General features: G+C 34.6%; 1 long non-coding RNA gene across 2 annotated transcripts; it reads right to left on the reverse strand.

The window, feature by feature from the left end:
- Positions 1–30,884: 30,884 nt before the first annotated feature.
- Positions 30,885–48,236, reverse strand: LOC149771644 (uncharacterized). 2 transcript variants are annotated; one of them, XR_016418192.1, is made up of 7 exons: positions 47,827–48,236; positions 47,197–47,318; positions 33,455–33,544; positions 32,404–32,600; positions 31,743–31,901; positions 31,439–31,545; positions 30,885–30,987 (listed from the first exon to the last, which is right to left on the reverse strand). It is a non-coding gene; the product is annotated as an uncharacterized LOC149771644 (long non-coding RNA). The 2 variants fall into 2 exon arrangements; XR_016418193.1 differs by lacking the exons at positions 47,197–47,318; positions 47,827–48,236 and adding an exon at positions 33,890–35,201.
- Between the last annotated feature and the right edge of the window lie 13,783 nt (positions 48,237–62,019).

Below are 62,019 nucleotides of genomic sequence, written 5' to 3' on the forward strand. Positions count from 1 at the left end.
GTAATGTAGATTTGGACATTCTTGCCACCAGTATGGAATATGTGTTTCAGAAACACAAGCAGCTTTCATCAGATTTGCATATAGGTTTTATATGTTGTGAGTATGTTGTAGGAAGTTTGTTTTAATAACATTATACAGCATTCCAGCAAGTTCACCAAATCACATTGCCACAACGTTATATGACGTTGCCACAATCTTATGGCAATGTTATTTCAACATGTAACTGTTAGCTCTGTTACACCTCTCCATGACGATGAAACTGACAGCCTGGAAGAGGACCCCTCCCACAGACTATTATGACAGCAAGTTCAATTACAAATTTTATTAAATCTCTCTAGGTTTTCATTGATTTCATGGCCAAATACATGGAAATGGAGGAAAATGAGGGAAGATCATATGATATGATGCATGTGGAAATGTCAGAAAAGTGTCTGTATTGTTCACCAACTACACCTTGTTCTTACAAAATGTGGCTGTTACACATTCCCATGATGATGTCACTGACAGCCATCAGTGAGGAATGCCCCAACAAGCATAATACAAATTGCTTCCATTGTAATTGTTACAATTCCATTCTGACCGCTCCGGTGTCCTAGTGGTTAGAGCGTCCGCCTCAGAAGCGGGAGGTCATGGGTTCAAACCCCGGCCAAGTCATACCAAAGACTTACAAAAATGGTATTGACAGCTGCCTCGCTAGACGCACAGCATTAAGAGGCTAGTGTTAGGACTGATCGGCCTGGTGTCAGGATAATGTGACTGGGTGCAACATCATACCACATGTTTGCAGCATGATGCCCCAGTGCTATATATCACTATAAACTGCCACACTGCAGACATCCTAGCAATATGACTGAAAAATTATTCAAGCTACGTTAAAAATCCAATCACACACACACAATTCCATTCCACGATCCAGAACCAACACTAATTCCATACTACAGTTCTTGCATTTCAATCCAATTTTGCTTTTGAAATGTAGTGCCACTTGATTCATTATTATTCCTGTCTACAACTGAAAAATATCTATATAAAAAAACGTATAACTGTGTTTTATGCAAGGGCATGGACATGCACAAAAACTTGCACCTGAAGCTTGAATAAAACCCCGACTGTGGATAAGACTTTACCCATCGATTACCCCAGCTTGGGGATAAATTCCGACCATGGCGATTTATTATATATCCATTGACTGCTCCAGCTTGAAGGCAAAATCCAAACACATCCCTAAAAAGATAACAAGTATAACGGCTCTTTACCTTCTGTAAATGCCACTTGAGCTTCCTGATGCTGTTGTATCTGCCATTTGACAATCACGAACGTGGATATATTTCTTAATTGCCTCTAGTTGTTGAGCTAGTTTAGCTGTATGAAATTCCTTTGTGCAGACTCACTCATTATTAATATTACAACAGTGATTTAATTACACATCACCTGTCAGCACACCAATGATAAGTCAGTTATTTTATAACACACCAACAAGCTTGCCTCTTGCACCCCCCCTTTTTTATTTGGGCACCTGTGGACATGAATCTGCAAGGCTCAAATTGTCATTTTTAATATAAGATCTCAACATTGTTAAGGCCTTAATTTTAAAGACATCCTTAAAACCCCCAAAAGGTTATCAACTGGATCACCAGCCTTCGTTTAGAGTAACAGCAAGTATATATATATATATATATATATATATATATATATATATATATATATATATATATATATATATATATTTAGGTCAAAGGAAACACAAAAAAATGTTTGATTTAACAATGACATATTTACGTCAGGTCTGTGATCCTGAAGTGAATATTAACTGTCCATTTATTTTCTTGGCTTTTCTTTACTAGGAAATTGATAATAGAGATTTCTGCGGTGGTGAAGGCAATGTAAAAATTGGTTACTATAACATACTTTTTACTCCATGTTTGAAAAAATAAATCCAATGGAAAGGTTATAGTCTGAAAATCTTCATTAAATTAAGTTAATAAAGGGGAAAAAACTTTAAGAGTTCATAAATATTTTTCAGTGCTGAATAAAGATATAACACTTTCTGCTGTGATTTTAATAGTTTCTGACAGCATGAAAAATTTCTAGAACTGTAATGTATGAATGTTCTCAAAAGATTATGTTAATATGGGGGAAAAATCTGTTATGAAATAAACCGACAAGATCTTGTATGAATTCATGTTATCTTTAAATATGATATTTGTGTGAAAATATCTGGAAGAAAAAACAAGATGGTGCCACTCACACATACAATGTGGTTGCCACAGTAGCCATATTAAGAAACTTTTTATCGCTACTTCTGAATGGATAATTGTGTCAGCGTGTCAACATGTGTACAAAATACTTATGTTGATGTCTAGCAGGTCCTGAATGAGAATTATGGTGCTGTACAGACATCCTATAAGGCCACCAATGTGGCCATCCTGAAAATCTTGGTATCACTACTTCTCCTGAATGAATCGTCATATCAGTGAAATACTTCTTATGCCTAGTTGGACGTAAATGAAAATAGTGCCAATCTAACCTCCAATATGGCTGTTTTAATGGGCATCTGGAAAACCCCTTCCTTGCTACTTCTCCTAGATGGCTGGTCATTTTAACATTGTGCTTTCACTAGATGACCTATTTGATGTCTGGTTGGCCGTAAATGGAACTATGCATATGGTTTTGATGTCTAGTTGGTCCTAAATGTGGTTTTTGCTGCTCATAAACTTCTAATGGTATTACAGTTGGTTCCTTAATGAAACTACTGTACAAAATTAAAAGGCCTTCTCGCTTTCTACCAAGTTTGGATACAATTATCTTTACCAGCTAGGATTTCTTGATCCTCTTTTTTTATACATCAACCCTTCGCATATGTAGTTAGCTAAAACAGTATTTTGAACAATTAATTGCCCTCTTGCAAATAAAATCCCAACTGCATGCTTTTACCAATGTGAGAGCCCCTTATATAAGTAGCTAAGTATTCGGTAACTGAATTTCCACATCCACATGCATCAACTCAGAATTAAAAGTTGAAAAACATATACAGATTGGAAAATCTTGAGACATGTGTCACTTTGCATGGTGGGTGTTATGATTTAAATGCAACAAGGAAATTGAATTAGGGTTAATTTCTTTAAGCTGTATTAGGTCATGGGGACTTGGGTTATAGAATGGTCTAGGCATAAACATCACTCAAACTAATCAACTCGCTCTAGTCCAACCAATGTGTGTATATGAGAATGCTTGCCAGTAGCGTTATGTGTGTTGATTTCCTTCAATAAATATGCTGGCTGCCATGTAAAGCCTATGATGTCCTGAAAAATGGTGTTAAGCTCCATACAAGCAAGCTAAACAGTCAATGATGTAATGGAACAGTAGACACCATTTTAGCTAAATATGCCAAGAATTGATTTAGAGACTTGGTTAGTGACGATGACTTAAAATTGGCAAGAGATTGAAAAGATAAAAGAAATGACCTTTCATAGCACTGTGATATAACAAATGAGGAAAAACAAAACTTTATTGCATTTGAACCTTTTGTTTTTTCACAGTTTCAATTTAATTTAAGTCATAAGGCCACTTATTTTGCCTTACCAAACATATAGCAAGTTATTACCTCAAGCCCTAGCACTAATAATGCCTCACAAGTAAGCAGTCTTTTATGAAGTTTCAGGTCTGAGTATATGTCTAGCAATACTTATGTCCAGTTTGTTTATAAAATTCTTTCTCACATGGTACAGTTTTCAGAGAGACACGATAAATTCAACAAGTGTGGTAATGAAGGGACAGGCATTCTTTATTTATGCACACATCCCAAAGGGACATTGCTATGTTTGAATCAACACTGAACTGAAGAATGGAGCATCAGCTGCATCAATTAAAATATTGTGGCCCACACAAAATAGTGCAAGGACTGTGATCTATTTATTAGCGCAATGGGCATGAATTACTGTAGCAGACTGGAGGAAGCAATCTGAATTTATTAATATCTTGAAGCTAAATATAGTAAAGTTTTCATCTATAATCTGTGGAATCGTTTTTGCGCACACTTTGCAGGATTTGTCTTTGGGTCATCGTTTTTCTTTTTCTTCATCTTTCTAGCTTATGGTATCTTGATAAGTCTTATGGTGCCGTGCAACTGCACTTGATGATTACCACAACCAGTGACATTGTATCAAATCTTCTGGGATCAGATGATTCAATGCAAATTCCACATAACCTATCACCATCCTCATGTTTGCCATCTGACTTACTAAGTTATTTTGCCTAAATAATAATAAAAACAATCTGGTCTGATGTATTGATAGCGTTCTGAATGACCATGCTATATTATCTGTATCTACCCTAGAAAATCCTGAGTGGATCGCTGTTTGGTTTTAATAAACCAAAGCAATCCAATGAAAGGCACTTTGCAGACACAAGTGTCTGTTTCCTGTATGCAGTGATTAAATGATAGTATTATGTCTTTATTTTTTAAAACTGATGATACATATGATCACCTTCAATGTGCAATATTAGTTATATTAATTAACGAGTGGGCAATATTTGAATTTCAAAGATAAAAGTGTATGCCATGATCACTTTAGTGGGATGATTTGTCAAGTGAGGTGATCTTTACTGTTATAATAAATATTGTTAACTAAACTATTTTCGCAAGTTATGACATAAGAATGAGTCAAAGAAAGAAAATTCATTAAATTGAACATATAAAATGTAAGACTGCAACAGAGTCTAGATGAACTATTTCTTCAGAGGTATAATCCAGACTCTGTGGCAGCAAAATTATCAAATAGGACACAACTAAGAGACAATCACATTTTCAGTCACAATGGTTTGACAATTATCAATGGCTTGAATTCATTGACTATGAAGGCAAAGTGATTAGCAGTTACTGCAAAAAAGTTCCCAAACTGTCACAGATTTTAAATTCTACCAGTGGACTTGTAAGTGTAACTGACACATTCAGGATTTAATCAAGCACGTCTCATGATAGTATTATACCTAATAAAGCAAAATGTAGCAAAGTATATTCATGACAGTTACGCCAGCATGTACAAAATATTCCTCAAGTTACAGTTGCTAGCACTCCACTAAGAAATGTCATTTTATAATAAATAAAAATGTAATGGAAAAAAATCGATAAAGTGATTGCACTCATTAACATAGCCTACTACCTAACTCAATAATGAAAATGATTTGGTTCATTATATCTTTGTGTTTTATGGAATAAATGCATACATCTGATTGAATTTTAGGCAAGAGACTGAACTTTTGGGTTAAGTTAAAATGTATGTGCAACAAATGCATTTTCTAAAACTACTTGTATCAGTGTGCATTGTGACTTTTCTTTAAGATAACTCTAAATGGTACTGGGTATATATCATTTTCTTCAACTGCACACTGTTGTCTTCCATTTGATTTGATGACTTACAGCTATACTGCCTACACAGTAGGCCTCAACGTCAGGAACAATTCTGTATACTTAAGTTACAGCTGAAGTTTTGCATTAGTACCTGAATCAGACAAAAAAGGTTGTGTTCTGGTGTGTGAATAGAAATGGCTAAACGTAATATAGACAAAAGCCATAAGAGTACACAAGTTACATATGAAAACCACCAATTCACTTGCATGTGTGGCATACAAGTTCAAAGATTTGCTTCATGTTTATTTGTACACACATTGTTCAACTCGTAAGATATTTATTTCTCTATTGTATCCATAATTCATTTACAAATATGATTAGTGGGCCACACCGAAGGCCATACTATTAGTTCACTTGGCAATATGGTAACGTCAGATGAAAAGCATAATCATCCATTAAAAGCATTATGATATGAACATTAGGTTTTTAGAACATATAGATTTTTCTTTTCCAAATGGAGTCCAAGTAATTATTGCCCAATCCAGGTATAATTTTGTACACAAGTTAGGAACAAAATAAGATAAATCTTCATTTATTTGCAATTGATAATACACTTCTTAATGAATATACACTTTTACATTTATTTTGTATCACTTGAATAAACAATATTTCTTTCAGTTCATTTTAAACTTTTATTTTATATCACTTGAGTAAACAATATCTCTTTCATTTCATTTAGCGCTTAGAAACAGGTTCTTCCAGTTACAATAATCAACTCTGGAGACAATAAACAAAGTGGAACTTTTGACCTAATTATATTACATTTACTAGGGTTAAAACAATACATTCCTTAACATAATAAATTAACAGTTCCAGTTAATCAAACACAAAATCATCTTTTATACAGGGTGTGAACTGTTAATATTTACAGGATAAAGAAAATAGTTTCCAAATCGATTGAAGCTTACATGTTGCAGTTGCTGGCACATATCTATTTCCAGCATGGTTTGCATACAATCCACCTTTAATAATTTTGTTACTTCCCCACCCCACCCCATTCAGTAAAAAGTACATGTATCAAAAATCAGGATCATTCTAAGGCAAAGTTTGTAACTTGTGTACCACAGTCATCAGAGAGACAAAGATGCAAAACTCTATGATGCCTGTCAACGGAAGAAAACAGTTTGTTGTTTTCCCAAGTTTTGAACCAGTTAACTTGAATTCTCAGACCATCAATTGATACAGCCCCACTAATTACAATTGTAAGGGAATAATGAGAACTGACCTTCAGTTATCTGTGTATATATATAATTTTAATAACCAAGAATACCGCATGTCTCGGAACATTATAGCATTCAATGGTAACGTCAGAACTGAGATGAGAGAATTAAACAAGCATAGTATATGACAAAATATATCCATAAACTGTTGACTGGGAAAAATACTACAGAACACCATTTCTGCTGGCAGTAAGATGTTGAACCTATATGTCATAAATATCAGGTTGGACATCTAGGACCAGTAATATTCATAATGGGCAGTACCCCACCCCCCAAGTGAGAAGGGCCTGATTTGTAATCTCAGCCACCCAACCTATCACAGCCTTTATAGTACTTGAATAAAATATTGAGTAATAGCAAAACAAACTCTGAAAGTTATTAAAACCAATTTGTTATATTTCCATAACTCTGCATAGTTTACTGTGCAAGCAGACTTAAACATATCAGTGTATGACAGTTAAATTGAGCTATAGCATCGATTAACAGAAGCTACGAATTCATCAACAAGCAGTGAACAATCATCTTCACAATAAATGTCAAACATTAGCATCCATAAGCTGTCAAGACAAGTTGTTACACTGGATATATAATCATCCATTTATTTCAAACAAGCTGTGAAAAACGAACCTCACGGCCACTATATGTACGCTGGCCATTGCAAGGGATGCTTTAATAGATTAATGTTTATCGTCGTGTCTTGACAACCATTTTGCGCGCGCACACCGGAAAGTCATGCTATATATTTGTTACTTGTGAACGTATTCGTGGGCAGTACGCTATATATTGTTCCCGTGGCCGTATTCGCGGGCAGAATGCTATATGTTTGTTCTTCGTGAACGTATTTTTGGGTAGTTACGTTGTCATCTTCAACCTAAAGGTCAAAACTACCCATGAAATTTATATATCTGCCCACGAACCGAAAACATGAATAGGACTATAACATAAGGATATATACTTATTTTCAACATATACATAATTACTATGTAAGAAATACAACCTATGTATATATATTTTGATTTGAAATGTAAACTATATCATGTCCTTCCCGTAAACCCACTTTCGGGATGACTGTCCACAACGCACCTAAAACGTGTATATATATATATATATATATATATATATATATATATATATATACCAGTACAAAACATGTGGTCTTTTAGTGACAAACTATGTCAATTAAGTAATTGAGTTTGAACATGACTTGTAGGCAGATAGCATTTGAAAGAGTACCTAATCGTCAAGCAAATTGAATATTGTTTTTAAATCAACGATGAATGAGCTAGTAGGCTCGCTTGATTAGATTGCCAGTAGCCACTGGCCAGTATGTTTCGCCAATGCAGATTGACATGAACGTTTTTGTCGGAATCGTGAATTTGTGATTCGGAGAAGATGATACTTGTTGAGATATATGACAAGATTCCTGCGGACATGTTCTTGAATAATATTTGAAGTTGCAGGCGGAACAGAAATGTTTCGTAGTTGCATAAATCATTCTTTAATTTCTATTATGAATTGCAAATATGTTTGATATTTTCAATAATTCTGTTAATTGAAGTTAAGGGAAAAATAACTAAAAACATCTTCCGAGACTTAGAGATTGAGAAAAAGGATCATTTTTTTATGTTTTGGAGAGAATTTTATCTAGACTATTGATTTGTTAAAGTTAATTTAAGTGACATCATTAATCGGTTCAGTTAATGTCATTTGGCCTATATTATACTTACCAATGAAAAATCAAATGCATTCAAAATCACTACTCTTTGAATAAATTTCAATGGGGATGTCAAAGTCATGTCATACTATGCTGTTTCTAGTTTCCAAGATAATGAACCACACAAAATGACGGGCACTTTAACAACCACCAAGCGTAAGAATTCGCACCTAGTAGCTAGTCCTTTAAAAGTTCTGAATGTATGGGTGGAATTTCCAAGTCTTCAACGCTAGGATACTATTATTTATTCTCTCTTAGACTAAATAACATACAAAACTGCTATTTGTGTGCAATAGTTGAGACCTGAAATATATTGCATTTTGTTCATTCTTCATTCTTCTTCACAACGGTCTCAAACGCTATCCAGATAATTAAAATGGAGACTATTTGCTGCATGTATATTCAATTTACACTTGACACCATTATTTTAATACGACACCAAGACATGTTCTCAAAGAAGTCAATTAACATTATCATGGATAGCGCAATGCAAATTGCTACAATTTTGTGCAAAATAATATGAATTCGACAAACAAGTTGGTACTGCATCTTTCTTTCACTTCCTTCGTAGTCATGTGATGGCTTACTCTAGGTGAAAATATATCTTGTGTTAAAGAGAAAATGTTTCAGATAAGTTTAGACTGTGGGGCATATTGTGGTTTGAATTTTCCATGATGAGCATCAACATCTCTTAGTATTATTATAATTGAATTGCTTGAAATCTCTATGTGGCTGAGCCAGGTTATCTCTTGTTGTATTATAAAGTTTTGTTGTACTTCTCATCTGGTCAGGACAAACATTTCCCTAATATTTGTGTAATATTCATTACATAGGTATATTGCTAAAACACATTATCGTAAACAGCTAATCCATACGACAATATTTTATCAAGCTACTGTGCTTTCGTTTCACGAAGTCCTTTGTGCTAAAATATGCGATTACACAATGCTGCGTTTTTGCAAGTTCTAAAGCAAACAGTTTTCTGGGCCACAATAATCACACCAGTTTCCACCATGACTGATCATATCATTATTTGGGTTTCCTCAACGGGTCTGACACAGCAGTTTACTTCCAAGCTGTTTAATATTTTCACTGGCTTTTATATTTTTAAAATATGAATTACAGCAATATAGAATGTATCACAGACTACCCTGAATATCAAACTACACATTCTTGAAGTACATTCTTTCTAAAAACGTTAAGACACAAGAGTGTTGTGTTACTTATAAAAGCTATTACATTATTTCTTAATTTTATAAAAACTGCTTGAAGCGAGGGATCACATCATCATAAGTCTTACAGGTAAATCATTTATTGTCGTGAAATTGGAAGAAATAAAGGAAAACAAACAGGTAAATCGGTTAAAACAACACATTCCGTGTATGTGTATAGCAGAAGCCGTATGTATACATGTTAAGGTGTGTATGAAGTTTTAAATGCGAGCTTTACAGTTATCATGTAGAGGTAATTAGTAATTACATTTAAATAATGTATGAAAGGAAATAATTATTTTGTAAAAAAGAATTTTGAAATTTATCAGGAAATTATTGATATGAACAAAATATGATACCAATATTTAAACATGTCACTTGGTCATGTATGTCATGTTTACAAGCTATGTATTCATTGATTTACTGTATAAATATTTTCGTGCGACAATAACAACAATCCAACGTACATAATAACCAGGGCTCTAAAATGCTACAGATTATTCTAACTCTTTAGATAAACAGATTCTTATATAATATTTTGACCTTTCTAACCTGAAATTCATCAGGGGTGATTTATCGATGACCCTGTAATAATTTACATCTAACCTTATTTTCTAAATATTCAACCTCAGTTTTGTTTAGGTCATTCCATAAAGACCATGCAGTGTTAATTAATGAAATAATAAACTCCTAACAAAACGAAACATAAAATGTATTGATTTCTAAATCAAATTTATACCTGCGTCATGCTTTTTGTTTAATTATCCACTGCATATATTAACATTGTGACAATGAAATGCTATTTGTAAACTATGAGATTTTGAGCACATGGATTTTCACGTTTCTTGATGTCAGAAATATGCAACTTTATGTGTATATTTTCTCGCACATTATTTCTTCAGGCGACTGTATTCGACCACACCTATACACCGTCTACACAAGAATTGCAAACGCATGTCAGATTCAGATGCAACTTCTTCACAATTATTGGAATCAACTGATAATCTCTTATTGATAAACTATATGGATAATAATTGATGTGTTAAATGATGAAGAAATTATTTCAAACAGAGTTCATCCAATTGTCATTAAAGATACATACTTTGATATTGTGTACGATGAAAATATATTTTTGTGCCACAATAAGGGCTTATTGCAATTGCAACTAAGTCCTCTGTCACAGTATAATCTTTATCATCACCAATAACGGAAATGTATGTGTATTTAATCAGATATTTTACATACAGATCACTTGTTTGTCAAATAACTTTCATAAATACTGTTGAACAAAATAAATGCAATACGTTGCCAATTCATTTTGATAACGATCCTGGACATATGCCATAATGAACGATGCAATGAATTTAACGAATATTATGGTACACGGATTTTAGAATGTAGTTTCAATGTTAGCATGATACGCAAATACAAATTCAACATAAATTATTTATTATCATATCTTACGGTGTAACACTGAAATATCAATTGTTGAAATGGAACACAGAGACACACAATAGAAATGATATGAAGGACGCGCAAAGGTAATACAATTATGCAGGCACCATAGCAATGAAAATATATTAACAGGGATCAAACTAAAATGAACTTGGAAAGACTGTAGCTAAGTTCGTATTAAGTCCTCGAAATAAAACAAAATGTTTAATAATAGTTATTTCACGTTATATAAGCAACGGAAAGATTATTCAATGCACTGATGTTATAGAATGCAAACGTAATGGAACCCCATTGAAATACGTATAAGTACAAGTTGATTATTCAAAGGTATTTCGAAATTGAATCGCTATATAACATTAGCTTAAGGAGACAACTATGGCAATACAAAATAGTAAGACTATTTTGATGAAATAGCAGGTTTTTATGTTGAAGAAATAATGGCATTAAAATAAACTTACAGATGAAGAAATACAAATACTGAAATACGTTTGACAGAAGAAGGTAAAATACATTCAATTAAAAACAAACATGTGCTATATTTGAGATATAAATTGAACGACGAACAAATATATGATACAGTAGGAACGGAAGATCATTTAACAAGACGGTATTTATATCAGCAGTGGTACTCGTTGGCTGGATGGTCTATAAAGCACTCGCCTCTACCGAATACTGCCCAGTCTCACCTGTCTGCGTGGGTTCGATTCGGCCTATATCGTTATGTGAGAAAACTGTGACATCCGTTGATTGCCGTGGATCGGTGGTTCTTCTTATTGAAGACTTTGAAAGTCTACGATGTTGTAGTATCAGCTAATATCACATAACCATTTAATAGTTGGTAATAGTTGGTAACGGACAGTCTCAAAGTTCCAATTGAAATGTTCCGCGAGATTATATGAATTATATTAGCACCGTTGATCTTAAAAAGCACATACTATACGCCCCACAGTTTCTAATAATCATCCTTGTTTACGAGTGTTTGTGATCATAATTTCACTATTAATGTATGATAAAGAGTTATTGGTATCTATAGCTGATGTTTGAATCATAAGCTGGATGCACTTGAAATATCCAAAACTGTTATTTAATTCATGAACTAGCCTGCTTGTTGTAATTTCTTTTAATTTAGTACAATGTAAAATAAGCTCACTGTATACTGGTATCAAACATCCAAATCACCAGATTGCCTCCAACTTTGTGGAAGCTATTTTACCTTATTAGTTATTTACCATGTGATCGGATAAACATAGCTCTAGAAACATTACTTTTTTTTAATGAATAGACACGCTACTACATGCATATTACTTCACATTTCCGAGTGTCACTATCTCAGGTTTAATGTCATTCTTGTGCTTCCACCCTTGATATAATTTATTAATCTCCATTACTAGCACAGACCTATTTCATTTACCTACACATGAATGTTGCATATGATTATGGAAAACATGTTATATAAAGCAGCTGGTGATATAAATGTCTCATTAAGAAATGTCCAATAGATTGTCCTAACTATACCAGGATTAATCAATGCAACAACACTGATATATAGAACCTCACCGCCATGACCCAGGTTTTCATTAAAGAGTTACGCAGCACTGGTAGGCAAGGTAGAGCTTGCCTGGGGATGTATTTTCCTATTATATTGTCACCTGTTGTGATGATATTAAAACGCAATGTATACTTGCTAGGGATTGGTGTCAATAAAATAGAACATCTGAGTCCACAATTATTATATCTAGCGACATGGTGAGAACCTTACACAATATATCTCTTCTCATTGTTTGTCTAATGTTTAAAATTATAAACATTTCAACAGGCATATTGTAATTGCTGCGAGATTAACTGTTAGCTTTTTCTTGCTTCACTACCCCTGGATAAGATGTGAAACGTTGTACAGACTCAAACCATCCACTTGTTTCAAATGCTATTTATTAACCATCTTTGCTGTCTACCATTTGTGAGATTCAATTGTAAAATTTCTATTAAACTTTAATTATACGTTAAATTGTAATTTTATCACTTTATTTATTTAAATACTATTAAAATTCAAATTGTCCATGTTGGTATATCTTGAACATATTTTTCGATAGAAAATGTCTTGTATGATAACAATATATATTTTAACTGCACTGAAAAATTCATGCAAGTAAGAATGATAGGGCAAGTTTAAATTTTTTGTATAAAATACAGTTAGATACACGACACAATTTCTGTGATTCGTCACAAATCGTGTTTGCTCTGAAAATCAAAACGACTTTATAAATAAGGTTGAAATAGGCGTGGCAAGCAAATAGAAAAGTTTCATTAAAATTTACCTTAAATAAGTTGGCCTGACGTAGGTGACGAATGAATTAGATGTAGACTTATATTTTGTTCATGTCATGTTATATCCAAATATAATAGATTTGGGGAAATTACATTTTATTCCTTTTCTTTATATTTAGTTGGAAGCTTTTTTCCCTCCTTAAACTGTATAGGCTCTACTGTAGTCTTTACTTCCATCTTCTCTTTAGTTAACATATAACTGTTTATCAACAATTAGTGAAAGCTATAAAAGCATATGTGTTCCTCATATAATCATCCGATAATATCACATAAATAACTATTTGGACCCATAACATATAGTGTCATAATCTTGAGGTAAAATATCAACTAGAAATATGTGTTCATGCGTGTTGAATAAAAACCTTATTCTGACTTAGATAATTTCTCTGATACAGTTTAAACAGTATCCAAAATTTCAAATTGGATTCGGTGCAGCAATACATACATTATGGGTATCAGCCCACAAATACGATACAATGTTGCATTTAGTTTAAAAATTAAATGTTCAGATTGCTAAAATTATACTTGGTAAGAAAAATTAAAAATTGTAATGTTTTGTTTAATTATTCTATTCTAAAGCCATTATACACAACCTATCACAACTTGATGTTTCTAGTTTTAATACTAAACTTGGGATTACAATTTAAATGTTTATGGCAAAGTGTCTTACAGGCCATAGATGACAGTTATATGACCTGTATATTCCGTACATTTGTTTGTCAGTATTGAACTTTCTGGTGTGTTAAATTCCTAATAAATATTATGTTAATGTAAAATGGATTCAAAGTTAAACTGACGGTGGAATTCTTTCCATTGATTTACAGGCAGGTTGCGAAAAGCTGTACTGTACATAAAACGCTTAGTGGGTCACCGATTTCACTTCATAACCAGAAACACTGACACATTGCTCAAAGTGCACTCGCGCCATAATACATACAGGAAACTTAACTATCGAACTCATATTATATGGAATGAACAATTACCATTAAATTAATATCAAAGATGAATAAATCTAACATGTAAAGTGACTTAATCTAAAAATGACTAAATCTAACACACGCATCAGCATAAAAATTACAGGGAAAAAGGCTCTAACATAGCGATACTTGTTATCCGACATTATCTGTCTTGTAAAATATGCTGTCACTTCCACCCACAGAATACATGTTCAAATTGACATGAGGCTTGGGGTTTCCACTAAAAGACTTCTAATGATGTATGCATCTTCCTGAAGAATAAATATGCCAACCATGTCAGCTCTTTTGAAAATATTGTTTTCGATGAAGACTGTTCTTATCTTGAATTCCTGAAATTTGTGTGGCTCAGTCCTGCTATTAAAATGACATAAAATATTTAATGTTAAGACTTTCGAGGAATACCGATATTATGAACTAATTTTAAATCTACTATGTGATAAATCCAATGAAGTAATCAAACAATGTGCCTAACACCTCATAAACAAATGCTATGATTTTTATGAAATTTGGAATTTTACCTAGAAATGTCGAATTCATTTACTGTGATGACAATTAAATACTGGAATAGCTTTGACTTTTGGTAAATCCTTTATCACAACGCAGACAATGGAAGGGCATGCTGAAAAACGTAGAGATTTTTCCTTGCAAAATAGGTTTATAAATTTACAGACTTAAAACAAGCCATGTGTTGCATTTTTTAAAAGACTGATAAAATGTTAGTGTTGCTAATCTTAGAGATTTATTCTTGGTAAATACACTGAAAGAATACATGTTTATTTACAAAACAATATTAGTGGTGAAGAAGACAATATAACATGACTTTATCTATTAGGAGCTACGGCATACAACAGTGATTTCAAATAGGTCTCGTTACATTCTGAAACATTGGTTAAATATAGTCAAGAATGGGATTACATCAAGTTTGGATTAATCAAAGGGTTTGCATCACGGGACTATTTCTGAAGATTTCTATTATAGATTTAGTTATTGTATGGATAATTAGATTGATCGTCTCAAGAACAATACACGAGAATTACTTTATGTAAATATTACGATTTTTTACTCCATTTTTGGAGTATATATATATATATATATATATATATATATATATATATATATATATATATATATATATATATATATATATATATCCTTATTAATAGGCTTCATAAAATATGAGGAAATAAGTAAAATGAAACAAAGCATTAACTGGATTAAACAATTCTTCCTAACATATCACTATATCTTATAGATATTGACATACTATTGCAACTTTGAGTCATTGACAATGTGAACACTGAATTAAAATTTCATTTGACCGTTTACACCTAACCGCTACGGTGACCATGTGCTTCTAGTTTACTTGGCGCAAGTTCAGTTTTTTTTTTTAATTCTGTCATTCCATATGCCAGTATTATCTACCTTATGAGAGAGAGAGAGAGAGAGAGAGAGAGAGAGCGGAGTGTCGAAAACAGAGATGATTCCCTGTCGATGCAGATCTGCACATCTTTTATTCATTTAGAAAGGGAATATTGTTTTTGTCATTATTTTTGTGAAAGCGCTAATGATTAATCAGTAAAAATAATATCACATAGAGAATATATAAACGATAGCCTAATGTCGAAATATAACCTAATGTTGAAACAATATTATATATTCGTATTAATGCGTCAAGGGCGTACATAAATTTGATATATCTATAAATTTGTATATCAAATTGTTCAATACCAAATTGTTATTATATTTTACCTTTTTGTTTTAATCTAAATTGTTTTATATTTCTATCGCACACGTTCATAATTCAAAACCTTTCCACAGTAGATGAACTTCTCCTGCATCTACTGGCATTTCCTCTAGAGGTGGAGTCATAAGTTCACTATGAACATGTTTACGACACAATTATAAACATTCTCCGGGAAAATAGGGTTATAAGTTTGTAGTGGATATACCCATACAAGCCCTACCTAAATTGCATTGTACATTCGTATATATAGTCCAAAACAGTTGCGAAACGTTCAGTTGTTCGAGTTCTGGTTTTGCACAGCTTCAGAGATCACGTCTACAGTACAGATTAAGACAGGTTATAATACCTTTTTTTTCATCCTTTCTCTATGTTAATTATATTGATCCTTACACAGACACACACATACGCAAACGCACACGCACACACGCACACCCACCCACCCACACACATATATATATATATATATATATATATATATATATATATATTGATTTTATATGTGTGACGAGTTTCGGGAATGCATGTAAATTATTACCTGATACGAATTTCTATAAGACGTTTATTTAAACTCTCTGGCTCAGAAACCTTTTCCGTACAAATGCTTTCATGGGATATTGATAACCTTGATGGTCACATCGATCAATATCATGGTTCAGGTTCTTGTAGAAAGCGGATGCTTTATGCACGAACCACTTTTCTTTGACTTACGTCGCTAAAAGATCTATGTTGATTTTTCTTCTTTGATTTTGTGTAAATATTTCTAACTACTTTACCTTTCCTTTTATTGTTAATGGAGTTACGATAACTAAGATGTCCTTCTCCAGAGTTCTTGCACGTTTCCACCTGTTTTTTCATATCCCACCAACTGACTTTGCCTTCAATAGCGTTTTAACTTTCTTATGGTTGTAATGAGATTACTTGTGTATTCTCATTGTAATATCTGTCCATTCTGCTGCATGGATTCGAAGTAGCTGACGAGTTTATGAGTTTATCCTTTCACTAGTTAGTTCTACTTATTTATACTATTCGGTAATGGTGGGTTTATTAGTCAGTCGTTGAATATCCATGATGTGATTGAATAGTAAACACAAGAGAATTGTGCATGACGTCCAAACTCTCCATGATAAGCAACTATACTGAAGAAAGAATTGCAAAATATTATTATGCATAATTCCCCTTTGCTAAGCATTTACTATTCATTCATTCACTCGCGTGTACACATGTTCGTATTTTATCCAGAATCTTAATCACTCGGAATATACTAAGGTCCTTATGTTGTGTTCTTCCAGAACTGCTGTTATTGACTAAGGTTATATCTTGTTCGCTGTAAAGACGTAGCCAACGTACTTTAAACAAAATATGACTCACCAAATAGACAAAGAAACATGAAAAACTCGATTGTCTTTTCAGTACATCATCTGTCATGCACTTTTGTGATTGGGTAGTTGACTTGTAATATGATTACCACAGGTAATTTTCACGTTAAGGCTGCGTCTTAATGTGCCAGATTAACGAAGGATATCTAAAATAAAATATTACAAACGCATAGTTTATCTAGTTATATGACCGTTTTATTTTCTGGACAGTGTTTGAAAATCTAAAATATTACACATAAACAATTTATCAAAAAATTAAATCACTTCTTGGAGTATTTCCGCGTTGAAGCTGCTTGATGATGTGACAGATATTTATACATTTATATCAGTGCCGCATTCTCTATTCTAGGAGATGAAGTCGTTTGGCTTAGCTGCGGTCTTCGTACTTGCCTTCGTCATATCGAATGTACTGTCTGATTGTCCGGAAGGGTAATGGTGTATATTTTATATGTAATATCGTAATAACTCCATCTCAGTGTGTACCTGAGTACATAAATAACTCAGATATTATATGACTGCACCCATATATCACATTTGCTATAGACGTACACAACGTTCCCTATCATAGGTTCTACCTCGGTACAAAATGTATACAGAATATTTTTACGGCTCCTTTTCTGAACATAGATTGAAGATATAAAGTATTTTCATCACTTGGCAAAAGGAAAAATACATGTATGAAACGAAAGGTTATTTCTGTAAAAATCACGTTTAGTAATCTGAAACTAAAGCATCAAGTATGTTACAAAATAATTATCAAAGAGTATTTGTTCCTTCGATATTTTAGATCTACGGATTTCCTGGAAGAAAAGGACACAATGTAAAGTTGGCTATTTCCATACTTAATGTGATATTTTGCATTTTCAGCAGCAGCATTAAAGACTTCGAAATGAGTTTCTTAATATATATCCGAGGTATACATATATATATGTTCATTGGTATTCTTATGTTAATAGTAAATCGGTGAACTATGAATGGCTTAAATTCGTGATGACCAGATATAATTTACATAATTCAAAGTCTAATATACCTTTTACCCTTTTCAGAGGTTGCGAATGTAATGAATATTGTGTTGACAGCAGCAACACATGGTGTAACAATGACAATGACGCAGACTGCTCGTGCAAGAAAGGTTGTTTTGACAGTTACATCTTTCAATTGTTCCCTTCCGTTCTTTCCAGAAGATTATTATAGTTCTGGTCATTTAAAACGTTCTACCACTAAAGGTTTTCCTCTGCTGTATCATTTAATATTACTACTGCTGCTGATTTTGCAGGTAATAATGTTGCTTGCTACTAGTGATTCTGTTAAAAGGCACTGCTACTAATAATAATACATCCAAAGTTGCTGGCAGCTACTAATAATATTTTTCTTTTATTACTACACATGCTGCTACTGAGACTGCTGTCAATACTAATATTTCAACTTCTGTTCTTGATTATTAGTTACATCACTGTAACAATCACAAACAATACCAGCAAAGTCGTCATAGTAACCATCATTATCCTATTAATCTTTGTTACCAATTTTACAAGCTGCCTGATATATGGCAGCCTTCTAGAGCCCGACGAGACTAAGGATATCTACTGCAATACAGTCAGTTGCTCAAAAGAGGGTGTATTTTCACTTGTAAGTAAAAGCTATGTTTACTTATTCTTGGCATGCAGAATTGTAAAATGAGCACACTCTATGACTCATTTACTGTCACATGATATAAGTGTGTTTTATCTGTGTTGTGTAAATATTAGTGAACAAAAACAGTTGATCTTAAGTTGTGCACTTTAAGTGTCAATGGCTATAAAATTTCTTTAAGCTCTGTAGTGTGTCAAATGATGAATAAAAACTGGATTTGCTGTTAAGCAGTACCGTGCCTGTGTCCGCGAAAGAATGCAGAAAGAGATTGGTTTTAAGCTTGACAAAGTACGTGTGGACCGACCAATTGATTTTGGGATTGGTCTAATGATATACAGTGTACGTGCAGATTGACTTATGGATTACGGGATTGGTCTTAAGCTATACAGTATAAGTGTATGTGGATCAGTTGATTATGGGTATGGTCTTTTCAAATGTATGTCAGCACATCAATCTACATGCTATATTCACATATTATATACATAACATTTACATTATTTCGACATTAATATCGTATCATTGGAAACATTAAATATTCAATCTCTTCCCTGGCAACGGATTAGTTCGGGAAAATGAGTCCAATCATGCTTATTGAAACATTGAATTTGTGACTTCGTGATTTGTCTACCATCCTAAATACTTTCGTATGGTGTTTGTTTTGGATCTGCTTTTGGGTCAGTATTTATTATGTATATTTGATTTAATTTATATCTGATTTAACTGTTTGTAAGTTTTAAGATCTTTTTCTTTTTTATTTCATTGTGTCACAATAATGTAATTCTATTTACTTGGAACTCGATACTTTTTTAAGAAAATAGTTTGATATTGACTGTTCATTTGTGTGAATATGTATTTATATCTGACGTACTTTCCAACCTCAATTCAAAATTAGTAACAGTCATGTCCACAAGTTTTTCTTTTAATTTATTTTAATTGTAAGAATAATAATACCGAGATCGAGGCTGTGTTGGCTAAATGACTTCGACGTGTAAATAGTTTTAGAGAAGTAAGCAACTTTTTCGCGGAGTAAAATGATTGGTTGTTATCAATTTGATACTGGGGCTAAGTGATTTTTTTGGTATGTAAATATGATCACGTTATGTCGTTTCCTTCTGTTGCAGCAAGTTTTGGAATTATATATTAATGTTTCTTCAGATTATTTGAATTGTAAAAGATTAATTCGTTTCTCTGGAAATATTTGTGTGCTCATACAGAATTCTTAAAAAATGATATTTCCTACAAATTGTATTAGGATTTCCAACACCGGAGTGTTACTGTTTGAGTTTCTACAAGGAAATGTAGACCACAACATAATACAGGATGCAGCATACGTTATCACCTTCCATCTTGGATTGTACGTCGGGACGCGAACTTGATTTCATTATAACACTTCAATATTCTGATTTCTTAAATTTTACTTGTGGGTTATTTTTGGATCATTTTTTTTATTTGATTCTTAAACTGTAATTTCTTATTTTTCTTGTTTTACAGTATTTGTCCCGGGAAATATATCAATAATTTATTAATTGTTTCAGAGCTTGTTGTTTCCACTCTTTCTTGTGCTACTATTTATTCGAGCCTAAACATGTAACATAAGAATAAGGACAACTTTATTTTTCATGTATTTATTACATTAGAGATTCATGTAGAATAAATGTGAATGTGGACAAGTGTTACATTCACTATCTCCTTTCAGAATTGCATGTTCTCCATTAAGCAGAAATGTTATAAATGATTGCACCCCACCTTCCTGTGTGAGTTTCAAACTATTGGTATCGTGGAATGGCTAGTGTTTTAGTGCTTACAATGGCTTAGGTAAAACAAAAGGATGCGCTATACCTGTCCGTCGTTGTTTGATGTGTTTTGTGGACTTCTTTGCATCATTCGTTCTAACTGAAGCACGGAAATAAATATGTTATTTTTAATTTTAGCTTACATGGGAGTATTCGTGTGAGCCTGAAAATCTTCAACCTGATGTCGACTATCCAAAGGATTGGTATCTTGATCCTTCCTGCGAGGAGGACTACTCGACTTAACATAGGTACTTTGGCAGAAAGAGAGATCTTTTCAGTGTTTTGACTGGGCTAATCGGCATGTCAGAGATATGTATGATATACTGGGATGAAATATCAATTCGAACAAATTTTGAAAGACCATATATTTAAATTAGGATGCAATTTAAACGAAGCACAGTATGATAATACACATGAAATCTCATTTTGTTCGATCGACAACTTCGTGATTAACTGGCATTATTTGAGTATGTTTTAAAACACACGTAGCATTTTGATACACTATAGAATCCATTGGCAGACACTATAAGCTTTTGTTTCCAATCAAATGATAAAATGTGATTTGCGTTTGACAATATATTTTGAGTAAATTGAATGTTTACACGTACCACAAACACAATCATGTACAGCGAAGAAAATCATCAAGATTTGAGGTATGTTCAAGATTGCCGGATTTTTTGGCTGAATATGTTATTTATATATTATGATCTACACAGACACTTTGAATAAACAGATTTTAATATTATGTAAATCATCAGACACAGAATACATGGTAAATCGTTAACGCACACACATATATATATACCCCTAACTCTAACCCTTTACACACACACACACACACACACACACACATATGGTACTAGGACAAAATGGTAGCGGACAAAATGGTACGGACAAAATGTTAAGTGGACATAATGGTATTGGACTAATTGATATGGATAAAATGGTGCGGACAAAATGGCACTAGGATTAAATGGTACATACAAAATGGTACGACTACACTTTTATTAATATAAAATGTAAAAAAAAAACAGACAAGTTTTTAATAAATAACATTAATAGGCTGCCATTGTCAGTTGGCCATGGTTGATTGATAAAAATTACCATTACAAACATTTTTTAAATTTTAAAACAAAAAAGCAATTCAAGACAAATAAAGACCAAAGTATATAGCTACATGACAAAAGACGTGTACAAAACCTCTGACTACTATAAAATATTTTATAAATAGAAAAAATAAACTAATCAATGTCCCACATACAAGGCACACTCAAATAAAATTTATCATATGAGGTCAGACTAGTCGCAGTAAGATAACATTTATATTGAGCACTCTAGCAATATCTCCCAAATATATAACCGTTTTGGAAAATGTTGCACGGCAGACCGTCCCTAAATATATGCCATATACAGAGGTCTCGTAAGTCCTACCAGGCTTTCTAGGATGTCACTTTTCCGCTAATCGCAAATGTAACAATTGCTGGAATATATTGTCAGCGCATTTATGATATGCGCGCAAACGACGGGACACCAATAATTAAGTGTAGCTAGAAGAACTTAAAATTTTATAATAAAAAATAACTTTTTGAAAGCCTTTTGAAAGGTAAGTAAGAGCATTGAAGCGTAACACAAACACTAGATCAAGTTATTCCTAGGGTTCATGGTAAATGCTTAATTTTAATGCCAGAAAGCCAGGTTGCTGAAGGTCATCATAAAGTTATTTTTAGTTGTCTGATTTAAAAATGAGACCAACATAAACTTTATCTCAGATGATATGAATGACAATTATTCATTAGCTTATGTCTGGGTTGAATGCAGATGCATATTGACAGAAAGTCCTTTTTTAATTGTTGCGAATTTTTAGAGTCATTAAAATTGCATTGAATTGCTATTTGGCATCGTTGTATTTTGTAGATTCGGTATGAGTTTTTTGCAGTTTCACTTGAATTTTGTTATTATTTAAAATAAAATTAACATTTCCGAAGTTACACGAATGTAATAAAAATCAATTGTATTGGTATCTTTGTCAGCTAGTTTATGTATGCATGAATATTTAAATATAAAAATTAAATTTTATTATGATTTTAGCTAATTATTATTTTCATCAGCCTGCGAAATTCTAATATATGTACCATTTTATCCCGTTTTGTCCCATACCATTTTGTCTACAACATTTTATCCATACTATTTTGTCTATACCATCTAATCCTAGTGCCATTTTGCCCGATACCATTTTTTCCGTACCATTTTGTCCTCACCAATTTATCAATACCAATATGTCCAATACCAGTATGTCCACTTAACATTTTGTCCATACCATTTTGTCTGGCCACCATATGTATATATGTATATATATATATATATATATATATATATATATATATATATATATATATATATATATATACACGCTTAGGTGCGTTGTGGGCAGTCATCCCGAAAGTGGGTTTACGGGAAGGACATGATATAGTTTACATTTTAAATCAAAATACATATACATAGGTTGTATTTCTTACATAGTAATTATGTATATGTTGAAAATAAGTATATATCCTTATGTTATAGTCCTATTCATGTTTTCGGTTCGTGGGCAGATATATAAATTTCATGGGCAGTTTTGACCTTTAGGTTGAAGATGACAAAGTAACTGCCCAAAAATACGTTCACGAAGAACAAACATATATCATTCTGCCCGTGAATACGGCCACGGGAACAATATATAGCGTACTGCCCACGAATACGTTCACAAGTAACACATATATAGCATGACTTTCCGGTGTGCGTGCGCAAAATGGTTGTCAAGACACGACGATAAACATTAATCTATTAAAGCATCCTTTGCAATGGCCAGCGTACATATAGCGGACGTGAGGTTCGTTTTTCACAGCTTGTTTGAAATAAATGGATGATTATATATCCAGTGTAACAACTTGTCTTGACAGCTTATGGATGCTAATGTTTGACATTTATTGTGAAGATGATTGTTCACTGCTTGTTGATGTATTCGTAGCTTCTGTTAATCGATGATATAGCTCAATTTAACTGTCATACACTGATATGTTTAAGTCTGCTTGCACAGTTAACTATGCAGAGTTATGGAAATATAAAAAACTGGTTTTAATAACTTTCAGAATTTGTTTTACTATTACTCAATATTTGTTTCAAGTACTATAAAGGCTGTGATAGGTTGGGTGGCTTAGATTACAAATCAGGCCCTTCTCACTTGGGGGGTGGGGGTGGGTGGGTACTGCCCATTATGAATATTACTGGTCCTAGATGTCCAACCTGATATTTATGACAAATAGGTTCAACATCTTACTGCCAGCAGAAATGGTGTTCTGTAGTATTTTTCCCAGTCAATAGTTTATAGATATATTATGTCATGTACTATGTTTGTTTAATTCTCTCATCTCAGTTCTGACGTTACCATTGAATGCTATAATGTTCCCAGACATCCGGTATTCTTGGTTATTAAAATTATATATATATACACAGTTAACTAAAGGTCAGTTCTCATTATTCCCTAACAATTGTAATTAGTGGGGCTGTAGCAATTGACGGTCTGAGAATTCAAGTTAACTGGTTTAAAACTTGGGTAAACAACAAACTGTTTTCTTCCTTTGACAGGCATCATAAAGTTTTGCATCTTTGTCTCACTGATGACTGTGGTACACAAGCTACAGACTTTGCCTTAGAATGAGCCTGATTTTTTATACTTGTTGCTGAATGGGGTGGGGTAGGGAAGTAACAAAATTATTAAAGGTGGAATGTATGCAAACCATGCTGGAAATAGATATGTGCCAGCAACTGCAACATGTAAGCTTCAATCAATTTGGAAACTATAAGCTTTATCCTGTAAATATTAACAGTTCACACCCTGTATAAAAGATGATTTTGTGTTTGATTAACTGGAACTGTTAATTTATTATGTTAAGGAATTTATTGTTTTAACCCTAGTAAATGTAATATAATTAGGTCAAAAGTTCCAGTTTGTTTATTGTCAGTAAGAAGTGTATTGTCAATTGCAAATGAATGAAGATTTATCTTATTTTGTTCTTTACTTGTGTAAAAAATTATACCTGGATTTGGCAATAATTACTTGGACTCCATTTGGAAAAGAAAAATCTATATGTCCTAAATACCTAATGTTCATATCATAATGCTCTTTTAATGGATGATTATACTTTTCAGCTGACGTTACCATATTGCCAAGTGAACTTATAGTATGGCCTTCGGTGTGGCCCACTAATCACATTTGTAAATGAATTATGGATACAATAGAGAAATAGCCCTTAAACTATCTTACGAGTTGAACAATGTGTGTACACAAATAAACATGAAGCAAATCTTTGAACTTGTATGCCACACATGCAAGTGAATTGGTGGTTTTCATATGTAACTTGTGTACTCTTATGGCTTTTGTCTATATTACGTTTAGCCATTTCTATTCACACACCAGAACACAACCTTTTTTGTCTGATTCAGGTACTAATGCAAAACTTCAGCTGTAACTGAAGTATACAGAATTGTTCCTGACGTTGAGGCCTACTGTGTAGACAGTATAGCTGTAAGTCATCAAATCAAATGGAAGACAACAGTGTGCAGTTGAAGAAAATGATATATACCCAGTACCATTTAGAGTTATCTTAAAGAAAAGTCACAATGCACACTGATACAAGTAGTTTTAGAAAATGCATTTGTTCCACATACATTTTAACTTAACCCAAAAGTTCAGTCTCTTGCCTAAAATTCAATCAGATGTATGCATTTATTCCATAAAACACAAAGATATAATGAACCAAATCATTTTCATTATTGAGTTAGGTAGTAGGCTATGTTAAAGAGTGCAATCACTTTATCGATTTTTTTTTCCATTACATTTTTATTTATTATAAAATGACATTTCTTAGTGGAGTGCTAGCAACTGTAACTCGAGGAATATTTTGTACATGCTGGCCTAAGTGTCATGAATATACTGTGCTACATTTTGCTTTATTAGGTATAATACTATCATGAGACTTGCTTGATTAAATCCTGAATGTGTCAGTTACACTTACAAGTCCACTGGTAGAATTTAAAATATGTGACAGTTTGGGAACTTTTTTTTGCAGTAACTGCAAATCACTTTGCCTTCACAGTCAATGAATTCAAGCCATTGATAATTGTCAAACCATTGTGACTGAAAATGTGATTGTCTCTTATTTGTGTCCTATTTGATAATTTTGCTGCCACAGAGTCTGGATTGTGTCTCTGAAGAAATAGTTCATCTAGACTCTGTTGCAGTATTATATTTTATATGTTCAATTTAATGAATTTTCTTTCTTTGAATCATTCTTATGTCATAACTTGCGAAAATAGTTTAGTTAACAATATTTATTCAAACAGAACAGATAACCTCACTTGACAAATCATCCTACTAAAGTGATCATGGCATACACTTTTATCTTTGAAATTCAAATATTGCCCACTCGTTAATTAACATAACTAATATTGCACATTGAAGGTGATCATATGTATCATCAGTTTTAAAAAAATAAAGACATAATACTGTCATTTAATCACTGCATACAGCAAACAGACACTTGTGTCTGTAAAATGCCTTTCATTGGATTACTTTGGTTTATTAAAACCAAACAGCGATCCACTCAGGATTTTCTAGGGTAGATACAGAGAATATATTATGGTCATTCAGAACGCTATCAATACATCAGACCAGATTGTTTTTATTATTATTTAGGCAAAATAACTTAGTAATTCAGATGGCAAACATGAGGATGGTGATAGGTTATGTGGAATTTGCATTGAATCATCTGATCCCAGAAGATTTGATACAATGTCACTGGCTGTGGTAATCATCAAGTGCAGTTGCACGGCACCATAAGACTTATCAAGATACCTTAAGCTAGAAAGATGAAGAAAAAGAAAAACGATGACCCAAAGACAAATCCTGCAAACTGTGTGCAAAAACGATTCCACAGATTATAGATGAAAACTTTACTATATTTAGCTTCAAGATATTAATAAATGCGGATTACTTCCTCCAGTCTGCTACAGTAATTCATGCCCATTGCACTCATAAATTGATTATAGTCCTTGCAGTATTTTGTGTGGGCCACAATATTTTAATTGATGCAGCTGATGCTCCATTCTTTAGTTCAGTGTTGATTCAAACATAGCAATGTCCCTTTGGGATGTGTGCATAAATAAAGAATGCCTGTCCCTTCATTACCACACTTGTTGAATTTATCGTGTCTCTCTGAAAACTGTACCATGTGAGAAAGAATTTTATAAACAAACTGGACATAAGTATTGCTAGACATATACTCAGACCTGAGACTTCATAAAAGACTGCTTACTTGTGAGGCATTATTAGTGCTAGGGCTTGAGGTAATAACTTGCTATATGTTTGGTAAGGCAAAATAAGGGGCCTTAGGACTTAAATTGAAACTGTGAAAAAACAAAAGGTTCAAATGCAATAAAGTTTTGTTTTTCCTCATTTGTTATATTACAGTGCCATGAAAGGTCATTTCTTTTATCTTTTTAATCCCTTGCCAATTTTAAGTCATCATCACTAACCAAGTCTGTAAATCAATTCTTGGCATATTTAGCTAAAATGGTGTCTACTGTTCCATTATATCATTGATTGTTTAGCTTGCCTGTATGGAGCTTAACACCATTTTTCAGGACATCATAGACTTTACATGGCAGCCAACATATTTATTGGAAGAAATCAACACACATAACGCTACTGGCAAGCTTTCTCATATACACACATTGGTTGGACTAGAGAGAGTTGATTAGTGATGTGTATGCCTAGACCATTCTATAATCCAGGGCCCCATGATTGAATACAGCTTAAAGAAATTAACCCTAATTCAATTTCCTTGTTGCATTTAAATCATAACACCCACCATGCAAAGTGACACATGTCTCAAGATTTTCAAATCTGTATATGTTTTGCAACTTTTAATTCTGAGTTGATGCATGTGGATGTGGAAATTCAGTTACTGAATACTTAGCTACTTATATAAGGAGCTCTCACACTGGTAAAAGCATGCAATTGGGATTGTATTTGCAAGAGGGCAATTAATTGTTCAAAATACAGTTTTAGCTAACTACATATGTGAAGGGTTGATGTATAAAAAAGAGGATCAAGAAATCCTAGCTGGTAAAGATAATTGTATCCAACTTGATAGAAAGTGAGAAGGCCTTTTAATTTTGTACAGCAGTTTCATTAAGGAACCAACTATAATACCATTAGAAGTTTATGAGCAGCAAAAACCACAATTAGGACCAACTAGACATCAAAACCATATGCATAGTTCCATTTACGGCCAACCAGACATCAAACAGGTCATCTAGTGAAAGCACAATGTCAAAATGACCAGCCATCTAGGAGAAGTAGCAAGGAAGGGGTTTTCCAGATGCCCATTAAAACAGCCATATTGGAGATTAGATTGGCACTATTTTCATTTACGTCCAACTAGACATAAGAAGTCTTTCACTGATATGACGATTCATTCAGGAGAAGTAGTTATACCAAGATTTTCAGGATGGCCACATTGGTGGCCTTATAGGATGTCTGTACAGCACCATAATTCTCATTCAGGACCTGCTAGACATCAACATAAGTATTTTGTACACATGTTGACACGCTGACACAATTTTCCATTCAGAAGTAGCGATAAAAAGTTTCTTAATATGGCTACTGTGGCAACCACATTGTATGTGTGAGTGGCACCCTCTTGTTTTTTCTTCCAGATATTTTCACACAAATATCATATTTAAAGATAACATGAATTCATACAAGATCTTGTCGGTTTATTTCATAACAGATTTTTCCCTCATATTAATATAATCTTTTGAAAACATTTATACATTATAGTTCTAGAAATTTTTCATGCTCTCAGAAACTATTAAAATCACAGCAGAAAGTGTTATGTTATATCTTTATTCAGCACTGAAAAATATTTATGAACTCTTAAAGTTTTTTCCCCTATATTAACTTAATTTAATGAAGATTTTCAGACTATAACCTTTCCATTGGATTTATTTTTTCAAACATGGCGTAAAAAGTATGTTATAGTAACCAATTTTTACATTGCCTTCACCATTGCAGAAATCTCTATAATCAATTTCCTAGTAAAGAAAAGCCAAGAAAATAAATGGACAGTTAATATTCACTTCAGGATCACAGACCTGAGGCAAATATGTCATTGTTAAATCAAACATTTTTATTGTGTTTCCTTAGACCTAAATATATATATATATATATACTTGCTGTTACTCTAAACGAAGGCTGGTGATCCAGTTGATAACCTTTTGGGGGTTTTAAGGATGTCTTTAAAATTAAGGCCTTAAAAATGTTGAGATCTTATATTAAAAATGACAATTTGAGCCTTGCAGATTCATGTCCACAGGTGCCCAAATAAAAAAAAGGGGGGGGGTGCAAGGGGCAAGCTTGTTGTTGTGTTATAAAATAACTGACTTATCATCGGTGTGCTGACAGGTGACGTGTAATTAAATCACTGTTGTAATATTAATAATGAGTGAGTCTGCACAAAGAAATTTCATACAGCTAAACTAGCTCAACAGCTAGAGGCAATTAAGAAACATATCCACATTCGTGATTCTGTCAAATGGCAGATACAACAGCATCAGGAAGCTCAAGTGGCATTTACAGAAGGTAAAGAGCCGCTATACTTGTTATCTTTTTAGGGATGTGCTTGGATTTTGCCCTCAAGCTGGAGCAGTCATAGGATATATAATAAATCGCCACGGTCGGAATTTATCCCCAAGCTGGGGTAATCGATGGGTAAAGTCTTATCCACAGTCGGGGTTTTATTCAAGCTTCAGGTGCAAGTTTTTGTGCATGTCCATGCCCTTGCATAAAACACAGTTACACGTTTTTTTATATAGATATTTTTCAGTTGTAGACAGGAATAATAAGTATTTGCGAGTGTTTGAAATGAATGGGTTCATTATGAATTGAGTGGCACTACATTTCAAAAGCAAAATTGGATTGAAATGCAAGAACTGTAGTACGGAATTAGTGTTGGTTCTGGATCGTAGAATGGAATTGTGTGTGTGTGATTGGATTTTTAACGTAGCTTGAATAATTTTTCAGTCATATTGCTACGATGTCTGCAGTGTGGCAGTTTATAGTGATGTATAGCACTGGGGCATCATGCTGCAAACATGTAGTATGATGTTGCACCCAGTCACATTATCCTGACACCAGGCCGATCAGTCCTAACACTAACCTCTTAATGCTGAGCCTCTAGCGAGGTAGCTGTTAATACCATTTTTGTAAGTCTTTGGTATGACTTGGATGGGGTTTGAACCCATGACCTCCCGCTTCTGAGGCGGACGCTCTAACCACTAGGACACCGGAGTGGTCAGAATGGAATTGTAACAATTACAATGGAAGCAATTTGTATTATGCTTGTTGGGGCATTCCTCACTGATGGCTGTCAGTGACATCATCATGGGAATGTGTAACAGCCACATTTTGTAAGAACAAGGTGTAGTTGGTGAACAATACAGACACTTTTCTGCCATTTCCACTGGCATCATCTCATATGATGTTATTTTAAAAAACTTCCTACAACATACTCACAACATATAAAACCTATATGCAAATCTGATGCAAGCTGCTTGTGTTTCTGAAACACATATTCCATACTGGTGGCAAGAATGTCCAAATCTACATTACAAAAATGAAAACATTACCATCCATCTAGGAGTTGCAAATGTATGAAATCCTCTTGTTGGGTAGTTTTACTAACAGGCTTTACAGCAGGGCCTTCCATTAGATTTAGATGTGGCAGGTAAGTTGACAAAGTAGGGTGGGGGGTTGGGGGGACCTACCCCAATGGGGATAATTCATTTTTTTTGTTAAAGTAGCATGGTGTAAAGTAACAGTAGATGGGCTGATAAGGAATCCACTGAATTTGCAGACTAAAGGTTCAGACATTTGTTTTTAAGAGAAAAATGAAAGAAGGAAACAATACAACAGATATTTTAATATGACTTTAATGTTTATTTTCTAGATTTAATTAAGATTATGAATCAGAATCAGTCTCCAACTCTACTGTAAAGTTTATCTAGTACTTCTTCTGCTCAGGCACCTGCAAATTAAAACAAAATTGTAATGCTTAAATAAAGTCATATCATCTCAGCACTAGTTACATATGCAGAAGTCATGTTAATCAGCATTATAAAAATGTATGAAATTTTCTTCACTGCACTTGTGCTTCCCTTACTATCGTTAAGCCATGATACAAGATAACTTTGCACTTACTTGTCATTTCTGGCAAGTGGATGGTGCAATCAATTTGCACAAAGATGAATTTATTTCATCCAAATATTTCATGTGAATAAAAATTCCAAATGGAGGCACTTGTCCGATCAGACAAGATATATGCATATTGTAGTTAGCTGGACTCTAGCTCTGATAGTCATGGGCAATAGGATAAGCTGATTTTGTTATCAGTTTAGAAATGCATCCGCTTTGCAAATACTATTCTTTAAAAGCGAAACTGAATCCAATATTGATGAAATAAGAGTCATTTGGATTACCTTGTTTTTTATCATTCTGCGTTGGTTGGGTGCATATTTGAGGGTCTCTGATATGGTCTCTTCCATTCCATTTGCTTTTGCTTTGCCATTAGTTTTCAAGCAGGCTTCTGCAAGAGTAATACAATGTTTTAAAATAAGTTTCACAACAAAGGATGCATTGCATTTTTCTAAATGCCAGCAATAATCAATGGGATATTTTTAGAAACATGTACTTTGAAATGTGGTCTCAAGTTACTTTATCAATTCATTTAAAAATCTCTGGCAAGTCACATGAAAAACACAATTTAAATCAAGCCATACTTACTTATCAAAACCTGACATATCACAAGCTCTTGAAATGCTTTTTTTTCCCTTACGTCCCTTTGGACTATGCTCTGGCCAGTCTTTTTGTTTTAAGCTTTTTCATCATCCTGCAGACACTATCCCCAATTGTAAACCTGCCAAGGGAGCTCAAGTAGCATATCTGAAAATAATAATAATAATAATAATATTACTATCTTTTGGTTTTGATATTATTATTAGTAGTAGTATTTCATGATCGATGTGACAAAATATGCTTGTATATAGTTATTTTTTGCCATGGTTTTGCAAGCAAATTTAATTTCTCTAACTTAAAAAAAATTTGATAACATTAACTATGCAACACAATATACTAATAGCAATTATAAACCAAATTAACCACCGTGAATCTATTAACTTCATAAATGACATTCACTCAAGGATTGAATTAAAGTAGCCACATAATATGTAATAGTGTATATGTAGTAAAATACCTGTTACATGTTCATCTCTAAACATGTTTTGGCCTACATCCGTAAGACAAAAGAGTCGACCACTACATGTTCACCCCACCCCCAAAAATAATTATACAGGCACTGCAGAACTTGCATAATGCATATTGAGGTTCACAACAGCAAATAAAGGTTATTACAGTTTTTTAAATAGAAAATAAAGTCCCAATTTACCATATTCTTGGAGAGTTTGGGATTCTCCTCCAACCTCTGGCAAAGGCCCTCTAGTTCCTCCACTGAATCACATGGCATTGCAAGAATTTCTTCTCTATATTCTGTGTCTGGGCCTTGTGTATGAACTTGGAGGGCCAGCTGCTCCAACAAATTCTCAATATTTGTGTCCAGTTTCATAAGTACATTGAACTGGAAATCTGTAACAGATTTGTGATGAAATTAGTTTTGAAAGATCACGATCATTATTATAAACTCCTTAAAAAGATCTGTACAGTGAACATGGGTTTAACAATGAAATATATTTATGAAATGAAATACATGGTTTTTGTACAGTTTATATGAAAACTTTTCCCTATAATCCTTTATTTTTTTATTCCCTGGATATGTTGTTTCACTGCTGGTGTCTGTAAAGTCTGCATTCAATGTAGATGGTTTAGGCGTCTGACTTACACAAGACAATGGTATACATCAGAAAGAAAAATAAAAAAACCAATGGAATGATGAACAGTCGACACATCAATGAAAAACAATTCATTGTTTATGTGCACAAATAAGTCTTGAACAGTATGTTTTATGACCTATAATTTAATTAATTAACATTTCACAATGTTCTGAAATAACAGTATCTAAGCTACAAGAGCTTGTGCTTTCAGGTCATAATCTTCCATTTTGCAAACAAATTTTGATGTTGAATCAATGTATATGACCTTAGCATTGAACACTAACATTCAAAATGTCTACAAGATGACAAGACTATTATCAACTGAAGTGACAACAAACCAATGAGTTTTACGTGCATTGAACATAAGCATTTTTAAATGCTACAAAATGTGTTTTTAGTGTATGGCCACAAATTACCCAACATTTTGTCAAACATAAAACAGTTCTACTACCTTAGATGAGAATTAAATTCATAAATACAGTGTATAATTGACCTACTCGTATTTAGAGAGCTGTAAATGAAATAAGAGATTATATAAAAGTCAACACCTGTAGTATTTGTTTCATTATTCTATAATGTACATTTTTTTTTTCCATCCTCAATACTTACTACTTGCAGAGGAACTGGCAGAGAGAAATCTTTATATTCTCCACTCCAGAGTAGATGGGGATGGTGATGGTGTTGTCCTTCTGGATGCAGCTAAAAGTATAAAGATTATCACTACTCCTTAATTGCAGTAAAAAAGAAACAAAGAAATCAGACTGGATTTTTTGGCATGTAAACAAAATGCATACTGGTTGCAATGACCACTGTATATAAAGCAGTGATACAATATATCACAAAATGCATTCTTTTTTAACAAAACATCTAATCTCATATATACAGCATCATGAGTAAGTAAGTACTCTTAAACACATCTTATTAAACAGACAGAAAAATGATGAAATTTATACATACTTTTGATAAAGAATTTCCAATTGTGGCATGGTATAAAAGCAATTGATAAAAAATAAAAAGAGACCAGATAAACTAAATAGAAGATACCAGCAGGATAAGAGGAAATCTTGGAGTCTGCAAAATACTCTCCATTTCAGGAGGTTTTGGATGAGATGGCTGACCAGAAAGGTTTCCACTTGAGATTTCCATCTTTAAATAATCATCCTAGAGTGCACCAAAGTCATGTGAACTTGATCCAATTCCAACATTACTGCTGCTTGAGTGCTTAGATCTAGTATTGCCTTCACTAAATGATGTTATTAATACCTCTCTCTCATCAGCATAATTTCCATCATTTTTCAAAACTCCCATTGTAAAACCTCTGCTGAAGAAACTAACACTACACCATAAGGATTTAAAGAACTACTGCCGGTTTCTAATCTCCAATTCATATAAAAAATCTTACAAAAGGTTGTTCAATCCCAGCTTGCATCTTGTCTGAATTCAAACAGTCTTTTTAGCAATGTACAATCTGCATATCGCCCTTGCCACAGGATACAAATTGTGTCTGCAAATAGATTACACTCCAGCCCAGTTGATCTATGTTGTGGTGTTGCACAGGGGTCTGTTCTTGGACCTGTTCTCTACACTCTATACACTCAGCTGCTCTCAAGTGTCATAGATCATCATCCAGTGTCTCACCAATTGTACAGTGATGACACCCAAATATACAAATCTAGCCACCCAACTGAAGTTGATGCTACCATCCAAGGTGTAGAGATGTGCATTTCTGATGTGAAATCATGGATGACTTGTAACAAGCTGCAGATGAATGATGATAAAACTGAGGCCATTCTGATTACAACACAAAGACTTTCTCATTCACATCTTTTACCTCACACAATAAATATCAGCAACACCAACATTAAATTCACACAATCAGTACAAAACCTAGGTGTTACTCTGGACAGTACTCTCACATTGCACCAACATATCATGAACATATGCAAGGCTGCATATCTTGAGCTGAGACGCATCAGCTCCATTCTCAGATATCTTTCAGTTGATGCCACTAAAACACTTGTGTGTTCATTACTACTTTCAAGACTGGACTATGGTAACTCAATTCTGTCTGGTTCATCTTAATATCTACTGCAGAGACTTCAAAAAGTTCAAAACATAGCTGCTTGGATCATACTTAGAGTACCACAATCAGAGCACACCTCCCCGCTGCTCTGTACCCAACACTGGCTATCCATTCGATCCAGAATCAAACACAACATTAGTTCTCTGTGCTACGTTTCACTGACAGACTCTAGTCCAACATACCTATCCGACCTCACCTATGTGTACACACAAGCAAGATACTTACACTCCTCTTCCGACAATCATATACTCATTATTCTCACTATGAAAACAAAGTCACATGGACAGCATTCTTTTACATACCAGGGCCCAGCAACATGGAATTAATTGCCCACTGAACTTAGACACAAAGACGCAGTGATCCCATTCAAGAGTGCTCTCAAAACTACTTATTCTGACCTCAAAAACAAACTTAATGACTTAATAATGTTAACTACGTTAAATATTCTCAGCATGTTTATTATGTTTTCTAATTTCATGGTGTTTGTTTTTGTAATCATATCATTGTGTATGTTTTTATGTTGTCTAATGTTGCAAAGCGCTTAGAGCTTCTAAAGATTAGGCGCTATACAAAGTCCTCATTATTATTATTATTATATTTAGCTTGGATGAATATTTTTTAAATCAGTGGCCATAACTAAAAAATGGGATTTTGTTTTATGATCATAAAAGTATGTTGGACACCATCCATGATGTACAATGCTGTCTGACATTTCTATGCACCTAAGGTTTCCATCTCAAATATTAAAGCAAAATGCATACCGAATTTGACAGATTGACGAAAATAAAAAAAGCAATGCTTACCATTTGAAAAGAGGCAATTGTCACTAGAATATTCTATTCAAAATTATATTAATTTTGGACACAGGGGATACCACCCCCATGTTTTCCTGACTCGTGATATGTCGGCCTATTCTGTGCACAGCTTTAAAAGATGTAATGTTTATCCATCGAGCTATAGAAATGAAATACATTTACTGTAGACTGTTTCGGTCAGCAGTTAAGTTGAGTAATTAGGTCAGGTTTATAGCTAGTTTACAAAATTCAATGTAGAATGCCAATAAATGACAAGATATATTTTTGCAAACTAAAGTGATCTTGATAAAAGATTAGAAAAGTTTCACATTTTATAAAAAATAAGCTATTATGTGGAAAAGAAACAACAATGAAATATGATGCAATGTGTTTACGTCTAGTTTTGGAAGGTACCTTCTCTAAGGTACCGTCATAATTGTACCGTAGTTTAGTGGGTGGAAAGGCCATTGAAAGGTAAGGGCTGTGCGGAGACCATCGAGTATGTTCCAGAATAGCTGAATCTTTGTAGATACATAGATCCATTCGTAACTTCAGTCCGCAAGCGAAACACTGTACTTCGTATCCCAATCCTGACTCAGGTCCGAAGTAGACAAATCCTGTTCTAGCTAAAACATACGAAGAAGGTAATCCTTCCCAATCCGTAGGCCATTTTTGAAACGTGTCCAATCGACGGGCACAATCACAATAGTCAGGTAAGAAGACTGGAAAATGGTAGGGTTTGAACTTGGAGTTCTCACTGGATTTCTCACTCGATTCTTGCTGTGGCGAAGCCATCCTTCTGGTGGGTGGCTATCCTCTTAAAACCAATGTTTTATACCGACATGTCCATACGGCAAAGTAAAGTGGGTAGGAAGCCACACTCGCTTCTGCTACACGATTTGATAGACTTTTTCCAAGGGTCGACTGACGATGTGGTGTGTGGGTAAACGTACAAGCTTGTTGGGTTGATAGGTGGTCACTTTCTCCAGACTGCAAGGCTTCTTTCAATACGCCAAAGTTGACCACTCGACTGGTACGATAATTCAGAGTAAGTCCTTTCACTTTACACTTCGTGTGCACTTCTCCTTGTTTGTCCCAGTATTCGTAGCCGTAATTTTTGGGACCGCCACTGACGAAACTTAGAATCTTGTCATCGGGGTGCTCGTCTGTCCAGGCTCCTAAACGGTCTCCTTCGATGTCAGGGTGCTGTTGACTCGGATGATCGATATAAATGCAACTGTCCATGTCAAAGTACAAGACACGTTCCCCTAACAGTTCTAAAGCTTCGTACAATTTTAAGCGAGCATGAGCTGTCATGTAAGCTGCTATGATGACATTTCCAAAGGGGTCATCTTCTACAAAGTTCAGATCTTCTTCGTAATTCACCAAGATCAAATCCTCACGAACGACGTCCACGTGTTTCATGAATTTGGATTTGTCGTGAATGATCTGAAAGTAGCGGGAAGGTTCGGTCAAATACTCCGTCTTGGGTAAACACGGTCATTGTGCCATTTTACCCCACAAGCAATTTAACATCACTTTGGCAAACAATCGTCTGCCTTCGTTTTTCTCAATGTGATCTAAACTAATGCCTTCTTGTGCCCAGAATTTCTCTCTGAATGTCTTTTGGTCTTCGGGAGTGTGACACCAGGACAGATAGCCACTGGCTTCTTGCTCAGTTTCAAAAAGGCATCCACGTAGTCTGCGAAAATGCCTTTCTGCGTGGGGTCACCCTTGTGGAATTATTGTGTCTTGGGAAAGTGGCAAATTTCGTACACTTCTAACAGTTGGTATCCCATGTTCAGAGCTTTGAACAATTCTACGCTGACCCATGTCCTCGTCAAGGCCCGTTCTTCCTGGGTGTGATGAAAAGGTTGATCTTGGTTGCACGTTTCAGCACAAGTACGGCACAAAGGAAACATAAGTTTGCCTTGGCAATGGCGAGGTAAGACGGGATGGTATAGGTTCGTGGGAGGCAAAACTTTGCACTTGATCAAGCCTTCGTATTGTCGAATGTTTTTTTAGGTCGATGTGTTCGGTGAACAATTGTGGGTGCCCTGCAGGAAAGCAACAATATTTGCACACGTAGGGATACAGTGAACACACGTCCAAGTATTTGATTTCTTCTCCTTTCTCTTCGTCAGCTTGGTACAGCAAACAGGTGGCATTGGTCCTTCCTCCGTACAAACGGTGATTGTATTTGTGTTCCCACATTTCCACCACTTGGTATCCTTCCTGTTCTAACTTTAGGCGTCGCTGACAAATGGCCTGGTACAAGTCTTCCATGGTTCGTTGTAAGAACTGATTTTTAGTGCCGCGGTCAGGGTAACAGACGGGACATCCGTGAAATAAGCAACCGTTAAACTCGTACATGATCTTGGGGTTTTCTAAGTCCCAGCCATCGACCGAATGCATTCCGATGATCTTTTCGCCCTGTCCGTTGCGGGCATGCTGAATCCATTTGTCTTCCTTGTCGCACAAGTAATGCAACCAGCATGGGGCTTTGACCGAGTATTGACGTTTGACATAGTTGGTCGTTTGAGGACTGATGACAGCCACAGTGTTTTCAAGCGTGAATCGTTGTCGGTAGACTAAGGAACACGCTTTGGCAATGGTGCAAGCCTCTTTTAAATGATCAACCCCTCCATGTTCCATGAACAGTTCTCGAAATTTTCCACAGCATCGCAGTAAAATGTCCAGGTCGGAACGACGATACTTTAACATTTCTTCCTGAAAGTCGAAAGGGTCGGAGGCGTGAGCCTGGTACCAAGCGTAGAAAGTTTCTCGTTCGGTACGCATGTTGTCAGGGTCGTAATAGTGAGCCCGAGGCTGGGGTAGAACGGCGTGTTGATTGGCTTCTGTATTGAAAAAGTGTGGAAAGTACCCTTTAGCCATTTCTGTCATTCCAAACATTTTAGGCATTCGACTCAAAGGCATGGCTAAGTAGCTCATCGAATCTTTAAACTGCACTTGTCCCACTTGCATGAAAATGATTTTGGCTCCGTTCAAAGTGATTTTAGGACGCTCGATGCCACGTTCCGTATAGCATCTCAAAAGAAACTGTCCATCGTATCCGGAGAAATTGTGAGCCATCACCGTGGCATGGTGATGACATTCTCCATAATAATGTTCGATGTCCTCTTGGCTCCACGTCTTGTCGATGGGGTCTAAGACCCATTGTGTGAAATCGGCTAGTGTGTTCGGTCCTTGAAAGATTTTTTCACGCCCTCCAGGAATCTTACTGCAGTGAGGGCAATAACTCAAGATAGGTTCTTGAATCACTTCTCACACGCTCGATGAGCCACGCAGAAATTAGGAATGTGAATACCGGTCTCTTGCATGCATTCGAAATCGAAAAAGATGAAATTTCCTTTATTCTTCTTGTGACCATCCTCTTTCTCTGGTTGGGATTGGTATTTTTGCATGTAGCATTGGTGTTCCAAGTCCACGATGCAGTGACAAATGCGACATTTTTTCTTTCCTGAACATACGTGTGCCTTGGTACTGTTGATACATAGACCTTGTCCACATATTGGGCACAATCTCAGGAGTTGACAAGCACATTTCTTCTGTGAACCTTGCATCTTCAGATGTTATTGGTAACAGGCAGGGCTGACAAATGTGCGCAGACAAGCAGGACAATGCACTGGTTCTTGCCCTTCGCTCAGACAGGCTTGAGAGGCCAAACATCCTGAGCATTTAGATCCACAATGTTTGTGTTGCTCTCGATTATTATAACCATCATAAGTCACATTTCTCACAGTAATATTTGTATCCCAGGAATCCAGTGATAGTGGTAATGGTATCGAAATGGTCATCGTGATGATAGAGGTGAATGTATTTTCCATCCTTAAAGTCTTTCCCTCGAAACAACAGAGACCCGCGCACTTCTTGAGGGTGCACTTTCAAGGTGTATCGTGGAGCTAGGGCATCTTGCAATTTTTGCATCTCAGGAATGCCACAGGATGTGTCTTTGGACAGGCATGCTTGTTGTAACAGAAGTTCTGCTTCATTTCGTTGTTTGGCTCCGTTCGATTTTCGAATGTTCTCCCAGGCTCTTTTCCATTCTACCGTGTCGTTCTTGTCGGCATAGGTTCATCCCACCACGATGGCTCGGGCTAAACACATGTGGTCTTGAAAATTGTTAATTTGGACAAGACTTGTTTTGGTAATGCGAAGGTTGTTGACCAATAAGGTCTTTCTGCATTGTCCGGTCAATTGAGGAGGAGAGACGTGGGTCATGTCCAGTGTGGCTTTTCCATCGGTGATGTCAAACTGGTCATTAGATTGTTGCACGTGTTGAATCTTGTCCATGACTTTGGAAGTGGTCAATTCTGCAGGGCTGCTAAACTCGATTAAAACGGGATTTCAAGCCGTCATGTTGTATGGAAAGTCTCAAATGATCATCTTCTTTGGGTTGACATTGTCGCTTGAGTGTGGTAAGGAAAGAATCCCACATGTCGGTGATGAACCCTTCTGCTTTCTCTAACAGTACTTCAGACTTGAAATCTTTAAACTTCACTGTGTATTTGTAAGCCGTAGTTCTAAATTTTCTAGAGGGACGCTTTTTCGTCTCTCGAATGTCATATTACTTTTCAGGGTTGACTAAGGGTGGTAAACTTTGTTTAGAGGGTTTGGATTCTGGTTCACTCATGTCATCTTCAAAATCACTGGCATGAATTTGTGCCAAGACTTCAGCCCTGGTACGAGGCGATAGATCACGTTTCTGCCTCTTACTTTCTTCTTCTTTCTTCTCAAATGAATAGGATCATTTCATCTCGATAGCAAAAAGTCAAATGACTAAAGTTTAAACACCATGGACTAATTTATAGTCATAGCAGACCAGCGTATATAAAGGGTATGTGTCTTGTCCTTTCACTATTCATTTCACTCTCAGACTGAGCACAACGATGGAAGAGACTACCAAGATCGAACGTTTCATCAGAGCTTTGCGAGGGGTCATTAGAAAATTCTCTTCAGACCAGCCGAGGGACTACTCTCCTTCCTTTCAAGATAAAAGTCAAGATACTTGCTATATCTGTCAGAAGAAAGAGCATTGGTCTTCAGAGTGTCCAGACCGTCAAAAAAGAAAAAATGGGGTTAGAAGAGACAAAAGTCAAGATACCTGTTATTATTGTCAAGAAAAAGGACATTGGTCACCAGACTGCCCAAAAAAGAAACAAGAGGAGTCAGAAGAAGAGAGGGATTCTTCAGAGGAAGAGGAAGAAGAAGAGGAAGAAAACAGACAGGTGAAGAAAAAGAAACAGGAGAAGAAAAGAAGGGAAGAAAGTGAGGAGGAAGAGGAGGAAAAGACTATGACGGTGAAGAAATAAAAAAAACAGAGAGTGAACAATGAGACAGAATAAGTCTATGAACTTTTTAAAGTGCTCTGTTGTGAATTGTGAATTGTAAATATTTATAAAAGAATAAATTAATTATAAAAGGTAAGTGTCTTTGGGTTTTGATTTTAAAATAGGAACCTACACTCACGCACACTCATACACAGACAGGTACTATTGGGTAAAATGTTTTATTTTAGTTATTGGCAATTGAAAGTCTATCTCTTTTCGAGAGACGTGGATGGCCCTGAAAAGGCCTTTTTTGGTGTAAGGGGTGAGTTTAAACAATCAACTTTAACTGTCTTAAGCCTTTGCCATGGCCAAGGCCTACTTCTGGACTGCGTACTGTTGATGATGATTTCATTGAAATCACTAAGGGTGGTGCAGTAGGCGAAGTCACAGGGTTGGAGTGTTTAGCCTGGGAAGGTCGTATTCTCTTCGGCCGTAATAAAGAAGTCTGATACATTTGTTTCAGACTTCTTAACTCCGCTAAAATGTCTAACAGTACCGTAACCGTTTGATTTTGACACCCTTGTTTCTTTGCTGCTGCTTCTTCTTGTTGTTGTTTTTTTCTTACCTCTTCTTCTTGCTGCTGTTGCTGTAGGAGAAAAGCTTGTTCCGCTTCCTTTTGCTGTTGTATAAATTTCTCCAATTCTTCTTTCTGTCTCTGTCTAAAATTTTCCATGTGCGGTAATGAAGGAGAAGGTGACGAAGGTTCAGGAACAAATTCTTGCAAGGTAAAAAAATCCACAAAATCCCAATTCACCTCTTCTGAAAGTAAGTCTGGGTTCCCTTGGGTAGTCTCCACCATCAGTGCACCCCAACTGATCGTTTTCTGAGTTTCCGTCATGTTGAAAATCTGTTGCTTAGATTGACTGCGCACAGGCGCTAACGAATCTATATAGACTATGTGACGTCACAGACTGCTTTCTTCGGATTGGACGTGGGCTGACTGAATTTTGTAACGCGTGTTTGGATTGGTCAACAAACTCAATCCGTTTCAATCCTTCCTCTCCCTATAAATAAGTACAGTTCACTGCATTCCTTCACCTGTTACTCAGCACCCCAACATGTGGACCGACGTACAATCTTCAACGCTTGTGTCTTCGATGATGTTCCGGACGGACATACCAATGTATGTCCGATCCAACTGGACAGTTATCCACAGAACAGACACCAGCCTGTGGATGCGAAGAATCTTATGTGGAGCATCAAGGATGCCTCAAAAGAGTCTTAATCTATGGTCCTGCAGTCAGGCGCAGCCTAAGGTCAAGAAGAAGATGTCACAGATGCCCTTTATGTTAAGGGTATATTAACATAAAACCAAACGCCCTTTTCAGGGCCATTCCTATCTCTCGAAAAGATCTTGACTTTCAATTGCCTACCCCTTTTTTATTTTTTTGTTAAAAAAATAATAAAAAATAGAGACCCCTCCCTGTTTCAATTTTCGCCTGTTCCATTTTCATAGACCCATCAGGTCGGGACCTTATTAAAATAGGGTCCCGACCCTGTTCCATTTCCCCTAGTCCCAAGACAGTCCTACGATTTATTGCCCATGTTCAATTTCCCTTGTCCCTAGAGTGAATAGTTTTTTTTCTTTCTCCCATGTTAAATTCCCCTTGTCCCTAGAATGGATATTTTTTTTTCCCCCATGTTAAATTACATAGTCCCCAGAGTGGATATACCCTTTTTAACATGGAAGTTCCCTAGTCCCTAGACCGTCCCTATTTACTACTACCATTGTCATTACCAGCCTGAAACCCAATTTAATGCCATTTGTATAAATTCATTTCAAATAAATATTATGATATAGTTGAAGTGTAAAGTCAAGCAAGTATTCTGTTTGCAGATTTTACATTTTAGATATTATAGTAAAGTCATATTTTCTCTTGTTTAGTAAACTTTATTGCAACTGGTTCCAAAATAGTAAATCTTATTTAATCTTCATTCACCAGAATAGGTATTAATACAATCCCGAATTAACTGTATGGTACTAAAATATACCCTGATCTTGTGTGAGATTGTAATATACAGAACTATACCTCAAGACAACAATAATATATTGAATTTATATTGTATCAAGACTGTCATGGTTATGAACTCCAACTTTATTCAGGTTTTTTCATAATAAATGATCATCTTGTGCTATAGTTGAAAAGAAATCAAAGTTCAGTTTAACTCCATTCTCTCCACATTTGTCAGTTGTTAAGAGGCATACTCATCCTCAGTGTTATAGTAAAATGTAATCTTATTTGGATCAATCTTGGTGGTGTAATATATGAATGGAGAAAGAAAAGTATCATCCAGATTAAAATATGTTTTATTCAGACTCTACTAAAATTTTTAGTTGGATATGGGTTACGGAGCCTGATGTGTACGAACAAAGCAATGTGTACCATGACCTTTTTAATTTAACATTTTAAACTCCTGCAGAAGAAAGAGATTTTTTTGATCCATTAAAATGTATTAACATTTTCATTTACTTAGTATTGACAAAACTCATATTTTAAAGTTGTTGTTTTTTTGTGTTTGGTTTGGCCTTTTATGGTAAACCAACACAAGTAAGTTATTTAGTGCCAAGGCACTTTAAGTATAGTGCCTTGCCCAAGGACACACCATGGTAGCTAACCCAGGTTGGTCTGATGGTAGAATTTGAACCTACCTTATTTCACAGGTCCAGAAAGATAACCACTGAGCCACTACAGCTCCCCATCTTATAGTGGAATGCTGGTATACTTTATGATCAAGAAGGATGGGTTGGGGTATGCATGTTGCATCTGAAAAAAGTGATGGAATTTTTGTTTACATAATATTTTAGTCATACAATATGAATCATTTTCTATAGATTTAAGATGTATCAGATCAAGTTAAGAAAAATCATATATTCTGTTTCCTGGGAATGTACTAAAATTCACTGTTATTGTTTGATTTTTTGGTAGTAAGCTTACTTGGTATTTTTTTCTTTTTAACTTGAATACCTAATTTGTTAACATCCTATTCTAAATCTTCATAGTTCTGTCTATTAAGTGACAACTGTTGATACATGTAGGGAAGTTTTTGTTTATATCTTTTGATTTGTGTGATTCTGGAAGTTGCAGTATTTGTTGTTGTATTATTAACCATTTCAGTAATTTAATGAATGCAGAGTATATTGCTCTAGATGTGAAATTTAAGGGAAAATAATGTAAAAGTATGTTTCACTGCAAATATAAATTGTTTAAAATAATATATCATTTATCATATGACTATTCAATTGTGGTAACTAGTATTCCATCCAATATCTATATATTAAAATATGTCTTTTCATACAGCTGGTGATCATTTAGATACAAGTCCAATTGAACATAATCAAATTATCAATGCAGGTGTTTTTATTAGTAGTAGTATTGCAAGTATAAGTGTTAGTATTAAGATTTCATATACAGGTATGATAAGTGTATCATAATGTTTAAATGATGCTCCTTGTTACAACATAACATATGTTCATTGAAACAAATGGTTCACTGGTAAATTGGCAGCAAAGGTCTTCACTGAATTATGTTGCATAAACTATTTTACAATAAAACATATATGATGCATCTCAGTTATGATGAATGTGAGGAGGAGGATTAATATTAATGCAATTTAAGTTATCTTCATAACATAAGTTCTAGCAGATGTGTAATTTTTATGTGGTTCATCATCAGTTTGAAACTGGATCTGGACATATCTGGTCCCCTGCTGTTGTGCTGCTTTGGTCTTTACAGTTCATTAGGATATCAGTTACACTTGGTTTACATTTAGAACCCCATGGGATGGAATGCCCAGTTTGAAACTGAGAGAATGGTTAATTATCCATAATATAACTCCTGCAGTTATTATTAGGTCTGATATCAAGGTCTTTCTTTAAAAGCTTTTCAACTCACGTTCTGTTCTACCATACAGATAAATAAAGTCAAATTCAAGGCTTTCAGATTTGTCCAGTTTGTTTCATGTGTTGCGGCAGACAGAGTGTATATTGCCACTGTACCATATAAATATCAGTGCTTAGTCTGCTCTCAGTTGCTGTGGTTTGATTAGTTACAAGTGTCATCACATGTGACTAATTATTGACCAATGTAATGAAACTTGTATAATTAGAAGGCTGTATTTAAAAACTCTAAAGATCTTAAATGTGTGCTAGAGGGTAGGGTTAGCAGTTATACTCCCAATTATGTTTGTGATGGGCAAAAGCAGCTGCACAAATTTGAGTTTTTAGTTTGGTTCTGGTAGGGTCAAAGGATGCAGGTACATTTTACATTCATTTTTTACTAGAAATAGCTATTTTCAATATTTTTCTGTGACAAGGCAACTAAAAGAATCAGTATGTGCCTTATGCATGAATAAAGTTCACTAGTACTATAACAAATTAGCATACTTTTCATCACCCCTCTACCATCTAGATTTTTTTATATTTACCTCTGTAGCAGACACAAATAAAAGTCGGCAGCTCATTTGCAGACTAAGTTACGCATATGATCTCGAATGCTCATCTAACTGTGACAGGCAGTCACCAACAAGCCAACCTATTTCCATGCCTAACTCAAAGTAAATCTGAACCACATTATAGATTTAGCTTATGTGTAAATTTATAAATGCTAGGCTTGTGATAATTAGGTTCATGCCTTCTACCTTAAAAATTAGAGGGATGTCAAAATACGAAACTATCCAGTGAGACCTATGATGTTAATTTTAATCCCTATGGGATTTGTGACATAAAAAACCCAAATGCTTTATGTATTAAAAGGTAACTAATGGGGGCAGGATCTGCAGTGAATCAATGGTTAGTATGCTAGACTCCTGATAAAAATGTTTGTGTTAAAATCCTGTTATCAAGTCAACCAGGTTACCTACTGCAATGTACCCTTGCCTTACTCCAATTCCCTCAGTACTCAGTAAACAACTAGTGTTGCTGTACATAACAAAACCAGTCCATATTGATTTTACATATTTTACTAAATCCTGACAAAAATAATTCTCTAAATAAAGAATGATATGTGATGGTCTCGCATGTAATCAAACTCTTCCATATGAACCGATTTATCAATGTTTATCAAATTTTTCATGAAAAACTATTTCTTATTTGTCATCAAATATGTTCAATGTTTTGATCATATAAGCATTTCTGCTACATTAGATCAAAATAATCTTTTTGTCAGAAATAGAGCCCTTATAGTATTTGCAAGGTCAACCAATCAGATGCAGAATTTGAGTTTAATATGAATGAATATTTTTTTTACAAAATTGCTCTTTTGCTATATCTTTATGAGATAAATCTATTCACCAAGTCTGATAAAATTAATGAGAAATAGTTTTAAGAGCAGTAGCAAGGATGGCTAGTGAGATGTAGAACCACCACATTATATGCATATATTTTGCTTATAGCCTCAGACATACAAGCAAATAATTAAACAAGTCAGATCTAAATTGGATCATAAACACTGTTGTGCAAATCATAAGAAACTCTGCCAATCAGATGCAAGGTCACTTCACTACCATACCTTTATCACACTCATAATAAGCATCATTGTGAAACTTGACTATATAAGCCCAATGGCCAAGCATGATCAAACTTGAATCAGCAGTAGTGGTTATAACCTCATGTATTTGTATGCATCTTCACTTCTTCAATCTAGATCTCATTTATATAAGCATGTATTCTAAGTTTAGTAAAAACTGCACTACATGTATAAATATTGCATGCGGTGGTAACATGCTCAGATGAAATATCGCCTTATTATTATTAATGGTTAACACTCATCAAACTTCGAGGACAACTTAATGATTTTAGCCTATATTGTGGAAGTATGGCTTTTAGGCTGGTTAAAAAACTCAACTAATCTTATACATGATCACATGTATATACTTGGATTTTGCTCATTATTAGATTTATCCAAGATGTTGATTTAAGCCCAAAACCAAGTTTTATATAAACAAATTGATCAGAACTATGGACTCCAAAGTAGCTAATTTCTTACTGTTGAAAGACAGAAGGGGATGTGAAATAAATAACACACTCTGGACCATTACATAAACCCACTTAGCCTTTTGACCAGTTGAGATAAAATATCAACAATATGTTAAATAAGACTGATAAATTATGTTTTCTCACATTACCTCTAGCCCTTTTCAACATGGATGGTATTTTTCTTCCACATATGTCAGCTCTTAATTAGTGGCCCTTTCCCATCATGAATGTTGTAGGTGAAACTCTCAGAATTAGGCTTTTTAATTTATATCTGTAGAAGAAAAAAAACTATTGGTCTGCATATATCAATGTCACCATTTCTGTATTAGATTAAAATACCATATGTGTGTGTGTGTGTGTGTGTGTGTTAATTTTAGAATTTAAGCAAACTTGTCTCCATGTGTTTATTTTAAAACTGATGATGATAACACATAACAGGTTCAATGGATAAAATGTTATTTCTTCCTTTTTACAACTGCTCATTATATCTGAATTTACATTCAATGTTTGTTTTAATTAACATATTTTAGATAATGGGCAAATTATTCATTTTGTAGTTTATCATTATATCATTTACCAGTCTTTTATCATTCAAATATGTAAAATATAGTACCATTATGCTGACTTCATATTCTATATGATATCCCAGCAATACATATTAAGCAGATAAGTGCAAATAAAAATGTTCAGAATGTAAAATTTACTCCAAGCTCAAAGAAGATCAGCAAAAGATAATATCCAACAAATTATCAAACAAAAAGCGAAGTTAATGCAGTTACCTTTATTATGATGTCTCCAACACCAACGGTACTGTACAGCTACGTCTTCTGAGTTTTACCGTCATCTTGTCTTTCAAACCAGAATTAATTTCTTGAGCTCTTACAAAATGAAGAAACTTTTAAATACTATAATTTAAGCAGCTTCTTTACATGCCATCAGATAAATTATGGCACAGTGTTATGTCTGTCAGCAAAACGCAACTTCACATTTGGACGGCGCGATGTGTGGGCATCGCCGACACAGCAACTGACATGAATTCTCTATTAGCAGACAATGATTCGGAATAAATCCTTCGCAAATCTAACATTCTCGATTTTTCATAGTTCCACTTTACATTGTTGCATCTGTTTGATTGTACAATTGCTAATGATGTTCAATGAATCAACTTCAATTCATCTGCTGTCTGAAATCCCGGTTCAGTTGGTATTTTCTTCCGCGCATGATGCCGTGTAAATAAAAGATACGGTCGACATTGAAAGTGATTTAGGTTAATTTATTATTTTTCTTTATTAAGGTCATTTGCAGAAAGTGTTTCGCTAGGGTGAGGAAAAAAAATATAACAAAAGAAAACTTTCTTTTCCAACGCTAATACTGTATATATTTCAATTTGTTATTGATGCGATAAATAAAAGAAAATAATAATAAAGCATTTTAGCCCGTGGCTTCGGCACGGCACTCGTTTTTGTGGGTTTTTTAAATGTTGTTAGTGTTGTTTTGGGGTTGTGTTTTGTGTGTGCACCACACTAAAAAACATACCAGGTATTAGGCCTAACGTAGGAAAAGAAATTATCCTCTATTTATTAATATTCTTACTGTCAAAGGACGCAAAAGTGATCAAATTGCTATTAAGATTTTGTTTTGTATAACACTTACCGCTCGTTTTCCTCGAGATAAAGCAGCCACTTCAAAATGATTATAAAATTGTGACAGATGAAAAACGTGGTTTAAATAATTCGTAATCGCCTGCCTTAAAATACTGTAGAAATTTGCTAATGTATTTCATGGCCCTCGTTTGAATAGATACCAACGATCATGTATATCGACCAAAATTTGTATATTCCTGCCCACAATCATGTATTTTGTATTAAACCGTATATTACATGAGCGCTCTGTGGCAAACTCGGGGGGGGGGTCTCTATTATACCCAGAGGCGTAGCTATGATATATTTCGCCCGGGGACGAACTATAAAATTGGCGCCACAGGCCCCTCCCCGTTTGATCACATTTTTGAATATTACCCTTGTTTACTTATTATAATCTAACGTTGTAAGTCTCATTTTGGCGCCCCTGTACCTTGGCGCCCGGGGACATATGAACTCCCCTTCCCCCCCCCCCCCAGCTACGCCTCTGATTATGCCTGCTGTATCAGTTGAGAAATATATTGAACAGATCAGGCCCCAATACTCTCGCTCTGAAAAACATTAAAATAATTATATGCAGAATATCGGTAGGTCTCCCTCTTGCCGAAAATGTCAGCACCATATATATTTTGCAAGTAATGTAATGGGTATAATAACACACACACACACACACACACACACACACTTTTTTGGGAGTGGGGTGGGGGCACCGGACAGATGCCCCCATTTCCAAAAAAAAATAAAAAGTATTTTATATTTGTGTATTTCACCCTCAGCTGTGTTCTACGTTTTATTAAAACAAAATTTTATATAAAAAATTTAGTTTTTAGAATTTTTGATGGGGTATTTATGTTTCCATAGTGTTATCTAAAGGGTTGTTCGTCCGAGTCTGGTTTCCTTCACCTTGCTCGAAGTTCCTTCCCTTGAAATGTTTTGTAACCTTTGCTATATGTCGCCTAGGTCTCAGTGTTTGCTATATGTAATGGTGTTATATTGTGTGTATGTTATATTTTCTTTATGTTTGAGACAGCAAGTATAGATCAAATATCTTTCCCAGTTGTATTTCTTCCTTTATGATGTTATATTGTATCTTTTAATTTGTTTTATGGTTTTCTAATTTTGACAATGGAATGGTGTACTATTTAGATTTTGTTAAAAAAAAAATAATTTCCTATTTTATTATTCGAGTGATAATACGTGTCGTTCCTCACAATAGTCTTTAAAGATGTTGATAGGTAGGTTACGCTCGATCCAAGGTTCACGCTTCTTTATTCTCTATGTGTTTTTCCTGGTCGCGTTAGGCCTCCTTTATTTAGTTTATCTGATTATGCTTTATTGAAAGATCCAAACGTATTTATGAGACCACATTATTCTATAGTGGTCAACCACGCAGTGCGGGAGGAGTTAGTAGGGTTTTAAACTAAGTGTTATACAGTATGTATTTGTGTCTTTATTTTGTCTGTTTATGTTCTACATTGGGTGTTTTCAAAGACTCATGATGGGCCTGTCCACTTCACTGAGCCCTGTGACTTAGCCCCATGATGTCATCGCCATTTACTTCCCCCTTATATTTTCCCTGTATTCCTTCCTATATATGTCTTTAGAATTTTCTTTCAGAGAAAGAAGAATAAAAATTAAATTACAAAATTCTTTTATTTTTTTCTTTCTTCCTTTCTTCCCTTTTCTCTTTTAAAAAAAAAAAAACGTTATATGGGTTTCTTTGAAATATTTTGAAATAGAATTTGAAATTTTCTTTGAAATATGGCTGTTGTGCGCTGCGAGGAGGGGGTATGGGTATGGCATCAGCTCGCAATTGCGCTACGCGACCCTTCGGTCTGTAATACCTATTCCTCCCTCCCCCTCTCTCCCCCAATTCCAACATCAATTGCGTTATATCAACCTGACGGTAAGTATCTATTCGTCGTAAGACGTATTGAGTTCTTGTTGTGGTTAATATTCTTATTTTTAGCACGTATCTTATTTAAAAATCTTTATCACCTGTCCACAGGATATCATCGTAGTTGCTATATACTCTATACATTTTAGAACGATTTTATTTTCGTAGTCTAAATCTATGAATAAAATGTTATTTTTGATTTACTTATATTTTTTGCAAATTTTTATTATTAACTTTATCCTATTATGTTTAGTTTTATCACATTGGACAATCGTATGTAGTTGGTGAAGTTCGCTGTTTTACATAAAGGGCATTTCGGCATTATCCTCAGCATACGATGTTTGATTGTTTCTTCGCCTGTTAGCCAGGTGTTGTGCAGGTATTTAAAAATTATACTTTGTGTTTTGACAGATCTTATTTTCCCCAATTTTTCCAATTTTTTGTCCAATTTACCCCCTCAGTTGTCCTGCTCTACTCTACATTTTATATTTTTAGTTACCTCCTCCCTAATCCAAGCGTGACTTTTACTTATTAAATTTTGCATAAATCTGTTTTGTCTCTATATTTTAAAATTAGTTCTCATATGTTTGCGTGGCACTTCGATTTGTTTATATTAATTTGTTATTTTTGTATATCTCTGGTCGGTTTCTCAAGGTGAAGCCGAACCAGTAGATGTACGGTGCTTCTCACGCTGTAGCCGGGTCTGAGTGCATATTTTTTTTTAATCTATTGATTATGTTAGTTAATTATAGTAGTAGAGGGCTCGGCAACCCCAAGCCCCCTCTACTTTTGGCCCTATATAATGTCTCTTTTTTTACATGATGCATTTTATGATTCCATATATAATCTATTATTTCGTTGTCTGTTTTCTTTAAAATTGTATTATCCATATCTATGGATTTAATTATGTAGTTAATATTTGAGTATAAATAAGTCTTGGCCACTTGGGCCCGCTCCATGATAGGTAATGGCGCCATGGCCAGATTTTCACATTTTCTCTTATTTTATTGATAATATGTTCATAATTTTCTACAGCTTCTTTTTTTTATTACCAAAGTAAACCCCTAGAGCCTTTACAGTGTCTCTCAGTAAGTGTGTGTGTGGGGGGGGGCGATAATCCAGGGTGGTTGCCCCTCCAGATGACTATTTTTAAGATTTCGTGCTTGTTGTGGTTTATTTTGGAACCCGACGCTTATAGCATTTCCCCTCTCTTATAAAGATGTTGCAATCATATGCATGTTAGAGCATTTTTTAATTCTTTTTTAGGTTTGGTATTTGTATGCCTTGTATAATCAGGGGCGGATTAAGGCTCACTGGTGTCCTAAGCACTGACAAATCTTGGTGCCCCCTTGTTTTCCACGTACACCTGAGAAGATAACCCTAGGTTGTACCATGATCAAGAAACAGAACATCATGATCAATTTGCACTAGTTGTATCAGTTTTTTTTACAAATCTTCATTCTTTTTTCTTTCTTTCTTTTCACCCTTTTCTCAACTTTGTGGTGCCCCCTTTGGCCCTGGTGTCCTATGCACGTGCTTAGTCTGCTTAATGGTTAATACGCCCCTGCTTGTATATCTGGGTTGTTTCTTATCGTGTGACGTAGGATTTATATTGCCATTACGCATTCTAGCATTGATAGTGGACATCCTTGTATCACTGATCGTTGTATTTCAAATTCTTTCGTGCATTTCCCGTTTAATTATCCCAGTGTGTAGGATTTTGGTCCATTTTGGAAACTGGGTCCGAAACCAAATTTTTTAAAAACATTCTTTATACAGTTTTGTTCAAATCAGTCGAAAGCTTTCTCCTGGTCGAAAAGTACCATATCACTCATCATACCAATTTCATTTATGTAGTTAATTATAGTTTTAATGTTTAAAATATTGTTTTGTATATCCCTCCCCCACAAGTTTGATTTACATTAATTATCTTGTTTATCCTACCCTTTACTGTATTTGTTAAAATCCTACTTAAAATCTTATAGTCCGTGTTTAAAAGTGATATAGGCCTCCAGTTTTTAATCTCGTCTCTATTCCCTTTCCCTTTGTATATAATTGTGATAACTCCCTCCCTCATAGATTTAGTCATTTTATTTTTACTTAAAACTATATTATTATACAAAGCGTTTTAGATCGGAGTCAGTTCACCGTGGAACTTTTGGTAGAATTCCACGATGAGTCCATCTTTCCCTGGTGACTTTTGTGAGTGTTGATATACTTTATGTGATTTCTTCATCTGAGATGACAACATCACATTGGTCTCTATGTACTGCTGATGTCATCTCACAGTCGACATTTTTTAAGTAGCTGTCGATTGTGCTGAAGTATATGTTCTGTGTGGTGTGTGGTGTATAGTTCTTTATAATATTTGGAAATATTATTTAGGATATCTTCTTTTACAGTATGGGTTACATTGTTTATTTTGATATTGGTTAAAACTGTATCACCCCCTTTTCTAAATTCTTCTCGCTTATATACGTTTTTTGCCTCGTTGTAGATCTCTGTAAATTTTCCCGCCCTTATTATTCTCCCCTGATTTTCGTCTTCTTCAACGATTTTAATTTTGTCTGTCAATCGTTTTTTTTTCTTTCTCCATCGTCGTTTGTTGTTTTGCTTAGTTCTAATTTGAGTTCGTGTTTGTCTTTTTTCTCTGGGGTTTTTCCGCCCTCTATTTGAGTACTGAATATTTATTCCTTTTATTTTGTTTTGTAAAACATCCCAATCAATTATTATATTAATATTTTCTTCATTTTTGACGGTTTCAATTTCTTTTTTTTAATTATTATTTCGACATATTCTTTGTCATTTAAAATCTTATTATTTAGTTTCCATAGTCCTGGCCCACATTTTTCTATTTTTTTTTCATTTTTAGGTCAATAGTGAGCATGAAATGGTCTGATAGCTTTTGGTTGGTTATTGCAGTATTAATATATATTAATGGATCATAAAAATTTCCGTAAAATTTATCAATCCTGCTAGACTGGTTTAATTTATAGCTACCCAGTTGAAATCTCCCCTATGATTAGATTTTCCATTGAATATTGTTGTAGGTAGGTATATAAGTTTTCTTTAAAATTAGTTTCTTATTTCTATTAGCTGGCATGTACACATTTATATGATGCCAATGAAACAGTTTAACACGTAGCAACCGTCCCTTAAAAAATTCCCCCCTCCTCAAACCTTTCCCAGCTTTTTAAAAATATTATTGTTGCAACCAACTCTAATATCATTATTTGCAAAATTGTTGCATATCTTTATTGCGTTAAGTTTGTCTTCTACTAAAATTTTGAACTCTGGCTTAATTCCATAGTGTGTTTCTTGTATCATTATTACATCAAAGTTTGTTTCTTTGGCTACTTTGTCTGCTTTCGCTTTGTCTATCCCATTGCTGTTGATAGTAGCGATCCGGAAATTTATTTCTTCCATTTTTGCTTTACTCCCAAGTGCCGCATCACTTTTATATAGAATTTAATTGTATATATTTCAGTTAAAGTTATTATATTCCATTTTTTTTTGTACACACACACCAGCACGCTCGACAAAGAGCGCTTGAGTAATATACAGTTTGATACATCCTACATGGTAGTGGGCAGGAATACATATATAGGTCGTTATCCTTCTCGACCGAAGTAGTAACATTGTTCCAATGCTAACACTCGACGTCCTCGATTTGTGCTTCATCGTATTTGCAGTCTATACACTTAAAGTTACAATGGAAAAGTGTACATGAACATATTTATACCATAGACAGAGCCTTGATGTACTACTTTTTTCGGTCTAAAACTGTCCAAAAAAAAAAGAAAAAAACCCAGCATGTAATAGTTCATTTCGATACAGTTGCACAGAGCATTTGACGTTCATTTTGATGTCAATATATATTGATATCGATTAAGTGCGATTTGTTTTCAAAGCTGCTTTATTGCTGGTAGTGCTTCTGTTTTCAAGTTCGATATATAATATACCCATGGAGCAGTAGTAATACAGAAATCAGAACAACAACCATCATCATCATCATCGGGAGTATTATTATCGTATATGTTGGTCACATCGATGATCATTAATAAAAAGCGGTTGAAATATGAACAATATTCCATCTCTTCAAATAGCAAATAACCAAGCAAAGTGTGTGTGTGTGTGTGTGTGTGTGTGTGTGTGTGTAATTTTTAACGTAGCTTTAAAAAAAATGCAATCATATCGCTACCATGTCTGCATTGTGACAGTTTATAATGATGTCTAGCAATGTAGCATCATGCCACAGACATACAGCATTTTGTCCCACCCAATCACATTATCCTCACACCAATATCTTAATGATGGGCGCCAAAAGAGGCAGCTGCTAGTACCATTTTTATGTCTTTAGTATGATTCGGCAGGGGTTTGAATCCGCGACCTCTCGCATCCAAGGCGGACGCTCTGTACAGACACTGCACCACCTGAGCGATCGCTTAGCAAAGAATGTACGATACTGTTTCCTGTTGTTCATAACAACTCGACCTGGAGACCTACCTGACGGAAAATGAAACCGCATTATAACGTTATAATATACGAATCCGGAATTTTTTTGATTATTATAATTTTCAAGAAAGTTAGTGCCTTTTAGCATTTGACGAAGTGTGCTTGCAGTTGCATACTAAGGGGAGGGGGAGTTTACAACATACTTCGATGCTGACTACTGATTTGAAGCATAAAATTAAAACTAAACAACAGCATAACATGTTTATATATCTTATTAAATACGTCTTCATTTGTCTTTCCGTGCGCCAAAATGCCTTCCTACACGAACATGTTCCATATAGGTAAATAAGTTGTACCAATCGTAAACAACCACAGATTTCGACATATATGATATTAATTTATAGGTTTCTCATCAGTTTAAATCGGTCTGTGCAAAAAAAAAAAAAAAAAAAAAAAAAAATTTAAAAAAGTGTGTGAAAATGAATAAAAAAAAGTTGCTATTTGTGACTCATTGTCGCTTGCGACTTTACCGATCTTCGTATCCTTGATGCTTCCATCCTTCCCGTTTAGGGATGGTAGCACCTACTTAGATGCTAATACTATAGATTTGAAGCATATAATTAAAGCTGTACAACATTAACTAATATTTTTATGTATCTTCTTATTAAGTACGTCTTCATAATGTATGTTCGTGCGCCCAATGCCTTCCTCTACGAACGGTTTCGATATACACGAATAAGTCATATCAATAGTAAATAAACACCGATTTTGACAAATTTCATATTAATATATAGGTTTCTCATCTGTCTAGCTCGATCTGTGCCAACAGACATGTGTGAATATGCAGAATACAAAAAAAGTGTACTTTTTACTGAATATTGGGTTCAACTTTACTGATCTTCATATCCTTGCTACGTTCATATACCGTTCCCGTTCTGCGATGTTAGCACATACTTCCATGCTAATGCTATAGATCTGAAGCAAAGAATTAAAGCTGTACATAATTATAAAATATGTGTATGTATCTTATTAAGCACGTCTTTATCTGACTTTCCGTGTGCCTACATCTGACCTATACGAAAGTTTTCCATATGGGCGAATAAGTCATACCAATCGCAAAGAACGATTTTGACACGTTTGATATCAGTTGATAAATTTGTATCAGTCTAAATAGATCTGTGCCAATATAAATGGGTGAAAATGCAAAATAGAAAAGTTGGTATTTTTCACTCAGTATCGCTTGCAACGTTACCGATCATCGTATCCTTGCTACGTCCATCTGCCATTCCCGTTTTGCGATCGTATCACATTTTTTCGATGCTAATTCTATAAACCTGACACATATAATAAAAGCTGTTCAACGGTAAATAATGTGTATGCGTCTTATGAAGTACGTCTTCATTTGTACGTCCTTGCGTTTAGTGCCTTCCTAACCGAATATTTTCCATATAGGCGAATAAGTCATAGCAATCGCAAACAACCAACGATGTTGACAAGTTTGATATCAATTGATACGTTTCTCATGATTCTAAGTCGATCTCTGCCAATAGACATGTGTGAAAATGCAAAATAAAAAAGATTGTTCTTTTTACTGAATATCGGGTGCGACATTACCGATCTTCATATCCTTGGTACGTGAAACTACCATTGCCGTTTTGCGATTGTACCACATATTTCGATGCTAATACTATAAATTTGAAGAATATAATTAAAGCTGTACAACAGTAAATAATATGTGTGTGTATCTTATTAAGTACGTCTTCATTTGTCTGTCTTTTCTCCTAATGTCTTCTATACGATCGTTTAACAAACAGGTGAATAAGTCATTACAATAGTAATAAACACCGATTTAGCAAAATTTGTTATCAATTGTTAGGTTTCTCGTCAGTCTAAATCGATCTGTGCCAACAGAAATGTGTGAAAATGAAAATAAAATAGTTTGTATTTTTGACTCGATATCGGTTCCGACTTTAACGATCTTCATATCCTTGATACGTGCCTCTACCATTGCAGTTTGCCACGGTACCACATATTTCAATTTTAATATTATAGATCTCAAACATATAAGGAAAGCTATACAACAATATATAATGTGTGTATGCATCTTATAAAGTACATCTTTGTGTGTCTGTATGTCCGCTCAATGTCTTCCTCAATGAGCGTTTTCCATATAGGCAAATAAGTTATAACATTAGTAATTTTTTAAAAACGCGATTTAGACGAATTTGATATCAATTGATAGGTTTCTCATCAGTCTAAATTGATCTGTGAAGTATATAAATGTGTGAAAATGCAAGTAAAAAAGTTGATATTTTTTACTTGGTGTCGCTTGCGATATTACGGATCATCAACGGGTCATCATATTCTATATTCTACCTACGTGCCTCTACCCTTGCCGCTTTGAGATGGTACCATATAATTCGATGATAATCATTTGAATGTTAGTGCTCCTAGATCTTTACAACACGAACGTTTATCTTAGAGTCGAATAAGTCATACCAATCGTAAGAACACACAGATTTTGAGAAATCTGGTATTATTTGGTAGGTTTCTCATCAGTCTAAATTGATCTATGCCTACAGAAATGTGTGAAAATGCAACCTAGAAAAGTTTATATATTTCACCCAGTATCCTTTGCGACTTTACCATTACCAATCTTCATATCCTTGTTACGTGCCTCTTGTATTGCTGTTTTGCGATGGTATCACATACCTCGATGCTGATACTAGTGATATGAAGCATATACTTAAGCAATAAAACAGTAAAAATTATGTGTATGTATCTTATTAAGTACATCTTCATTTCTCTGTCCGTGCGCCTATATCCTTGCAACATGATCGTTTTCTATAAGGCTAAATATGTCATGTTAATCGTAAAAAAAGCTACAAAGATTTGGACCTATTTGATATCCAGTTATTGGTTTCTCATTAGTCTAAAACGACCCGTGTCAATATAAATGTGTGAAAATGCTACCTTGAAAGTTGCCTTTTTTTGTCTCGGTATTGCTTGCAACTTATCGATCTTCATATCTTTGCTACCCGCTTCTACCCTTTCCGTTTTTTGATGGTTTGTATATAACCAAATAAGTCATGCAAATTGTAAAGAACCACCGATGTTAACACATTTGATATCAGTTTATAGGTTTCTCATCCTCCAAATCTTTCTGTCTTTAAGAAACGTTTTTCTAATTCAACTAACGGGTCATCACGCTAAAATTACGCTACTGACAAATGTCACCTTAATATCCTACATACTAAACTTAGACAAGCAGGTAGTCTCCTGAAATCCGACCTTTACATGGTGAATTTAGTTAACTCTTTCACGTGTGCATGTGCTTATGATAATGAAGAAGTTGAACACTTTGTCTACTGCCCCTTACCTAATGCCAAAGATCCCAGCTCTTTCGCTCTACCTTTCAATACACTTCTTGGTTAAGTCTAGATTTATCATTGAAAAGTGACGTGACTACTCACCTACAATAAGATGTCTTTCTGCTTGTGTGATGACACGTTAGGTAAATTAGAGAAACGTTTCTTAAAAATAGAAAGATTTGGAGGATTTCGGATATCATCAGGCAGAGAGTTCTAAAGACGAATCGTATATGGTAAAAGGTCGTGTGAAAATATAAAGTTTGGTTGAGATTGGTGTGATACTTTGAGAGTAACGTAGACGATAATTAGATGCCTCATATCTCCTTTGTGGAAGAAGTTCGTTTAAATAGTTAGGTACTTGAGTATTTATAATCGAATACATAATGCATAATCTCTTCCTTTTCCTTCGTTGTGCAAACCAAGCAGTTCCGCATAAAGAGACTATCTAGAAGAATTAATGGGTATAGATCTGGAACGATCCGTGCATCTTCCATCTGATGTTCCCCCCTTTATTCTGATCTTTCCGAATCTTCAATAGAACAATTATCCCAGACTCTAGAAGTATATTCTAAGGTTGGACTTATGAATAGTGTATATAATTTAGCTGAAGTCAACAATTAGTCTGCATTTAGACGGTAGTGTTTTATCTCCTTTCTTATACATCGGTATGTCATACGCTAGCTTGCACTGTGTTAGGAACACGCTGGCTGGGAGTGATTTATTTAAATGTATTTGCAATGGAACATACATTTCTTCAACTATACTTGTACAAGTTTATTACTTATTGGATTGGTTCCAGCGGTTTTGTTTAGGTCAAGACTAGTTACTACATCTATAATTTCTTGTTTTTATATAATGATGGCAGAAATAAAAGTTTCATTTCTAACTTCAAAATGCGGTAACTGTTTATCATAATTTTTTAAACGTGTAACATATCAAACTTCCGAGTTCAACAGGTCGCACTTCTCCTGATCACTTGTTGCAAATTTAGATGATCATTTCGTACGTTTCAGTGGAGGTAATAGGTTCCATGTCTTTGTAGAATGTACTTGTTATCTCATTATTTTCCAATAAGGTCGAGGATTTGATCCGATGGCAGGGGTTGAACCTGCATCCTTTCGGTCGCAGGTCTGAGACGCTAACCACTGAGCCAATGTGGCTCCTCTTAAGATTAATATACCCATATGATATTTTCCAGTATCATACGTAACTATATGATACGTTTAATAACACCCAATAACTCAGCAAATGCCGTCATGACGACATATGAATTGAAGGTGTAATGACGAATGTAATTTAAAGTCAATTATGTAACCTATTTTTATGCTTTTTATTGAATATCATTTCTGTCATGTGATACACATAACATAATCTTACATTCAAGATTATTTAAAATGAAATTTATGAAATTCGTTAAATAGTTTCAATCTTTTGCGACTCTCGTGAAAAGATCCTTCATTGCTGTTCATGTAATTTTACATGTCATTATATTTCTTTATTGATTTGCACTTTGGTTACAAAAGAGACAACTTTTGCAATTTAAAACTTATTTCATCTATACTACACTAGTATAGCTCATGAAATGAAGGCAGTTTACTTGGCCTCTAATTCGTCTATAGGGAATGATACCTGCGGGAGACTGCTCTATCTGACCAGTGTGTAACTATGGAAACGGTAATTTAGTGACCTCTTCTCCAGCCTCGAGCTTTAGGTTAAGGCTGAAATTCGCTGTCTTATGCAATGTTCTGTATCTGTAGTTTAAAGCTGGGAGAATTATACAAAGAGAATAGCAAGTAAACCCTTCTGTAAATGGAGCAAACTCGCACTTTTACATTGTAAAACTAATTTATCTTACAATCATTGATGAATAATTAAAAATTAATGTGTAGTAACTAAGAATATATAAATTCTTTTGATGGAGACCCAAATTTCATTTTTTACATTATCGTATCTTTTATGTTTACTTTCCAGATACATTTTTAAAAAAATTCTCAAGAAAATATGAAATCTAACAAAAGATGAACGAAAGTCTTATTATTTTGATTTTTTGTAAAGAGCAAAGAAAGAAAACTATTAATGACATAAGCTTTCATCATGACATATACACACTAGCCTCCACAGAAGTACCTTTATGACAGTACGGTTAAAATAGAAATAAATATGCATATACAGTTGTAAACTTTCCCGATTTATGACTAAACGTTTATACTGTGATAGGGTATTCTTAGTAAGTAAAATGTATATTATACAATGAATGAATAGGAGGTATTCGATGAATGGACTGCACGCATTTCAGGTGCAGTGGCTACTCAAGATTATTTACTGATGCACAAACTAGTTATAGTTGTCATACTGGTTGTCATTCCAGGGATACTGACAGTCAGTGATTTCCACCTTGTAAAATCTTTCCTCTAGGGCGGACAATGATAATAGTTTCTGAAGCTGATTTTATTAGCAATGGTTTGCAAAACAACAACAAATATCCTTGTGTTTTATCAACTCATTATGGTTCCGCTGCTTTGGTAGAACAAAAAGGAATGTTCTTTATTGTTTTATGAATTTTATGCCCTGTGACAATGGCGAACATTTTGTAGGTCACGATCACTTTGGCATAAACTTATTTTATGCATGGCAGTTGGAAACTACGAAAATCTTCTTAGAGGCGAGCTGTATAATCGGCAGTTACATTGTTATTCTGAAAGAGTTCTGATAACTAAATAAATAAGTAAATAAATAAAAACACCGTCTTTTATCATTAAAAGTTGCCAAGTGTTGTTTATACATTGTGCGTGGCGTAATTCGTAACTTTACTCGGCATATTTTCAACTCGGTAACGCCTGGTAACGGTCATACTTTTACCTAAATATGTGGGTCCTTTGAGAGCATCGTACATGTATGGAGGAAAAGAAATAATTGTATTTTATGCTCATCTCAAAAGATTTGTTTGTATTTCTGCGAAATAGTCATGCCTAACCAGATAATAGCACAGACACCCCCCCCCCCATTGTAACTACAAAGCCTTGAGCAAGAGCGAAGTTACCAGTTAATTTTATTGTTTGTTTCTATTTTTCAAGTTGTCTTCGTGTGTGCGCGCGTAAATTGAAAGCTTGTTATTACTAGTCAATATCGTCAATCATATTTGCCCCATTATTCCATGCAGATAAGAAAGGAACTAATGTTGTGTTGAATTTGTGCCCCCACCCCCCCCCCCCCCACCATCCCACCCCGCCCCGGCACGGTACAATAAACAAACACTTGATTGAAAATAAAATAAAAGAAACTAACCTTGCATTGTTATAATGTATTCCTTCTTTTTTCATCATGCGAAATTTACAGAACAAAATATATCAACGAACTCCGTAAATGTAGCGGATGCCGGCATGCGTATGCATCCTTACTGTGTGTGTATCGCTAATGTCAGATAAAAAAAATATCGCAAAAGAGACGGAAAATATCACCAGATTGCTTGAAGGCGCCTGCCATTCACGCATGATAAGTTTCAAGGTGCAAACGGACCAAGATTATATTGTATCCAGGTTAACTATACGACGATATCTGGCAAATAAAAAAAAATCATTATTTTAAAGAACATACAATGTGAGTGCAAAT

The sequence above is a fragment of the Sinohyriopsis cumingii genome, unplaced genomic scaffold, assembly GCF_028554795.1.
Source record: "Sinohyriopsis cumingii isolate HCF-2022 unplaced genomic scaffold, ASM2855479v2 utg001747l, whole genome shotgun sequence".
NCBI classification, from domain to species: Eukaryota; Metazoa; Mollusca; class Bivalvia; order Unionida; family Unionidae; genus Sinohyriopsis; species Sinohyriopsis cumingii.